We start from the raw sequence: 72,089 nt of genomic DNA on the forward strand, positions 1-72,089 counted from the left end.
TTTGGGTAATTCGATAAATGACCAAGTGTTGTTGACTTCGATTGACTTTAGTTCTTCGTTCATTGCTTTCATCCACTTCGAATTTTTCAATGCTTCAGCTGCATTGACTAGTTCGACATCTACGTAGAAAACACAGTGTACCAGCTCACCTTCTTCATTTACCATATCATCTAATGTAATAACACATTCTTGCATGCATGTGTCTTGTTCTTTGAGGTCTTCTTGGGCCTGATTACCTATGACTTCTTATCGAACTTCTCTTTCGACTTCACTAGCTTGTTCATCACAAGATTCTTACTGAATCCTTCTTAACATTCTTATTAGGATCATCTGACTCGACTTGTCATCAAGTTTTCTTCTCAACTGATCTGGAACATATCTATATGTTATATATCCAAACACCTTCAGATGACTCAAGTTAGGCTTGACACCAAACCCACATTCTTCTGGCGTGATTCCTTCTAACTTCTTTATCGAACATCTATTCAGGATATATGTTACAGTCGACACGGTTTCTCCCCATAATTCTTTGGGTAGATGCTTTCCTTTCAACATACTTCTCACCATATACATGATGGTTCTATTCTTCCTTTCCGCGAGTCCATTCGGCTATGGAGTGTAGGGTGCACCACCTCATGCACAATCCCTTCTTTCACACATAATGCGTCGAAGTATTTCTACACATATTCTTCACCACCATCAGTCCTCAGAATCTTGATCTTTCAACCGCATTGTCTTTCGACTAGAGATTTAAACTTGGCAAATACCTCAATCACTTCACTTTTCTTCTTGATTTGGTAAGTCCATAGTTTTTGACTTAAATCATCTATGAATGTAACAAAGTATTTGTTACCTCCAATCGAATCCACCTGGATATGACCACATACATCAGAGTATATGACTTCAAAAATTGCCTTCAACCTGCATCCTTACTGAAGTTGTTCTTGTGTTGCTTCGCCTGCAGACATTCTTCACACACTTTGTTTGGAATGTCGATTTTTGGTAATCCTGAAACCATATTTTGTCTCTTCAAATCTCTTATATCTTTGAAGTTTAGATGGCCAAGTCTATAATTCCATATCCATTCATCTTTGTTGGCTGCTGATGCAAGGCACTTATGCTCCATGACATTAAGCTCAATCTTGAAGGTTCTATTATGAGACATTGAAGCCTTCAATATCAACCTTCCATTTGAGTCGATAAATCTCATCATCTTGTCTTTGATCGACACCTTGTAGTTCTTTTCGACTAACTTCCATATGCTGAGCAAATTGCTCTTCATGCCTGGTATGTACAACACATCTGAAATTACTGACCTCTTGCCATCTTTCCTCATAATCATAACATTACCAACACCTTCAGCTGATAGAGTATTGTCATTTATAAATTTCACCATGTTCTTTATTGAGGGCTTTATGTTGACAAACCAATCTTTCCTTCCAGGCATGTGTGATAAGCATCCTGAGTACAAGTACCACAGTTCCTTTAATCTCTCTTCACCTCTCGTTATAACCATTAGAACCATTTTTTCTTCTTCATGTTTAGCCATCTTTGCATAAGTTTCTTAATTCTTATGTTTTTCTGGACAGTCACTAGAATAGTGACCATGCTTCTGACAATTGTAACACTGAATGTGACTCTTGTCTGACTTTTGACCACCACCTCTTCCTCTACCTGCATCACCACCTCTTTGGTTGCCTTGGTTCCAGGGTTTTCTCTGATTCGACCAGTTTCTTCTTGATGGTTTTGACCAGTCGAATTGTTGTAGCCTCCTCTGCCTTTGTTGCCATTCTGGCTTCCTTTGCATTTCCTTTCTTTTGCTGATTGCACTTGCAAAGCCATATCACTCTTCGACTTTCCTGCAACTCTTTCATGCATTCTTTATTCATGAGATTCAAGCGTCCCTTGAAGCTCTTCCTTTGTCAGTTTTGACAAAACATTAGACTCTTCTATGGCTACTACCACGTGGTCGAACTTTGGAGCCAACGACCTCAAGATCTTTCCAACAACAAATCTTCATGTCAACACTTCTCTGCATACCTTGATTTGACTCACCAATTTCGTAAACTTTGTGAAGAAATTAGTTATGCTTTCATTGTCTTCCATCTGAAACAATTCACATGTCCTTTTGTGAGTTTGTAACCTCACCTCTTTCACCTCTTCCGCACCTCCAAACGACTTCTCCAGAATTTCCCATGCTTTTTTCGCTGACTCTATATCACTAACATTTTCAAAGTTATATGGATCAACACATTTATAGATTATAAAGAGAGATTTATAATCTTTCTTCTTAAATTATTTATGTGCAGCCCTTTCTTGATTCGTCACATTTTCTGCAAGCGTTGTTACTCATTCCTTCACAAGATCCCAAAGATCTTGATAATAAAACACAACCTTTATCTGCTTGTACCAATTCTCATAATTATTGTTCTTAAGAATCAGAAGATTATATGGAAAATGCTTGTTTGGGTGATTCATTGCCATCATGATTTTCTTCCCGCAAATCGCTCAAATCAAAAGCTCTTGATACCAGATGTTGGAAATCCACCATAACCTATGGAGAATTTTTATCAATATTGATGAACAAGATTATTATCACTCACACAATGACAATGAAAAGAAAAGAACAATTAAGAAATAAATAAAAGAACATTGGAGAAGAAGAAGAACATTTTCTGTAGAGTTTCTCTCTGTTCAGAACTTGTGGAAAACATCTGTATTCACTTTGCAACTGCAAAATTCTGTCAATACAATATTATGACTTCTCTATTACAAGAATAGGGGTTACTCCCTCTATTTATAGATTTAAGTTAACTTTCTCCCTAAGCCAAATCCCAAAATTATAAAAGCTCAAAATAGTTAATACTACTAAAAATAGGCCTAAGTTGAAATCTTGTGTGAAACAACAAGCTTCGAGACTTCGACACACTAGGTGATTCGACACTTCCTTGCTTATGTCGAACAACCTACTTTAACATAAGGAATTACAATTCAACAAATATAAGATTGTAATTATGTAACACAAAGAAACAAATTTACTAAACTTAATAATATTTTAATATTTTATCAATAACATGTTGTATAAAAACTTGAAATTTGTAAAAATTAAATATTTAAGGTACCAATCTTTTAAATAAACTTTTAAAGAAATTTAGAAAGAATGATGTTGTATATAGAAGACAAAGAATGTATTTAATTCTACCATTTAATATTATTAAATTATAAACGTAAATTAAAAACAATTATTTAGTATAATTGATTAAAATTATTTGAAATATCAAACTATTAAAATTATTTAAGGTTACCATTTTAATTGATTAAAATTATTTAATAGATAATCAAACCACTTTTTTGTGGGATATTAATAGAAATCTTAAATTGTTAATTATTTTAGCATATAATACCAAAAGATATCCAGACATATGACGATATGAAAAAGGGACGGTAGAATATACAATATTCAGTCTCGTTAAGCCATATCAATTGGTAGTTGTGCATGGATATTAAAGGTAGAAGTGCAAATTCGAATCTGCAACATCTCACTTGTTCACGTTTAATAGGTGAATTTTAACCACTAAATTACCTGAAAAAAATATAAAATAATATACAAAAATCAACATAAGAAACCACAATAAATATAAGGAACTCTGAGAAAAGTAAGCTCACCAGAACAATGCTGGCAAGGACGCATCAACATCTCTTCAACATCTCTTAACTGGAGGTACATGAAATTTTGATTTTAGCCCCTATAAAAAATTGAATATTGGTTCTTTTAAAATTTTTCGTCCATAATTTTGATAACCTCCTTAAATTTAATGATCTTCTTTTTATTCATCTTCCTCTTTTTCTTCTCTTTCACCATGTTGTAAATTTGCATGCAGAAAAATAAAACTTCCCTTTAGGACTCAAACACATGAAAATTTCTCAATCTTAACACTAACACTAACCTTAAATTTCTTCTTGTTCACCTCTCTCTTAAAAAAAATCAAAAAACGCTCACAAATTGTTTGACAAAATGCCTGAATGAACAACAACTTCTTATAATGATATGGGTTTTCCTACATTCCCAATGGTTGTAATGTCACCAAAGTTTATGTGAATAATGTGTTACTTTGTTTCCTTTGTGGTTGTAATGACTCCTTGCACACTTTATCAAATGTTTCTTTAATTGAAGTTTCTTTACAATAGCATGCATGTTACACTGTTCTTCTTCTACCTCTCATCCTTAATCACTAACAGTGGTTCCAACGATACTGTGTGATGATGTTGGTGAGGTGAAAGTGAAAGTAGATGAAGATGTTGAAAATTATAAAAGTAAATAATTGTAATGAGTGATATTGGGTGAGGGGAGAGAGAGAGAGAGAGAGAGAGAGAGAGAGAGAATACGAAAATAAGGATTCTATTATTAAAAAATGATTGTGTTACAAACTGATTTATATAAGTGTGTATTTATATACAAAGTTACTTGATTAATAAGTAACAAACTATAAATCCTAATTGACTTTGGGCTTGGACTACACACAACTTGGATTATATCTTATATCTCAACATACCCCCTTATAATCCAAGTTGTCAAATATATTCTAATCATAGTCAATTTGAACTATTCCTAATTTCTTTCTCAAATTCAGGAATTTGTCGATCTTCAATTCTTTGATGAAAATATCGATCAATTGTGCTTCACTTAAGCAATGCATCACTTCAAGTTCGCCTCGATTTACCTTGTTCCTAAGGAAATGAAATCTAGCTTCGATGTGCTTACTTTTTCCATGTGGGTTCTTCGCAAGATTTATGGATGACTTGTGTCGATCTGCAACACCAGAGGTTTCTTCACTTCGACCTCCATTTCTTCAAGTACATATCTGATCCAAATTGCTTGACACGCATCATAGGATCTTGCTATATATTCAGCCTCAGACGATGACAATGTCACCACAGGTTGCTTTCTCAAGCACCATAAGATTGGAGCATCAAACACTTGAAAGAAATAACTAGTTGTGTTTGTTTGATCTTCCTTATTTCCACACCAATCTGCATTTGAATTGGAATTAATCACAACTTCTTTGCTTTCAGAATCTTGTCAAAATAGAATTCCATAGTTTATCGATCCTTTTAAGTATCTCAGGATTCTTCTTGTAGCCTTCATGTGTAACACCCTTGGTTCACTCATGTATCTGCTCACTAATCCGACTGAAAAATCTATATTAGGTCGACTGTTGCATACATATCTTAGAGATCTGACAATTTGTTTGAACGAAGTTGCATCGACTTTGTCTTCCTCTTCATGCTTCTCCAACTTCAAATTTGGTTCGACAAGTGAAGATGCATGAGTCGAATCATCCATTAGGAATCTCTTGAGTATCTCTTTGACATACTTTTTTTGATGTAGCACCATATCTTGCTTCGGCATTTGAAATTCCATGCCTAGGAAATAAGACAAGTTTCCCATATCCGACATTTCAAACTTCTTCTTCATTAGTCTTTGAACTTCGACAAGTTCTCCAAGTTACTTCCAATTGCTAGCAGGTCATCGACATATAAGAAGATGATTGTTATATCTTGTGCCACAACCTCAACATAGACATCATACTTAGATTTGCATTTGATGAATCCCAATTCGACTAAGTATGAGTCGATCTTCTTGTTCCATGCCCTAGGTGTCTGCTTGAGACCATAAAGCTCTTCATGCAACTTGTATACTTTCCATGCTTCCTCCTAAATCACAAACCCAGGAGGTTGTGTGACATATACCTCTTCATCTAGAGTACCATTCAAAAAAGTTGATTTCACATTTAAGTGAAATATCAACCAGCCTTGATTGCATGCCAAGGCGACGACTAGACGAACAATCTCCAATCTTGCTACTGGTGTGTATACTTCAAAGTAGTCGACTCATTCTCTCTGAAGAAAACCTCGAGTTACCAATGCTTCCTTATGTCTTGCTATCGATCCATCAATAGTGTGTTTTAACTTAAACACCCACTTCACTTCAATAATTTTTGTATGTGTTGGCAATTCGACTAACTCTCATGTGTTACAAACTGATTTACATATGCATGTATACATATACAAAAGATTCTTTTATTTAAGAATGATTATGTTACAAACTGATTTACATATGCATGTATTTATATACAAATTTACTTGACTACTAAGTAACAAACTAAGTAACAAACCTTAAACTCTAATTGACTTTGGGTTTGCACCACACACAACTTGAATTATATCTTATATCTCAACAATGAAGAAACAAGAATTATGATAAATATATAATAAGATTGCATAAACTGTGAATACAATATATGAAATTCTAGTTTAAAATCTTCCAGAAAGAAATCCTTAGCATGTCATTACTTTGATAAAGTTTCAAAAACTCAATCATTTGCCCCAATTCTTAATGACCCTTTTCTGTTCTTCATTGTTGTTTTACATATCTAGTTGTTTTTAATACGCTGATACACTTCATAGAATGGATCATTAGGCACTGATTCTTATACTATGAGATGTCACAAGTTGTTTACTCTTCAAGTGGATTATTTTCAACTAAGTCATATAGTTCATATCCAATTCCAAATCCTTATTTTTTAAAACTATGACTGATATACTTCAAGCGGGTTTAGTGTAACATCAGTACCACCAAGAAGCATCAATGTTAACTATGACTGAGAAGATTAATAAATAGCAGATAAAATAGTTTTCAATTTCAATAAATTGTATTCTAGATATTGTATTTTTCATGCCGGCTGGAGAAATAAAATGATGCCTCAAAAGTCAGCTTATGCTCGTTATTTCTTGACTTTGTTGAACAAATTCCAGTTAGATCACTGTCTCAATCGGAAGGACATGGAGGGCCCTGAACTTCTATTGCTCAAACTACAGAGAAAGATGAGGAGAAACTCGAGAGGAAGCAGATGCATTGATAGAGAACTAAAGCATAAATATAACAATGCTCGAAAAATTTCATTAAAGAGAGTTGAATAGCATCACGACACAATTTATCATGTCTATAACACGCTATAATGGTGCCCCACAAAACTTCATTCCTTTGAGGCATTTCGTCGATCAATTCACATGCACGATCAAGCTGAAAAGGCATTCCTTTGTTGTATGGCAAAATCGATGTAAGTTCTTCATCATCGTCTTTTAGAATCTTGAACGCTTACACTCAGCAGGAATCCCTACTGGGATGGCAAAAACTCACAATGTACACCTCTTGCTGTGTACAACATTATTTCTTTTGTTTTCATCCTATATCATCATTATTCTAGTGCATCAATATCAGCATAGTATTGTTTAATCCATCCATGCATAATCTCCACCTCTTTCTTCCTCTGCTCAGTCAACCAATCTTGATCACTTTCACTTGCAGCCATAAGATCCATACCATGAGTTCCTGAAAATTCAGAGCCAGTTGATAAATTGGTTTACATCTGGATATAAAATAATAAGAATTAGTTCCAAACTCTTAATACTACTTCAATTTATTCTCTATACATTAAAATCCGTATGATATAATATAAATTGTATTTATTCTTATGATACATATTCATACTTACCTTTGACGGTAGAAAGCGCAACGAGACTATCGGATAAGTTTTTCAGAACTCTGAAACATGTAAAAGCCACATAGTTAGTTTTAACACATTCTACTAAAATAATTAAGATGAATTTGTTTTTTTTTGGATTTAGGTGTTTACCCTCCACTACTATAAGGATCTCTGAGTCCATTTGAAAAAATGATATTGCTACCAAATCTTCTAAGAACTAACTTCATATTCTGCATAAGTCACAAAATGATATAATCATAATATTGAAATTGATATTTAAATATTTGTTAATAATGAATTCTGATATAGAACAACATACATGACCTCCATAGTAAGCAGTGATCCAATGAGGTCGAGGTGAGACTCCAAAATCTTTCTTGCACTTTTTAGCATAGTTTTTTAAGCTGAAAGGCATAGGTTGAAACATGGTAGAATTCCCTGTTATGCCGATGGGCATCACTATTTCGGTGCATCTCTGAATGCATAATAATTCATAATATTTTTAGTTCCACAAGTTTGAAATAATATGAGAGAACCTTCGACAATTATTATATACCTGCCACTCATAAACATTAAATGTGTCTGCTGCAACAGTATACTTATAGGCATTAACAGTACATTTGTTGCTTTCATGGTAAGCAACAACACCTCCATATATCCTACTCAGGACATCACTTCCAAAGGAAGCTCCATCAATGGCCTTACAGATATTTCTAACTAGAGGATAATCAAATTGGGCTGAGTAGATATATATGATCCTTAGGAACTCTTTCAACTCATCAGACTGTTCCAAAGGACTGCAAGAAAGAACAGTTTGAATAAGTTTAACTCTCAACTTAAATCATAGCTCAAACAAAAGGAAGAAAATAAATGAAAATATTGTTTTTTTTTACTAGCAAGTGTTAAATCTCTGGCTTAGACTGGAAAGACCATTTCTCTGAGACGCAACTTTGTCGATTTCAGACCAAGAGTTTCGAATAAATTTATAGCATGTCTCACTAGCTTCCTGCAACCAATAATGAATTTATAACTAACTATGTTTTTCATATAAAATAAATGAATCAAAAGATAAAAAATAAGTTATAGTGAATTACTTTAAAATCCCTTGTAACAACATCATAATAGGCATTTTGAGGTGTGATATTATCGAAGTATAGGAGTGGAGCCGATGATGCCAGGGCCCCCACGGCCACATGCGGATATTTAAGCCGAAACCATGCAGCAAGCACTGCATTATTAACAAATATATGACATTAATTAAGACAGCACCTAATGCCACAGAATTCAAACCAGGATTAAAGGCAATTATCCACACCGACGACAAGCACACCACCCGCGCAATCGAAAAATACCAAAGCATGGGATCCACACCGACGACAAGCACACCACCCGCGCAATCGAAAAATACCAAAGCATGGGATCCACACCAACGACAAGCACACCACCCGCGCAATCGAAAAATACCAAAGCATGGGATCCACACCAACGACAAGCACACCACCCGCGCAATCGAAAAATACCAAAGCATGGGATCCACACCAAAACTAAACCAACTAGAAACTGCGGGCTGAGACATAACAGCCTGACACTGATGATAATGCAACCAGCTAGCACAAGAGCCTAGAGCCTCCAAGCTCCTCGCCCACATAGCAGCGGCAACCTACAAAGACGTATTGACCCAGCTAGACTGCAGACTTCAAATCGCAACAAAATGGCCGCATCCATATAACCAATACCAAAACAACCGCGACTGACCTAAGACTACTTGGACTAAGATAAAAACTAGAGCTTGGAGGGTAGACTGCAACAGGATCTGCTGCTGCTACATTCAAATAGCGATTCATAGCTCGGATTCTTCTGATTCTACATTCTTATTTTTACCATTAGAAAGCAAAAACATAATATAACAGTAACACATCACAATTACAGAATTTATATAAATCATATAGACAAGAATTCTATACAAAAAGGAAGAATTCAAAATAAGAGAATCTTAGAAACTAACTTCCGCCATAGGATGCTCCCATCACAATCACTGGCGACTCTTGTGCATGTAATGAATTTTTTAAATATATCAGCACGGCGGCGTAATCTGCGAGGGCTTGTTCTGAGTTTAAGTAGCCCAACGTATTCGCATTCTTATATGCCTTTTCCTTTGATCCAAAGGGAACAGATTTCCCGTAGTAGCGATGCTAAGAAGAAAATTAAAAGTAACGTCAGAGTCAGAATGTGTAAAACCAACTTGATTCATAAATCATCATTGAGTATTAAAGAAACAGTTTCATATTTACTACCTCTATATACACCAGCAAAGCTTTAAAGGATGCTGCATTATCCGTCCCAAAATCTTCATCCGGCATTTCCATTTCACTTTCTGCACCCAAATAGGCAAGTATTGGGGCGCTGGAATTAGCACCACCCCAATACTTGAAATTTACATAATATCTTTGCTTAAACTTTGTATAACTTTTTGGAAGATGGTTAAAATGATCGAGAGTTTGTTTGAAAAAGTATGTTTTAACATCTTCATTTGAAGTGAGTGTTGCAGAGGGGTGCGCGGTTGTTTTGGATTTGGAAGATGGACTAAACAAGGAATGGGTGGTTCCAGAGAAGTAAAGGAAGAAGATGAAAAGAAGATGAACATTGTTGAATTTCTTCATTGAAACTAATTTGATTTAGAAGGTGAAAAGAAGATGAAAAGAGTGGTATGAGTTCCGAGTTCCTTTTCTTTATTCTAGAGTTCACTTATACCTTTCTGTTTTTTGGTTTGAATGCTCTTTTGGAAACTTTTTTGTTTGAATGCTATTTTGGAAGAGAGAGAGGGCGGTGGGGCCCGAAAGGTGGGAAGATGGTCATCTCCATCACGTTTTGGTCATGTACAAGTTGTAATTCAACTCATTTTGAAAGATAGAAGCAAGATATTTTATTAGCAAAATATTCTGTTCTTTTTTCGGTCTAAGTTTTGGGTCAGCAGCTTACCCGAATTTTTTCGGGCTAAATATTAGTTCTCGTTTTTTGAAGATTGAACTTAGTGATTAGTCCGGTTCAGTTGTTTCAAATAGGCAATTTTTTCAAATCGTAGTAACAAGTTTTTTAGTATTTTATCGTCTAAGGGCGGCTAGAGATGTTATTATGTTCATTCCTTTTTAGGATGTGAGAGTGTTGCGTGATTGAATAAGGTTGAGTTCATATAACCTTATTCAGCTACACTCTATGTATTTATTGTCTAACGAAGTGGTGTCTGTTTGCATTCTAATTGCAGGATCAAATGACCCGATTTTTGTGGGGCACAATCAATCAGCTCTTCTTTATCCTCATCTTCACTCGAGTTTTTGGCCTTATTATTTTGGAGCAGAGGTTCCAGGTAGTCTGTATCATTTAGGAGTTAATTTGCTTCTAGCTAGGTCAAAGTTGGTAGGGTTTATTTTCAGAGAGAGGATTCTTTTGAGGTTAGGAGGTTGGTTCAGTAGGAAGAGAGAAATGTTTTGGAAAAAAATGCAAGGAGGCGGCTTATCCTCAATGATTATACTATATTATAGGATCTTTTAATGTTATGGGGTTAGGGGAGTAATAAGAAGAGGAAAGTCATAGAATTTATTAGAAGTTCTCATCTTGACTTCTTAGCTATTGAAGAGGTTAAGTTGGGTTAAGGAGTTATGTCATTAGTTCAGGGGGATGTGACTCCCTCGTTTCTTTGTTGGTGAGGAACAACCGTTAGAGATTTGTGGTTTCTGATCTCTCGTAAGGGATAATATGTGGTTGGTCCTCAAATAGGACATTCTCTTTTGAAGTTTGAACGTCGGGTCAAACTAACTGACGACTACCCTTTGGGGGCTTTATATTCAGAAAGACATTCCTACTCCTTACCTCGAAGGGGTTGACTAGGGATTATTTTCCTTATAACTCCGATGTTTGGGGATTTGAAACAATGCCTTACATCGTCAGTAAGATATTATTCAAAAGCATACATGCGATTTTGCTTAAACAAAAGTCTCATATCGATAAATAAAATATAAGTGGACACTAATGGATTGATTCAAAACATGCATATTCATTTCAATGTCATTATTATTTGAAAACAAATTGGTTTTTTACAAGTTAATGTTTCAATGACAAACAAGAAACTAATTTGATTTAGAAGGTGAAACGAAGATGAAAAGAGTGGTAATTCAGAGTTCCCTCGTTCCTTTTCTTTATTCTAGAGTTTTATTTGGTACGTATCAATTATCTAACTTATGTTATTGCTTTATATTTGTTTTTGAATAAACCACTTATACTCTTTTGTTTGAATTCTGGTTTGGAAGAGATGGGTGGGGCCCGAAAGTGGAAAGATGATTGGAGAATTTGTCTCATCTCTACCACATGTTTATATTTGTTTTTGAATAAACCACTTATACTTTTTTGTTTGAAAACCAGAAGAGATGGGTGGAGCCAGAAGTGGAAAATTGTTGGAAAATATGTCTATCTCTACCACGTGTTTATCACGGGGAATTATCTTGCCACCCCTTACATTATATCCGGCACCTTTCAAAAATTTAAATTTCCAAAATATTGTTAATATTTACCAATTAAATTTTACTCTTCTTCCAAAATTTTCACTTTTTCTAATATACCAAAACAAAACTTTCGGTAGTAATTTTGAAATCTCTAATTCGCAAGTTTTTACATTTTTGAAAATTCACGCATTTATACCAAAAATTTGGAAAATTCTGGTAGAAAATACCAGAAATTTCAAAATATCCAATATCCAATACCATCAATTTCAAAATTTCCGGAAAAAAAACAAAAACAAAAACTTCCAAAAATTTGCAAATTTCGAGTATACCGAAAATTTTGAATATATTTGAAATTTCGTGTAACATAGCCGAAATTAGGGAAAATGCTTTATTTGTGTGGTCTGGAGCCGACATGGTCACCTACGGATTCTTGTAGCGAAATGTACGTAGTTCTTCACCACATACAAAATATGTTTTCTATATAACAAGTTTAAATTAAATATTTTCTCATCCTTATATGATATTGATAATATACTTTTAATGTGATGTAAATGGTAGATATTTGAGTCTCGATCTGAAGTATTAGCCCGTGCATAGAATATTGGCAAACAACATGGTATTATTGTTGCGACTGTTTGTTCTGATACTGCAAAAGACAAGCGAGGCAGGAAAGATAAATTGATTATGGGTTGTGACAGAAGAGGAAATTATAAAAGGAAGAATACATATGAAAGCAGTAAATCCTCATAGGGTGTTTATAGTATGAAAGTGAAATTCTCTTTTAGGCTGAGATTTATGCCGAGTGGCAGTGGTTAGAAGATGATGGTAAGGTGTGGGTTGCACAATCATAAAATATCTGAGGATTTAGATGGCCATAACATATTGAGTCGTCTAAAAGTTAACGAGAGACAGTTTATGAATGACATGACTAAGTACAACATGGCACCCCGGTACAAAGTTTCTGCCTTGAAAGACAAAGATCCAGAAAATCTTACAAGTTTTACCCAAGTGTATAAAGCTAGAGCTACATACAATGCGACTAAGAGAGGTTCATCGACGGAAATGCAAATGTTGTCGAATCTTATTCATATAGAAAAATATATGTGTTAGACAAGAAATAGGTAATACTCAAAAGGTGTTGCTGATATATTCTGGACACATCCTGATTCAGTGAATTTGTTGAATATGTTTCACTTGGTGTTGATATTTTATTGTACATACAAGACAAATAGGTATTAGCTACCACTGCTTGAGATTGTTGGCGTTACGTCAAAAAATTGAATTTTTCGATAGGCTTTTCCTATTAAGAATATGAAAGGGGGGAGAACTTCAAATGGGCATTGGAGAAGCTCAAAGAGTTGTTATATTCTGAGAAATTGCTACTGAATGTTGTGGTGACGGACCGAGACCTTGCGTTGATGAACGCAATTAAAGTTGTGTTTCCAAATTCAACTCATTTGTTATGTGTATTCCATATTTCAAAAAACGTTAGCATGAAATGTAAAGAGTATGTTAAATAAGAAACACGTGAACATGTCATGGATCTATTGAACAACATCATGTATGCTAATAGAGAAGCTGAGTTTGTCTCACACTTGAAGCATTTTGAGACTGTTTGTGTTGATATTCCTTTGTTTGTTAAGTATGTGAGTGAAACATGGTTGACACCTTATAAAGAAAGGATTGTTGATGCTTGGACTAACAGAGCCACTCATTTAGGGAACACAACAACGAACATGTACACTGACTTATTTTTTTATTTCATTACATTACTAAGCATTCTTTATCATGTTGACTCATTATGGTTTAATTGTGGTTTTTAGGGTGGAGTGTGCTCATTGAAGACTAAAAAACATTTTGACTACAAGCCGAGGAGATTTATGCCGAAGTTGAAATATTGTGAAAAACATGTTGAAGTTGAAGCTAAGTTCAATCAGAGTCTCATTTCGAAAAAGTATTATCAACATTGAGCAACAGTATAACACTTCATTCTATACCAACTTGCACGGTTTTGTTTCAAGGTAGTGTATACGACACATTGGGAATGAACTAGAAAGGGTGAAATTTGTTGGTACAAGAAAAGATGTTTGCAGATGTTTCATTAGAATAACACATGGATTACCTCGTACGTGTCAACTTACCAATTTCCAAATACTTGGAAATCATGTTCCTTTAGATCCAATTCATATTTTTTTAGAAGAAAGTACACATTGAAGAGCATGATGTCAGTCATGAAAAAATGGTACAAAGTTAGATTTAGAAGCAGAGTGTGAAGAATTGTAGACATATTTCAATACTTTAGATATTGTAGGCCAAAGGGTTTTGAAGAAAAAGGTCTGGGAACTAACACATCCATCCACAACTTCTATGTATCCACAACCGATGAAGTACAAGCCAGGGAGGGGAGTTAAGAAGAGCAGAAAGGGTCAAGAGAGTGTTGTGTATCGTGAGCCTTCATATTGGGAGTATGGTGAGGGCTCATAGGAGAGTCAAACTACAAAGAGATCATGCATGAAACCAACAGGAAGTCAACCGTCAAATATCCCAAGTCAAAGTCAACCATCCACTACATCTTTGAGGCATCTTTACTTGTCTCAGTTTCCTGATTTCTTGCATTCGTACATTGATGACATTGTTGATGTGGGTGATGATGGAAATTTTTGTTTTGGGGTTATTGCAGCTTTACTTGGATGTGTTGTAGAGTCATGGTCGTTGATTCAGTCGTAGTTAGATACTCAAGTTCATCAACACCCTAAATTGTTTTCTAATTTGTTCTTTGACATGGAATCTGAAGTTAGGAATGGCTTGAAAGTAGAACACTTGGGTGTGCAGGGTCAAGAAAAATGTATGGTGATTCCTGATATGGGTATCCTTTTTCCTTCTTACCTTAGCTCCACCTATGTATACGAGGAGGCATAAAATCATTTCTATTGGTTTTATCAACAACAATCATTGGGTTTAGGTTAACTTGAAACCTTATAGTCCATTGCCTCCTGTCACTGACTGTTGGAGATAGAATTGTACTACAGATGCAAAAGCATGAGAATCAGCATATGCATGACGAATTAGGCATTGGGAAGATGAAGTTAGGAAGTCATCCTAATTTGTTTTGTAATCTTGTATGTAGCACCGTTTTTGTGGAAAATATGCATCTATTTTATCGAACCGTTCATGCAGGTCGTTGTGTTAAAAAATAACAAAATTATGTTTTTTTGAAATTCTGGGCTCATACCGAATATTTCAAAAAAAATCGGTATTCCAAAATTTTGAAATTTCCAGAATTTTATAACATTTCACGTAAAATACATAATTTCTGGTATATCTCAACCCGAAATTTAGAAATTTCTGCTACGTTCTTTACCGGAAAATTCAAATTTCTGGTATGTGTCTCAGAGTAGTGGTAAAAAACTGTAACTTTGCAAAATTTCTGGTATAAACTCAATTTTCGGTAACATACTGTAAATTTCAATAATACAGGAATTTTACCATTGGTATAAAGGTAAACTTGTTCAAACTGGGGGGGGGGGGGTGTCAGGTTTAAGTGGGGGTGGCAAGTTAATTCATTATTTATCATGTACAAGTTGTAACTCAACCCACTTTAGAAGTTTCAACCCCAATTTTTGTAAGGGATACTCTTTTCTTCCTTGGTGGTGCCTCCCACATTCTTAAATATTCGAAAATACCCTCAAACATCTGGAGATGCATTTTCTGACGCATCTAAAGTCACGTTTATCTTCTCTTTTCTAAGTTTCACTCCAATTTTTAAAAAATAGTTTGGACATGCATCTTCGTATCAAATTTGGGTGTATCTAGAGATGCATCTCCGAAGTACCCCCTGAACTCATTTATGGGTTTTCTATTCATGCAAATGATTTAAGTAACAACTCAGTGACCGTCATACCCCAAAATTCACCCTACCTTTCACAAAGTTCATCTAGGTCACTAACCCTAATCATATGCATAACCTTAGAGACATTTCATTTCATCTGCATAACCATGGTCCAATACAAGAGGACATGTATCTTGGATTCAAAGCTTTGTGCTTGCACCGGGTGGAAGCTAGGGTTTTCTCTGCGGCTAAAGGTGGGCTCAAACTATCAAACCCTAATTGGAGGTATCTCTTGAAACCTGTGTATATGCTCAGCATTGGAAATTCAACTGTGATATCCTGTTAGTTCCTATAAACCCCAACCCATGGCATTATTCCTTGTGCGCACCCCTAATCCCACCTCATTGGTCCATCGTCATTCAATAAAGTGTATGTTTCGCTTGCTTGGCTAAGATCCAGTTGAAACCCACTTGTTATGAAGCGTTAGTTTAAGTACGATGTCATATCATCTGGTCGTTTTCTTATTCATAGCCCAGGTTTGATTCGTGGTTTATTTATGTTCATAGTCTGTTCATGATGGATATCATTGGTTCATTGGTTCATGTTAAGATGGTCTATCGAAGTCTTGTTAGTGTTAGTCGTCATCCATTCAAGTGTGTTGATTTCAAGAGGCTTAGCTTTGAGTATGTGCTTGGTTCGTTCAAGTCTATTTCCCATACAATTCAATTCGTTGTTCAATATAATGGTTTGTCTATCAAAGACTATTCATGTCGATTCATTCATTACAACAACATCAAATTCATGACCAAGATCCCATTCAAGTAGCTTGTACACTTCATTACATTGTTCATTACATAAGAAGAAAAAAGGGTGGAACTTTGACCAAGTGTTGACTTTGGTCAACCATTGACTTTTTGGTCAACTTTGACCAAAGTCAACCAAATCACAATTTTAAACCAAACCCCATTTCCTTTTATCTTTCTCATTTTCACATTTTTCAAACCATGTTCATTATTCACCATTTAAAACATTGCAATTTAAAAACATAAATCATTTTTCAATCCAAAATCCCATTCAATATCCATTTATAATTTTAAACCATATTACATTTCATTACAAAATTCAGATTTGATTCACTCATACATCATGGACATTTCATTCACGATTGGCTATTGAATAATTCATTAAACATGTATAATGTTCATTTCAAGAGGAATGTCAAAATTTTACAAAAAAAAAATAACTTTTAATCAACCGTACCTTTTTTTTTATCCTGAAATTTAATATTCATCACATCTTCATCAAATGCATCACTCCTAGATTTTTCATGGCCACCATCTATTCCATTAATTAAACCTTGCAAAATTTGGTCAAGCCTTTGTTCTTGTGCCTTACATGAGGACTTGTAAACTTAGCCTTTTAGGCTTCATAAACCTGCACAAACTTGACTCCACTTCTCAGTTTTTAAACCAACCAAGGCCTGCATCAATCCACAACAAAACACAAAGCAATGAGCTAAAGCATCATCAATTTAAACTCAAACCAAAATTGGGCCAGAGTAACATCATAGCACAATAGTGCAGGAACCACATTTTCACAATATAGTCAAACTTCATTCACAGTGTGCATCATAAGAATGCTCATGCAGATACACGCAATACCAATGCACATAGCAGCATTTAAGTCTTAGAAAAAGCATATTGCAGACCAGACCAGAAGCATCACAACTGGACCACAGAAAGGCATCACAATATAGCCAAGCCCGCAATCGAACAACGTTAATTCAAAAAATAAAAACATCAATAACCTCACCCATCATATAACCTAATAGAAACTCACTGAAACCTAACTCACTTCGCCTAGAGACCAGCAAAACAGAATGAAACAAAACCAATAGTTACCCTAACCTCTAACCACTTGTAGTTACCAAATGTATTTTCCCTAATCTTCCGAGTCTCGTGGTGATGATTTGGAGAAGGATTAAATCCATGCGGAAACACTACTCAGTTTGGGAGGACATCAGATTGATTTGAATAAGGATGATGTGGTGGAGACGCTTTTGAGGTAGTACTGGGAATACAATGTGCTTGACTATGAAGAGAAAGTAGTAGATGGTTTTTCATGATGTACATGGCCTATATAATGACCCGACAATGCAAGGAAAGATGTCGTCTCTAGCTGATCTTGAAACAAACCCAGGTGGTTCTAGATTTGAAGTAGTCATAGTTAATCGAACGATTGATCCTGCCCTGGACAAACTGGTGTAAAGTGCACATTGTATAGCATGGGACTGTCCTGTCACTGAGATCGGTATTTTGGTGCAAAGGCTTTCCGAACTTGTTACTAGCCATATAGGATTCCCTGTAAAGGATGCTAATATTATATTAGCAAAATGGACAAAAAGAACCGAAACAGAGAAGAGAAATACAAAAACAGAACAGAAAAAACAGAATCAGTAAAATGATTCAGAACCTTCCAACAACTATGAACCTTCCAACTGAATTTACAACCTCTTATAACCACCTGTTAACCGAATAACCAATTTTGCCAACAAAATGCCAACTGTCAAAACAAACTTCTAACCAACTCAAAAAAAAATCTTCAACCTGGAACCAAAACCAGAACAACTCACTGCTAACTTCTGCACCCTTCAACCTCATCCCAAAAATAAACCATCATAAAACTTCGGCCAAACGACTTTTACTCACGACAGTCAACAACTTCCAAAAGACCTTCGACCTTGAATCCATAATCAACTTCCAACTCATTCATAACAACCTTCATAACTAACCCAATTGTCAACAACCATCTAACAAAACTTCTAACAGAAATCCACATTAAGCCTAACCGAAACTCTACCTCTTCCCGTAACAGAACCAAATTGCGTTTTCTCTCCTTCATTTGACCTTCAAAAATCTTCCTCTAGCTTCAATACCCTTCAAGGATTAACCAACCACAATAACAGACTTTCACACTCTTCTTCAACTAACTGTTTTCATAACAAATTTCTAACTCCATAACAGAATCACTTTCTAACTGTCTTCAACCGTCCTAACCAATTCCAACTCCCACATTCTTAAATATTCGAAAATACCCTCAAACATCTGGAGATGCATTTTTTGACGCATCCAAAGTCACGTTTATCTTCTCTTTTCTAAGTTTCACTCCAATTTTTAAAAAATAGTTTGGACATGCATCTTCGTATCAAATTTGGGTGTATCTAGAGATACATCTCCGAAGTACCCCCTGAACTCATTTATGGGTTTTCTATTCATGCAAATGATTTAAGTAACAACTCAGTGACAAGCTAGCCAATCATCCCATTGTATTTTTCCTTGTACCGGAGGAGACTGAACTTGTTTTGGACATGACATTAAACATGGTGGCTCTCAAAAACATACTCGCCTCTTTAAAATGGAAGAGACCTCTAAATGTTTCAAATATCGAAAATATGCAACATGTGTGCTCGAGACAAAAGGAAGTAAGAGGACCAAGATCTGATATGTAACAACTCTTGGAGCTTTTGGATGATGACGACTATGTTTTGAGGTTCAGAGATTGTAAGGATAAAGTCATTGTTCAAGATAGATTTTGGAGTCATCCTGATTCTGTCAAGTTGTTAAACACACCTTTCCCGCTGTGCTCACAATTAACTTGACATATAAAACAAACAAGTATATACTTCCACTCTTAGAAATTGTTGGTTCTACTTCTACGGAGATGACTTATTCAATCGGTTTTGTATTTTTGAAATCCAAAAAAGAGGAAAACATTACACGGGCTTTGTAAATGTGAAATGTTGAAGGACCAAGAAAGCATGCCACTTATTATAACCATCGATCACTACACCGCACGGATGCAACAATGTTTCCTACATCGTCCGAACTACTTTGTAAGTATCACATAACCAAAAATGTGAAAAGTCAACCTGTGGTTGGCACTAAACACATCAAAGGTGAGGACAGAAAAATCGTCAAATGAGGTGTCGTGGTAGAAAAGATAATGGATGCATGGAATGATGATCGGTCACCATTTTCACTATGTTTTTATTACTTATTCGACAAGAAACCAAGGATTCTTGAGTACTTTGTGCGCATTATGGTACCTTTTGAGTTAGTTTTCATTTCCTTATTTAAGCTTTTATCAATTTTTAGTTTTATTTTGTGTTTTCAGAATTTTATGCTTTGGTTGTTTGTGTTTATGCCTTCCAGGTCCACGTAGAAGATCCAACAGACTCAATGCAAGAAAGTGGAAGGGTACGACATTCGAGGAAAGGATATTTTTCAGTACAGGTAGCCTGACACGGCCACATCTGTCACCTTACACGGGCTGTGTCAGGAGGAAGGCAAATTAAGAACAAGAAATAGCCAAGACAGGGGTTTGACACGACCACCCGTGTCAGTTGACACGGCCCGTGTCAGTTGACACGGCCCGTGTCAGTTGACACGGCCCGTGTCACTTGACACGGCCCGTGTCAATTGACATGGCCCATGTCAGGAGAGATGGATAAGGCAGGGAGCCGACATGGTCACCCGTGTCAGCCTAGGCGCAAAATTACCCAAATTTTGGGATTTTTACCTGGGCTTGAGTAGCAAGGACTATTTGGGGATTTCCAATCATTTCCAAGGGATTTTTCACTATTTTAGGAGAGTTTCTATAAGAGAAGAAGACACTTTGGAACGAGCAGAACACAAAGCATAGAGAATTGTCAACCATCGAGAATTACAAAGATCAAGGAATTCAGAGAGCGGAAGCAATTGAAGATCCAAGTCATCAAATTACTTGTAATGTGTATTTTTTTATCTTGAATCTGTTTTGAATAATATGAGTAGCGAAACCCCCCAATGTTAGGGGGTGTCCTAGATTTAGATCTGTAAGGACTTTGAGTTTACGATTGCATTGATAATATTATTTTTACGGCAATCTTTTAATGTGTTTAATGCTTTCTCTTTCGGACTAATCGAGATTGTTGTATGGTTATCAATTAGGCTGGACCATCATTGGTAAGGTTTTCATAAGATTACTCTGCAGTAGATATCACCTAGGACTAGGGATACCCTGTATGAACCAGAGCATTCTTGATATAATAAGGCTTAATTTCACCGATAATTTCCTATGGACATTTATATTAGGGTTGAATGATTAAAGGTTTTATCATCAAGGGCTTGGGAGAAAATACCCTTGAGAATTGGTAGTAATTGATATTTGTTGATGCAATAGTAACTATGAATTGTTACTGGGGCAAATTATACACCTTCCCTGACATTGTTCCTCTTTCCTTGCAAACCCTTATTTTACAGTATTATTTTATTTGCCTATATTTTTATAAGTTTGAATTCAAAACCCCCCACACTAGTTTTTGTTTAATTGAACGATGATTTGAACTCGATATTCACTTGTAGTCCTTGAGATCGACATTCGGGGAATCTCCCATTTATTACTAAAAAAGGCAAAATAGTACACTTGCTATTTTTCTGATCAAGTTTTTGGCCTCGTTGTTGGGGATTGCCAAAATATAGAGTTTAATTTTAGTTCAATTAAAATTTTGTTGCTCTACAATAAAATTATTTTTCTGTCATTTATATATTTTCATTCACTAATCTGTGTATGCGAGGAGATCCCTCAGCTGAGTTTCTTTTAGACGCAGAAATCGAGAGAACCCTTCAGTGGGGGCTTAGACATGCTAGATTGAATTCCAAAGAAGAAGTTCCCTCTGATCACTCAGATTCAGATTTAGAAAAAGAAACTATGGGTGAAGTTCCTCCAGTTCCACCTCCACCTCCAGAGAGACTCCTTGGTGATTATGGAGGCGTAAATGCACCAGGTGGTAGATTAACAATTGTCAACCAATCGATGAATGTGACTAATTTTGAACTGCATCCTAGCATAATCAACCAACTTGAAAGAAAATCTTTCACCAGAAATGTTAATGAAGATGCAAACAAGCACTTGAAGAGATTTCTGACCATGAGCACTACGTTGAAAATTGATGGTCATACTGATGAAGCAAAGAAGTTAAGAATGTTCTTGTTTACTTTAGCTGAAGAGGCTGAAGAATGGTTATATTCTCTCCCAGCAGGCAGCATTACATCATGGGAAGAGATGGAAATTTCTTTCTTAAATGAGTATTTTCCAGCATCGGTATTTTTGAGAAAAAGGTATGAAATCTTGAACTTCAAGCAGAAGGATGGTGAGTCTTTGGGAGATGCCTACAAAAGATTCAAAAGGGTCTTAGTAGCTTGCCTAACTCATAATATGGATCAGACTGAACAGATGCAGATGTTTGTTAACAGAATGAAACTAAAGACAAAACAGTTGATTGATATAGCAGTCGGTGGCTCAACAAATTTCTCAACAGCCACTGGTATTAAAAAGATTATTGAAGTAATAACTTCCAATGAGCATATGGAATTGTATGATAGGTGTACTAGTAAACTTGATGGAGTGATTTATTTGAAGCTGGAAACTAAAAAAATCCGGTTGAAAGATACAGTAGTTGCTGAAGTGGAAAAGAAATTGAAAGCTATGAACATAGGTACCCAATAGGTAGCTCAAGTTCAACTTTTTCAAACCATCACTTATGAAATCTGTAATGGACCACACCACACTGTGTATTGCTTTTCCACCCCTCAACAAATTGAAGAGATAAAAATTTTGAAGCATAATAACCCCTACTCCAACACTTACAATCCAGGTTGGAAGAATCATCCAAACTTCTCCTAGAAAGATCAGAGAGGGAATGTTCCACAATAGGGTCAAGGTCAATATCAGACTCAATATCAAAAACAACAGCAACAACAAGCTCCAAAGAAAGCAGATTGGGAGATTGCCATTGAAAACATGACCGCTCAATATATGCAATTCCAAGAAGAGACTAGAAACAATCATAAAAACACCATTGCCTCTATTAAAAAATCTTGAAGTTCAGTTGGGTCAGATAGTACAACAAATAGTAAGTTCTCGAACACCAGGTTCCGTACCAAATGAAACAGTTCAAAATCCACAAAATCATGAGAATGTTAATGCTGTCACGACGAAAAAGGAGAGGGCCGCTAAAGATGAAAAAGTTATACCACCTGGAAAGTCAACTGAAGAGAAAAATAAAAAGGATACTAAACCGGTGATTAAGCTATCCTACCCTCAAAGAGTGACAAAGAATGATCCAAGAGAGTCAGACTATGAGAAGTTCATGACAATGTTCAAAAAGATTGAGAGTCATATGTCTTTGTTTGAAGCACTCGAGTGAATAACCGTGTACAAAAAATTCATGGAAGAGGTAATGGCCAAAAAGAAACCAACAGTAGAAGAACCGATAGCCTTGAAGGAAAAATGTAGTGCAAATTCACTAGGGCAGAAAATTTCAAAAAAACAGAAGGACCTTGGAACGGTAACAGTATCATGAAAAATTAAAGAGAGAACTTTAAAAAAGGTACTAATTGATTATGGAGCTAGTGTGAGTCTGATGCCATTATCAATCTATCATAAGTTGGGTATTAAAAATGTCAGTGATAGAAAGACAAATCAGAAGTTTACGGATCACTCGAGAAAGGACGCATATGGTATAACATAAGACGTACTGGTGACAATAGAGGACTTGAGTTTCCCTATTGATTTTGTGATCCTAGACATACCTGAAGATGAAGAGACACCCATCATTCTTGGTCGACCTTTCATGCAGATAAGTTGATGCAATCTCGACATGGACCAAGGCACGATAACCTTAAAATTTTATGATAAATAAATAACATTGAATGCTATTGAAAACAGGGATCTTAAGGTAGAAAAAGAACATAACTATCAAGTAGGCTTCATCAGGACAGAGGTGAGAAGGCAAAGTAACGTACCGACATCAGAAAAAGATGCAAAAGGGCCTTCTCAAGTATCACCACCTCCAACTCATAGTTCTAGTCCAAACAAAAAAGGAAATAAGCAAAAGCCTTATCCTCAAGGACGAGGAACTTGACTGGTAAAGAATGTTTACCCACACGGATAGTGTGGTAAACTATCGAGCCATGCGACGTTAAACGAAGTGTTTCGTGGGAGGCAACTTAGGCATTTTTATTTCTAATTATTGTAACGCCCCAGACTGCTTTCAAGATTATCGACTGACCCCACAAACTAACATGGGTCTTTTCAGCATGTTATGTACTCACTCACACGCTTTCTGTGAAGTTCTTATCTGTTGGGCTACCGAAAAGAAGATGTATCTTGTTAGTATAGGTAGTACCAATTAATCCTTATAAGCCTTCCTTCAACCATGTAGTCCCATGTCTGCACAGTTTCAGGATCCCTCTCATTTCGATGTGAATTCAGTTTTTTCCCTAGAAGTTGTTAGGAGTGTCTCATTGTCATGTCTCGTGCACCGACAACCACTCCCTCTCCCTCGGGTGTAACATGTAACCACTCTTTGGCCTATCTGGCGTTACATGCCCACCAGCTTTCGCTTGGTTTGCCCCGGACCACATCGTACTCGGAGAGGTTTGGCTCTGATACCATTTGTATCGCCTCAAACTACTTTCAGGATTATCAACAGACCCCGCAAACCAACACGGGTCTTTTCAGCATGTTTTGTCCTCACTCACACGCTTTGTGAGAAACTTCTCAGAAGGCCACCCATCTAAATACTACTCCAAGTCAAGCACGCTTAACTATGGAGTTCTTATATGTTAGGCTACCGAAAAAAAGATACATTTTGCTAGTATATGCAGTACACATTAATCCTTATAAGCCTTCGTTCAACCATGCATACTCTCATTCCAATGTGAATTCGGTTTTTTCCTAGAAGTTGCTAGGAGTGTCTCATTGTCATGCCTCGTGCGCTGACAACCACTCCTTCGCCCTCGGGTGTAACATGTAACCACTATTTGGCCTCTCTGGAGTTACATGCCCACTAGCTTCCGCTTGGTTCATCCTCGAACCACATCGTATTGGGAGAGGTCGGGCTCTGATACCATTTGTAACGCCACATACTGCTTTCAGAATTATCGACTGACCCCATAAACCAACACGGGTCTTCTCCGCATGTTTTTTCCTCACTCACATGCTTTTTGGGAAACTTCCCAGAAGGTCACCCATCCAAATACTACTCCAAGTCAAGCTCGCTTAATTATGGAGTTCTTATCTGTTGGGCTACTAAAAAGAATATGCATGTAACACCAAAAAGGCCAAATAGTGGTTATATGTAACACCTGAGGGTGAGGGAGTGGTTGTCTATGCATGAGGCATGACAATGAGACACTCCTAACAACTTCTAAGGAAAAAATTGAATTCACATCGGAATGAGAGGGATCTGGAGACTGTGCATGTATGAGACTGCATGGTTAAAGGAAAGCTTATAAGGATTAATTAGTATTATCTATACCAACAAGATGCATCTTATTTTAGGTAGCCTAACAGATAAGAACTCCATAGTTAAGCGCGCTTGACTTTGAGTAGTATTTGGATGGGTGACCTCCTGGGAAGTTTCCCAGGAAGCATGTGAGTGATGACAAAACATGCTGAAAAGATCCGTGTTGGTTTGTGAGGTCAGTAGGTAATCCTAAAAAGAAGTTTGGGGTGTTACAAATGGTATCAGAGTCAAACCTCTCCAGTACGATGTGGTTCTGGGATGAACCAAGTGGAAGTTGGTGGGCATGTAACGCCAGAGAGGCCAAAGAGTGGTTACATGTTACACCCAAGGGCGACGGAGTGGTTGTCGGTGCACGAGGCATGACAATGAGACACTCCTAGCAACTTCTAGGGGAAAACCAAATTCAGATCGGAATGAGAGGAATCCTAAGGTTGTGCAGGTATGGGGTTGCATGGTTGAAGGAAGGCTTATAAGGATTAATTGGTACTACCTATACGAACAAGATGCATCTTCTTTTAGGTAGCCTAGCCAATAAGAACTCCATAGTTAAGCGTACTTGACTTAGAGTAATATTGGGATGGGTGACCTTCTGAGAAGTTTCTCGGAAAGCGTGTGAGTAAGGATAAAACATGCTGAAAAGGTCCGTGTTGGTTTGTGGGGTCAGTCGATAATCCTGAAAGTAGTTTGAGGTGTTACAAATGGTATCAAAGTCATACCTCTCTCAATACGATGTGGTTCGGGGACGAACCAAGCGGAAGCTGGTGGGCATGTAACGTCAGAGAGGCCAAAGAGTGGTTATATGTTACACCCGGGGGCGAGGGAGTGGTTATCAGTGCACGAGGCATGATAATGAGACACTCATAGAAGCTTCTAGTGAAAAACTGAATTCACATCGGATTCAGCCTCAACCATAACCCTACTATTTTGCATTGTGCTACGATCTTCTTTTGCTTTTGCATAAAATGAATAATTAGAAATGTCGTATGTTGTCCAAGTTATCAAAGTAAATTTTGGCATGTACGACAATCATTTATTTGTCTCAGATGCACCATCATCATTAGAAATCCTCTTATTAAACCAACTTATGAATTCCTTGTTATGCCGTGTCAACAACCACTTGTCATTCATTCGAGATATTTTTTCTTTATAACTGTTTTCTGATTAGCTATGTAAGGTTCAGCTACATTAAGATTATTCAATATATATAAATGTGCTTCAAGTACTACATCCCGATCCATTGACTTAATATTTAAACATCCTCATTAAAAGCCTTCAGTAATCTATGATAAGGATGATTGGGTTTTATAAATTTCCGATACTCAATGTAAACGGTCTTTTTTTCAAACTCATGCTGGTGAAAACATGTATTATATTCACATATAGGACACGCTTTATGTCCTTTGACACTATATCCATCCAAATTACCATATGTAAGAAAGTCGTTGATTATGGAAAATAACGTTGCATGCATCTCAAACTTTTCAACATAATATGCATCATAAATGTCAACACCTTTATCACACAAAAGATTTAAATCCTCAATTAATGGACTTAGATAAACGTCTATGTCGTTTCCAGGTTGTCTTGGTCCAGAAATCATCATACTTAACACCATATGCTTGCGCTTCATGCTCAACCAAGAAGATAGGTTGTAAATCGTGAGAAGAACAGGCTACGAAGAATGGTTAGTACTCAGATTACCAAAGAGGCTCATTCCATTTGTGGCAAGCCCAAGCTTAAGGTTTCTTGGCTCAAGGCCAAAATCCAGAAACAATAAATCATCTTTCTTCTATTGCAAATAATCAACTACATGGCGAATATTTCTATCACATTTTATTTCATCTGCATGCTATCTAATATTCTTTGCATCATTCACATTAGAAAAAAGTATCTTTAAAATTTAAATTATTGGCAAGTACCATAACACTTTAGCAGGAGGACACTTCTTACTAACACTGTCATTGTCATCACCATTGTCGTTCTTCAACTTGTAGCGCGACTCACCATATTTTGCACATTGATCCAAATTTTCATACTCTTTCTTGTATAATATGCAATCATTAGGGTATGCATGTATTTTGACATACTCCAAACCCATTGGACACAATATCTTTTTGGCCTCATAATAACGATCCAACAAATTGTTATCTTATGGTAGCATTTGTTTCAAAAAATCAAGCAATTATGTGAAACTTTTATCCGACCACCCACCTTTTGCCTTTAGATTAAACAATTTTAACAATGCAGGCAATCGTGTAAAACTGGTGCACCCCTTATATAAAGGCACATCTTTTTCACTATATAAAGTATCGTAACTATGGGCTTTCATATAAGATGATTATCCAATACATAGATCATATCTTCTAGTCAATCATCCATATCTTCATCCTCTTCATCCATTTGTGACATTGCATTTCGATTACTTCTAGTGGTAAATATGGAACATATCCATGGGAGGGTACGCGATTTATATTGGTGTTCCGATTCATGTGGATATGTCACTTATCCCAGCGACTTGAATGAAGAATATGTGATTTATACTTAATATTTAACTCAAGGATATTCGATGATTCCCGATGCTCCTAGTAGAGCAATATATGATCTATTATGATATTCTCAATGATGGACATATGATTTATTCATGGGAGGATATGTGATTTATCTTGGTAATCTGGTCATATGAATATGTGATTTATTCATTGATTCAGTCATATGTCATATGATTTGACCTAGTACCCATAACAAAAATATGTCGTCTATCATAGTGAGTCAGTAAAGGGAATATGATTTGTTCGGGTCTAGCCAATAGAGGAATATGTGATTTACTCTGATACTCTGATTTGTGGGTATGGTGATTTATCATGTAATCATGTCAAGTTCATAAGTACTAGATTGTTGATATTAGGATCTGGATGAAAGATGACCTTGAAGGGATATGAGATTTTCCTATTAGTTGATTTTGGGACATGAGAGAATACCATGATGGGTAGTGATAGATTATATAGTTTAGTTCAGGAATCCACTGAGATTAATATCTCACCCCACATTGTTCTCTTAATTTTTTCTTCAGATGGGCAGGTGCTTGGGTTAGATTTGCAGCATGAGACTTTACATTGAAGATCTGTTGGATCGTATTTCTGTTGCGATTAAGATTTATGTATGAAAGGCGACGTATCTATTAGACTTGTTGTATTGAAAAAAAAATTAGTCCAGTTCCATACTATAATTTCTAATTTAGAGTCCGTTTGTTTTAGCTTTTTATTAAAATGATTTTTCTAGTGTAACATAATTTTGTGTGAACGAAATTTATAAAGAAACTTTTCATTAAGGCTTCAAATTAAAATTTTATTTGAATAGTTATTCTTAAAATGTTATTTTAGATATTTTATTATTTTATTGAAACTTTTTTTGAATATCAAAATTTCAAAAAATCACTTGATTTTGAAATTATATCAAATAGTTTTTCATAAAGTTCATTTTTGAAATACATTTTTTTTAAAATTATAATTTCGACTATATTTTAAACTTCAATAATGTGTGTTTATATTATAAGATGTTTAAATTAGTCTTTTAATTTAGAAAAAATAGAGATAAAAAAACTTATAATATTTTAAAAAACAGTTTTATAAAATTCATTTTTAAAAATAGATTTTTTTTTTAAAGTTAAAACAAATATATGCCCTTATTCCGTATCAATAGTTAATAATGTGATTGTTATTCTAAACTTGTAATTACAGTATTAGTATTACATGTAATTCAAAACTCAAAAATCTATTATATTCATGATCAGAGTTACCGGTGTAATTGTTTTCTATACATGTATTGTTGGTTCTTTAAGAAAAGTATATACATCTTTGAGAGAAGCATATTCAAATAAACTCACATTTTTAAGAGATGCATATTTAAACATTATTTTTGTCAATAATAATATAAATTTTAATATTACTTATGCTTTGGAGATATTAAAAAGTTTAAAGGGTAAAGATACTAGGAAGTGTAACTAACGAACATATAATAATAACGAAGAAGAAAAGACAACTATATGAGATGTTTTCAGAATCATTTCATTAATAAGTCTTTTACAAAAGTGGTCACTAAGCAAAAAAGAAGAAGCATAAGACAAGTTGGTTATAAACCCTTTCAAGCGTTAGAAAAGATGGAGGAAGGAAAGTTATCCAAAAATCACTATGGGATTTTGTGTGGTACGATGAAGAGAAAGATGAAAGATCTGAGAGATGTCAGCTTCAAGCATCGGCGGAGAGAGTAATGAAACAGCTCATAGTATTGCTAGGGTTTCAGTTGACTTGGGCCAGGGTAGGTTAGATATTGGACTCCAGACCTAAATTGTTACACACAATGTAAACTGAATATTTTTGGAGAATTTTTAATGCACCATATATGTTTCTTACGCACTACACAATTTTTTTAAAATGCTCCCAATTTTCGGCGATGCATCTTTGACGCACCAAATTCTGATTAAACGTTAAAATATTCCGGAGATGCATTTTCGTAACAATTTAAAATATATATCCTGGATCACACTCAGAAGACATTCTACAATTTAAAATATTCTAGAGATGCATCTCCGTTTATTTTACGGAGATACATCTTCGTAACTTATCATAATAGAATTGTTCATGATATGTTTTGTTTATGTTTTCTCATATGAAGATTTAAACCATACAAGTGATATGCAAAAAAGACATAAGTATAGATGGTCCAAAAATGTCATATATAAATTAAAGACCAATAAATGTCAAAAAAGTCGAGAACAACGATAAAGTAGAATGATGTCAAAATAAAATACAATCCATAGTAGTACTATTACTGATATATACTAATGCACTATTGTGTATGTCTGACTATGTCGCATTTTCCTCCTCTTCCAGCTCTACCTCCTCGACCATCAATCCACCAATCCTCTGGCGTTGTCTTCGGTACATCAATGCCCCCTGTGCCTCCGTCATGATGGCATCTAGGACCTGCCTCACATCAGACCCATCAAGAAAGATACCTCTGTCAATGCCTACCTGCGTAATATCCATAATACGGTGGCATCTAAGCGAGGCATCCTCAACATAATCTAACTATGTCTGGTTGTCCTCTAATATCTCCTAATGAGCTGGCCTAGATGGGACTCCTGGAGCAGCATACACCATGTACGGATGTGACATCCTGAAAAACCATATGATATACCCTTCGACGTAGCTCCAGTCATTCACAGCTATGATACTATGTGCCTCCTCTGGCACCAGATGACTCTCATAATCATCAAACATGTCATCTACCTGTATACGTGTCAAAGTAGGAGGAACAAAGATAACATGGTGTCTAGGAATGGTTTGAGTGTAGCCAAACTGCCACATGACGCACTCAGGCAGATGAGGAGCAGTGACACATAATTTGCAGGTCAACCATCTAGAGTATAACATTATCTCGTCAAATGGCTGCATCTGACTATGATCGACATAGCTGTTGAAGTGCATTTCCTCGACAATCAAGTAGTCAAGATACATTTTAAAAGGCTCAATCGCTTAGTTCCCTATAAGCGGGGAAAAAGCAGTAGCACGCGGCATATCCTCAGTGTAAATCTTAACACTCGCCCTATTGGAGATGCGCGAGAAATGTTGAAGGATCCAAGCCTGAAATGAAAAGTTTGGATCACGCGAATAAATCAATAATGACTTTGCAAAGATGAAATGAAAACGACAAAGAAACATTAAAATACCAATAATTATTACCGTCAATAGTGTGACGATGCTTGTGACCTGCTTCGTCTTCCATATACAACTCTCTCTCAACTTCGACTACATGTAAACCAAACAAGTGGGCCCCCAACTGTACTCATGGATCCGCTCGAAATCGAGTAAGTACCATAGGTAGACGACATCTGTATAAGTGGCACTCATGTCCAAAAAAATGGCAGTGCCAACCAAATATAGCAGGTATGCTCTCATAGCATGCGCTATGTGGAGCCCTACCTACTCGTCATCACTTGTGGCCTGATATGCTATATGTAGCTCATTTGTATATATCTTCTTCAGGTATTCAAACCTAACATGAGCACCCATGATCCTATCCAACTCCTCATTCGCCTCCCCTGGGTTAGCCCATAGATAGTCTACCATCTTATGATGTGTCTCGTCTTTGGTAATCCTTCCATGATCTAGGAGTCTCCCCCCAATCGAAAGATATTACAAATATGAGACATCGGCGAGTGTGATAGTCATCTCACCAAGAAGGAGATGAAATGACGAGGTCTCTGAGTGCCATCTATCCACGAATGCATTAAGCATCCCGTGGTTTACCGTAGTATAACCGGTCATGCACAAGTCATTCAGGCCAAATGAGGACAAAACCCCCTAAAATCAATCATCATTCGAATAAGGCAAGCCAATAATATTTCGCATGTGGTTAATAAACTTCTGCGGATCACGCTTATAAAAAAAATCAATGTTAGACATTTGTCAATTAAAATTAACGTAAATAAAAAAAATGAATTCAACTAATGCTACCTCTCCTTCCCAGATATGTCTGGCAATATGGTCTAGGTAAAGAGGCAGTAATGACAAATCAAAAAGGCCTCCTCCAAATGCCTCTGGCTCAGCACCTGCAACCACTAGAGGTGGCACTGGATCAACAACATCAGAAGTAAGAGGTGGCACAAACTCAGAAGCATATATATTAGGAGGTGGCACTGGTGAATCGGGTACCTGGTGCCTACGGAAGGATGGAGCGAGTGATGCGTCAAATGGTAAATCATGTTTCCTACGGGAAGAAGAATATGGAGTGACATGAGGGGTAGCGCGAGCCCCATAAGTAGATGGTTCTGCATGACCAGAGGGACTAGGAGCCTCTGAAACCTGTTGACTTTTCTTCCGCTGAACTGATGTGTGCTGAGCAACCCTTTCGTGCCTCGGTCTATCGTGTCTATCATCCATTATGCCTGTAAGTTAAAGTATAGCAGAAAACTAGTGAGGGAAACAACACCACATGCAAGATTTTTAAAAAAAAAAAGTACTGAGAAAATTCCACTAGAATCTAGGAAACTAAAACGCTGAAAAATTCTGGAGATGCATCTCTGGAACTTTACATATTACTTTTCTACGTTAATTTAATTTAAATTTGATGTAAAATAATTGATCGTATAATTGTATCTCTATCAAAGTATATAAACAAAAACAAAATCATTTTAATATTACTTTATTTTATGATTTTGCTATTGAAGTTGTCAATTGTTAAAACAGAAAAGAATGTCTTTTAAATCGATGACAAATTTTTGGTTTTCTTTCGTTTAAACCCGTAATATAATATTGAAAACCATTTATAATCAATGATACGATAATCCTATAATTTTTTTAAATAACTCTGGTATTAATTTTTATATAATTGTAGGCACATATAAAGTGGTTGGAACAAAAGAAAGATTAAATGATGCTCCTTCACCACAAGACGGTGAGAAACGACCTGATTTGTGTCCAGATCATCCTCAAGAATGTATTCAAAGTTGTGCACAAAAGGGTATCACTTTCGGTAGCGCTTGTCAATGAGCCTTATGTTGCTGCGGAATATAGCATATATATCTTTGTACAAATTTATGTACACATACTATCGTATGACTGCTATCAAATGAAAAAATAAATACATAAATTTCAGTTTCAGAATGCATCGTGCAACCACAAGTTTAAAATTATTTATAGGAGTGTTAATTGATGTGAGTTAACCCGTAAATCTATTGATTTAAGTTGAGCAAATTCATAAATTATTCGAACTCGCTTATTTATGGGTATATCCAACTTGATTAATAATAATCAGTATTAACATAATTTTTCCAAAATAATATATCTATTTAACATCAATACTATTACTACTAGACCATGAATTTAAATAATTCTAAGATTAAATATTATTTCTGATTTCATTTTATATAACTTTCACGTTACATATCTCATTAAAATAAAGTATTTTGTGACATTTTCTACTATTATCAAGTGGATGAATTTTATGGACATTATATAATGTGTTTCATACAAGATGGGTGTTACAAATAAGTGTAATTTTATCGAATTGTGTTATTATATTTTTATAATTAAAAAAATTATTTAAAAAATTATTTTTTATTTGAAACACAACCCACAAATTCAATCTAACTCAACTCATAAATGAACAGGTCGATTTTGTTTAATTTGATTTTGAAATTTTGGGTTGGACGATGAACTCAACTCATTAAAGTTTGAAGGAATTGGATAACGGATTAGACCAAACAAAGTTCAATCCAACCCGTATTCATCGCTATCCAACACTAATGAAGGTTGACTCAGTTGGTAAGGAGTTGTCTCACATACTAAGAGGTTGTGACTTTAACCTTTACAACCAATGTAAAATATCATTGGTGAGTAATATGTAATCGATCACTGGGATGTGTTTTTGATACTTGAGGTAGTACATTGTTTTATGATTGAAATGATCGGAAAAAATTTGATTAATCTTTTAAAATAGTGTTTTTAATTTTGTGCATCTCGATAAATGATGTCCACTAACCAAAAAGAGGAGTTTCTAAGTGTTTCATCGAAATTAGGTGCAAATAAAACTGATTTGGGGTGTAGAAGAACCATAAAGTCCGGCACATGACATAAAATGCAACAAGGAGGCGAACTGAGTTAAGTCCACTCGATTGACACCTTAAGGAAATTGATTGGAAGAGCTTGACGCACAAATTTTCAAATCAAATCCAAGCTAAATGCATGCTCCAAAGTAATTAAATCCCATAATTGATGATGAACATTCAAAATCAAGAAAGACTCGATTAATCAACTCATTGGGGACATTAACCAATCAATTGACACACTTAATTTGGAATGACTTCGATTTGATTTTCAATAAGGATAACCCTCGTTAATTTCTTCCTAAAATACACTATCAAAATGTTAGAAGACGCATTTAATCAACAAGAAATACACTATCAACACTCATCTTCCAAACTAAAATACGATAATCAATCAAATTTTATTTGTTCTTTCATAGATTAAAGAAGATTAATTGGTCATAGGCCCCTTTCTTCCAAAACTATTTGGATACTAGCTGTAGAGCTCGCTTTTCGAATACTCGTCTTATGTTATGGAACTATGACTCAATTTGCCTCACATCTTTCATAAAAAATTTGGATGAAAAAGGATTAATTGGGTGTAGGCCTCTTTCTTCCCCGAGTATTTGGATATTTGTTGTAGAGCTTGTTTTTTGAATGCTCGTCATCTAGTTAAAAACCATTTCAACCAATTAAACCAATCTTTTTCCACACTAGCATGACCGCAAACTTTTTCATAAATGAATAATGTTTTATACATTCTACCATGATTCAAACAATTGCTTATGTCTCTCATGCGCGATCATACAAGAAATGTTTAACTTCTAGAATGCGACATAAACATCTTTCATTAAAATAAACCAACAAACAATCATTTTCTACAAATAACTACGTAGCTTTGAATTCCTCATTACAGTAGAGGACGTAGAGCGATATTCAACGTCTCATCAAGCACCCTATTAAAAAAACCGTTTTGATCTGCATTTTCTTTCAGCAATGAATAAATAAGAGTAAACACAAACATTTTTAAGCTAACACCTCACACAAAACTAATTAAATGATTCTCATTGAATACAATGGATGTGAAAGGTGCTAATATCTTCCCCTCGCATAACTGACTCCTGAACCCGATTCGAATCAAGTTAAAAGTGTGATTCGAGCTATAGGTTTTGAAAAGTTTTTGTTCGCCTCTGTTCAATTTGATTTTAGTTAGGATATGTACATGATTCGGTTCATGCATATAAAATCTCAATTTTTCATGATTTTCAAAACACTTTAAGATTTTCCTTTCAACCTGACTAGAACCAACACCACATATGGTTTTCGTTCCACTAACTCAATAAATTGACTAAAAGTATCATGATCAAACTCAAATGCAAATAATTGGATTATGCATACAAAAAAAATCAATTCAAAACTTGATTCAATGACGCCACTGCCTCCACCGCAACCTATTCAACCGCCATCGCCACCACCACCACCAAATCCGAAGCCGCAATCACAACCTATTCAACCTCCTCCTCCAGTTCAGGTCAATCAAAATCATGACCTTCAACAGAGGAACAACCCTAGGTCTTCCAATTAAGTTGATGTAGTTGCCGAGTGATAACATGAAACTATATCACATTTTTAGACTTGATTTAACTAGATTATATTGTTATTTGATTCAATTTATTTTATATTATTCGATATTACTCGGTAGTTTCCTTATTATTTATTTCAGGTATCATTATTTAAAGCACACGCGAAAAAGAAAGAAAAGGGGTGCAAAAAGAAGATTTCCTATGAAAAGTAGCTCACCAAAGCCCAGCCCACATTTGGAACAAAGGAAATGGCTGTCACGACCGCCACACTCACGTGCCGAGCGTAACGTCCCCAAAACCTAGTGGTACGACCGTAACACATAGTGTGACGGACGTCACGCATTCCATCCTACATTTTAGGCTTGACGTGCGTAACAGAGTGGACGGTTCCCCCTAAAATTCCTCCTGCACTCGTTGACGCTTTGAACCACACTAAAGACCAATTCAAGGAAACGGTTATTTGGAGAGTGAATATAAATAGACCACAGGAAAGCCAATTGGGCTCTTCTGCTCTCTCTCTTCTCCGTGCAATTATTTTTCCAGCAATATTTTCCATCACTCTAAACTTCCAAGCAATTTATTTTCTTTTCTTTTCTAGTTTAATTTCCGAAGCAAACAATTTATTTTCTCACGATAGTTTCTACACCGGAAACTATTGTGTAATTTTTACTGGATCTAACCTTACGTTAGATCATAGTATTTTAATTCCTTGTTTTAGAATTGTGAAGAACAAATCCAACCGGCTTCTGGTGGAGTGTTCGAGCATCGAAGCTAAGAGATAAAATCCAGAATTCTATTATTTTTCCAGGTTCATTAATTAATTAATTTATTGTTTTAATTTACATATGCTTTGTTCCGCTATTTATATATATTGTTTGTTTGATATGACTGTATTTATGCATGATTATTGTTTGTGCATGTTTATCATGTCTGGCTAATTAATTTAGATATCGGTATGTAAAGTAAACGGAATAAAGGAATCAAAGTTGAGTTGGTTTAAATTTATTTCAGAATATAGTCACTCTTTTTCTGGTCTCAATTTACAAAGTTAATACCAAGGTTTTTGTACGAGAGTAAAAGACATACAGAAGTTAAAATCAATAGAACGACGGTTTGAGCTTTTAACTGGACAGTGTAAATTGAACATTAACTTTAAATCAGGGCGAGAGCAATTTTTAAGGTTAATTAAATTCTAATCATTTTCAAAAATTATTTTTAAAGGTTAAATGTGAGGACGAGAGTTAAGCATTTAAGTTTAATCATATAATCTAAGTCAATAGAGCGAGAGTTTGAGACGAGGGTGTTTAAACGGTTAGTATTTTCTCAAAAGGAGTTTCCATAGATTCTATTATTTTCAAAAAGTGATTTTAGATTTAACGAAATAGTGAGAGCGTATGTTAAAATATAAAGTCATAGTCTAATTCAACAGAGCGAGAGTTTGAGGAAAAGACTTTTAATTAATAGTGCCTACTAAAAAGACTTATTTTAAAAGTAAGAAATAGACCAACGAAGATTTGATTCCCTAATTACGACGAACTACATACTGATATCCATGTTATTTGATATTTTATCTAGATCCAAATTTAGTTTTACTCTTTCCCCCTAATCATTAAAGTATCATCCGCCTTAGCTTTACGCAGTAACCCTAGAAAAACGGTAAATCGATTCATTAAGTCCCTGTGGGATCGATATCTTTTAAAACTACGCGATTAGGCTGTGCACTTGCAGTTAGTATCCCAATAGACTCATAAAGTCGCGATCAAGTTTTTGGCGCCGTTGCCAGGGACTTTTATTTAGTCGATATCATAACTCTCCTGTTACGCTGTAGAGACTAAGGCAATTTTTATTTTTTCCATTTTCCGTTGATTTGTATGCCACACACTCGCTCACAAGGCGAACCGTACTACTTACGAATCAACGACGTTGAACGATATCTCCGATTATTACGACGAATCCGGGAGTATCGTGCTACGAACAATCTTCCTCCAATCGAAATTCCTGATCTCAAAAATCTCCTTCCTTTAACGATACCAGCGATGGCCGAACCAGCTCGTGCTCTTCGAGATTACGCTGGTCCATCACAAGATGAGTCGCATTCGAGTATTGCTCCACCCGCAATCAAAGCGAACAACTTCGAACTTAAACCTTCGCTGCTGCACGCAGTGCAACAGAATCAATTCTCTGGAAATCCTACCGAGGATCCAAACCTTCATTTATTCGTATTTGTCCAATACGCTGACACGGTTAAAGTTAATGGTGTCACTTAAGAGGCAATTCGACTTCGTCTTTTTCCTTTCTCGTTAAGAGATAAAGCTAGAAGATGGCTTCAGTCTCTTCCTTCCAACTCAGTCACCACATGGAATGAGTTGAAGAAAGTCTTTCTTGCCCGATATTTTCCTCCAAGCAAAACAGCTATGTTGAGAGCCCAGATAAATGGATTTAAGCAAAAGGATAATGAATCTCTCTTCGAAGCCTGGGAAAGATACAAGGACATGATGAGACTTTGCCCACACCATGGTTTAGAGGACTGGTTAGTAATTCACACCTTCTACAATGGTCTCTTGTACAACACAAGGTTAACAATAGACGCCGCCTCCGGTGGTGCGCTTATGGATAAACCTTATGCCGACGCTTATCAACTTATCGAGAGCATGGCCCAAAATCATTATCAGTGGGGAAGTGACCGAACAATGGTAGAAAAACCTCAAACAAAAGGAGGCATGTACGAGATAAGTAGCCTTGATCATGTTAATGCAAAAAGTGGATGCTCTTGCCCAAAAAATTGAAAGTTTAAATGTATCACCTCCAGCCACCGTGGTTGCCGTGACTCAAAATTGCGAAGTCTGTGGAATTCAAGGTCACACTCCTACAGATTGTCAACTCCTAACAGGAATTCAAACAGAGCAGGTGAACTATGCTCAAGGAAATCCTTACCCGCATACCTATAACTCAAACTGGAAGAACCATCCTAATTTTTCATATAAAAGCAATAACGCTTTATACGCACCAGGTCAAGCTCCCAGTCAAGCTCCAGCTATACCTCCTGGATATCAAAAGCCGACCCCATCTACACCTAACAATAACGTTCCTAGGAAATCCAACTTGGAAATCATGATGGAGAACTTCATAGCTTCTCAACAGCAAACCAATAAAGAGTTCTTAAACCAGAATGTACACACTAGCGAACAGATTAAACAACTAGCAAGTCGAGTAGATGCCCTGGCTACCCATAACAAAATGCTGGAGACGCAAATCTCGCAAGTAGCTCAACAACAAGCGCCTACTGCTGCCCCAACTAGTACATTTCCTGAACAGCCCCAACCTAATCTGAAAGGCCACGCTCATGCAATTATATTACGAAGTGGTACAGAGGTAGAAGGACCATCTGACCCAAGGATTGAGAACCAAAACTCTAAAAAGTCAACTGAGGAAGAAGGTACCCCTAAGAAAAAGGAAGAGAGTAATAAGGAAACCGTAGAAAAAAAGGAACCTTATGTACCTCCACCACCTTACAAGCCACCTATCCCTTATCCTCAAAGGCTAATTAAAACCAAAGATGCGGGCCAATTTAAAAAAATTTGTTGACCTACTGAAACAATTAAACGTCACAATTCCTTTTACAGAAGCTATTACACAAATGCCCTCATATGCTAAGTTCTTAAAAGAAATTTTATCTAATAAAAGGAAACTTGAAGATAGCGAAACCGTTACACTCACTGCTGAGTGTAGCGCAATAATCCAGAATATGCCTCCTAAACTTAAAGATCCTGGTAGTTTTTCTATACCCTGTCATATAGGAAAATTTGTCATAGACAAAGCTATATGCGATCTAGGAGCCGGTATCAGTGTTATGCCCTTGTCCATATGCAAGAAACTTGAAATGGGAGAATTAAGACCAACTAAAATGTCTATGCAATTAGCAGATCGTTCCGTTAGATATCCCGTAGGAATTCTTGAAAACGTTCCCGTGCGCATAGGTCAATTCTACATCCCCACCGATTTTATAATTATGGACATAAGAGAAGATGAAGTTACACCCATTATATTGAGAAGACCCTTCTTAGCAACTGCCGGTGCTATCATAGACGTAAAACGAGGACGACTCACTTTCGAAGTAGGAGAAGAGAAAATTGAGTTTATTCTTTCCAAATTTTTGAAAGCACCTGCAATAGAAGACACATGTTACTTCATGGATATCATCGATGAATGCATAAAAGAAACAGAATTAGAAAATGACGATTTATCCGACTATCGTGTAAAAGATAGACTGAACCAATGTTTAGCAATAACATCAGATCCTACGCAATGCCTTAAGAAACCAACCCTCGACCTGAAAACACTTCCCAAAAATCTGAGATATGAATTCCTAGACCTAGAACTTGAACGACCAGTAATAGTCAATGCAGACCTAGGAAAACTGGAAACCGAAAAACTCCTACATATCTTAAGAAAATATCCAACCGCACTAGGATACAACATCACCGATCTTAAAGGGATAAGTCCTTCTATTTGTATGCACCGCATCATGCTAGAAGAAGACTGTAAGACTTCTAGGGAACATCAGAGGAGACTAAACCCGATCATGAGTGAAGTAGTGAAGAAGGAAGTAACGAAGTTATTAGAGGCAGGTATGATATATCCTATATCCGATAGCAAATGGGTTAGTCCTGTACACGTAGTACCAAAGAAAGGAGGTATAACAGTGATCGAAAATGAAAAAGGAGAAACTATAACCAAACAAATTGAATCAGGATGGAGAATGTGCATTGATTATAGAAAGCTAAACAAAGCAACCCGAAAAGATCATTTTCCTCTACCATTCATAGACCAGATGTTAGAACGACTAGCCAAGCATTCTCATTTCTGCTATCTGGACGGTTACTCAGGTTTCTTTCAAATACCGATTCATCCTGATGACCAAGAAAAGACAATGTTCACATGCCCTTTTGGTACCTTCGCTTATCGACGAATGTCGTTTGGCTTGTGCAATGCTCCTGCAACCTTCCAAAGATGCATGATGGCAATATTCGCCGATTTTCTCAAAAGCATCATGGATGACTTTTCCGTATGCGGGCAAAGTTTCGAAGAATGTCTTGAAAACCTAGAGAGAGTTCTAGAACGATGTGTAAAAGTAAACCTAGTACTTAATTGGGAAAAATGTCACTTTATGGTACAAGAAGGAATTGTTTTAGGACACATCATATCAAATAGAGGAATTGAAGTAGACAAAGCCAAAATAGAAGTAATCGAAAACCTTCAACCTCCGAAAACTGTGAGGGAAATACGAAGCTTCTTAGGACATGCCAGTTTTTACCGACGATTCATTAAAGATTTCTCTAAAATAACTAAACCTTTAACCGAATTATTAATGAAAGACGCTGAATTCATCTTCGACAATAAATGTTTAGAAGCATTTCAAACACTTAAACAAGCACTGATCTCCGCACCCATAATGCAGACCCCGGATTGGAATGAACCTTTCGAAATAATGTGTGACGCAAGTGACTACGCCGTAGGCGCTGTTTTAGGACAACGAAAGGATAAAAAACTTCACGTCATATATTATGCAAGTAGAACTCTAGATGAAGCGTAAATGAATTACGCCACGACCGAGAAAGAACTTTTAGCAATAGTATTTGCACTAGATAAATTTCGTTCCTACTTGGTCGGAGCTAAAATAATCATTTACATTGATCACGCTGCCATTAAGTACCTCTTAACAAAAAAAGACGCTAAACCTAGACTCCTAAGGTGGGTCTTGTTTCTGCAAGAATTTGATTTGGAAATCAAAGATAAAAAAGGAACTGAAAACGTAGTAGCAGATCAGCTCTCTAGACTCAAAAACCTGGAACCGGAAAGAACATCGATCAACGATGATTTCTCGTACGATAAACTTATAGCTAATTTGGAAGAAAATAGAGCTGACAAACAAGTAGAGACCATCTTGGCTGTATGCGTTACACCATGGTACGCTGATTTTGTCAATTATTTAGCCGCCGGAGTGGTTCCACTTGATTTATCCTACCAACAAAAGAAATGATTCTTCCATGACATAAAATATTATTACTGGGACGACCCTTTACTTTTCAAAAGAGGCTCCGATGGTATTTTTCGTCGCTGTATACCTGAAGAAGAGGTAGAAAGTATAATCCAACATTGTCATTCCGCTCCTTATGGTGGACACGCAAGCACATCCAAGACCTGCTCTAAAATCCTACAAGCCGGCCTTTATTGGCCAAACATATGGAAGGATGTACATACCGCTGTCAAGAAATGCGATAGGTGTCAACGCACAGGAAACATATCTAGACGTGACGAAATGCCACAAAAAGGCAGTTTGGAAGTAGAAATTTTCGATGTGTGGGGAATAGATTTCATGGGACCTTTTCCACCTTCTTTCGGTAACAAGTACATACTCGTAGCGGTTGACTACATATCAAAATGGATTGAGGCTATAACTTCTCCAACAAACGACACACGAGTAGTAATTAAACTCTTTAAGAATATAATCTTTCCAAGATTTGGTGTCCCAAGAATAGTCATCAGTGACGGTGGATCTCATTTCATATCTAAAATACTCGAAAAATTATTGTTTAAGTATGGTGTAAAACATCGAGTAGCAACACCTTACCATCCTCAAACTAGTGGACAAGTGGAAGTGTCCAATAGAGAAATTAAACAGATATTGGAAAAAACTGTCGCTACATCGAGGAAAGACTGGTCATCAAAATTACCCGAAGCTTTATGGGCTTATCGAACCACTTACAAAACTCCCATAGGAACAACCCCATTTAAGCTTATTTACGGTAAATCGTGTCACCTCCCAGTGGAGCTAGAACATAAGGCCTATTGGGCTATTAAAAATTTAAATTTAAACTATAAGGTCGCCGGTGAAAAGCGAATTCTAGATATAAACGAATTAGAGGAACTTAGACAAGACGCATACGAAAATGCCAAAATCTACAAGGAAAGAACGAAAAAATGGCATGATAAACGTATATCAAGGAAAACTTTCAAACAAGGCGATGTAGTCCTATTGTTTAACTCTAGACTTAAGTTATTCCCAGGAAAACTACGCTCCAGGTGGTCTGGCCCTTTCCAAGTCACTAATGTCTTTTCTAGTGGGGCTGTAGAAATTAAAGGTAAATCTATTGAATCATTTATCGTAAACGGGCAGCGTCTAAAGCATTATCATTATGTTGAAAACAATGAAGACTCGCAAGTCCTGCACTTAGACGTATTGTCTCCAAAATTTATAGATTAACATTTATTAGTTTTATGTCGAGCTTGCGACATTAAACAAAGCGCATCGTGGGAGACAACCCACAAGTTTTTATTTTTCTTTGATTATTCTTTTGATTTTATTCAGTTTTCATTCTTCATTCTTCTTTATTTTATTACATTTTTCTTCTTTTCTTCTTTCAGCATCTGGCCAAATCCTGACTAAAATTCTTATTTTTCTTTTCTTTAGTTAACGCTAACCTGATGGCACATATTGATCGCATGAGTATCAAATTCCGAGGGAGAGCTCAGAGACAAAAATTCGAAGAACTTGCTGAGAGAGAGATGCACCCAAATTTTTATGTTGATGATTGTGCAATGACCGTACTTGGGCTAAGAGATAGTGTCTTATATCTACTGAGTCAAATAGGGTGGGAAACCACTCCTATTCGGAGATAATTTGTTACTTATCGGAGGCTAACTCTAGAGTTCCTTAGCTCCCTGATTTATTTATCGAACCATGGAAAAGGAATAAACCGAGGTTTCATTCAATTCAGTATGTTCAATATGGAGTATCAGTATAACATTAGAGAATTTACTAACCTCTTAGGGTTCCCTACTTCTTTTGACACATTCACCATGAGCCAAGAAGACGTCTTTGAATATCGAGAGCTTGAGCATTTTTGGGGAAGTTTGACGGAAAATGACGACCCTGAGGAACATGAGTTTCTTTCTGGAAACATACATAACCCAGCTTTTCGTTATTTCCACAAGATCCTAGAACACACTCTTTTTGGGAAAAGATCAAACATTACAACAGTATCACGTGATGAACTTTTCATAATATTTTGTGCTTCCCAGAATCGTCCAGTGAATGGTGCCACTTATATGTTGGCGAGTTTTGACCTTCTTATTCAAGATGACCGTGCACCGATTCAAATAGGAGGATTGATAACTATGATTGCTAATGCTATTGGATTGCGCCAACCCATGCTTGATTTGAACCCTTTTTGTGGTATTCAGCCCATGAATATACTTTTCCTTTTCAACACTATGTTTATAGGAAATCTTGGACCTGAAGAGTTTGAACTACTAATTAACAACCAAGCTTTTTACCTATTCACCATGCCTAGCCCGATGACTAGTGTCCACAACCGAAATAATTGGCTCTACAACCTGGATGGAATACCTTCTCCTGTTAGATCTGTTGAAACCATCCAAGATTATGAGATTCTTGACAACCAGATTCCTAATGCTGAGTCTGATCCGCAGACACCAACTGGTTACCATGATGCTTCCTCTCCACCTCATCCTATCCCGTCCGCAAAATCGGCAGTACCTGATCTTAGACATCATATGCCCAGAACTGATTATAAGACCGCTATTCAAGCCTTGATGTCAGAACAAGATGCCATTAGAGAAGAGTTAACTATGATGGGACATGAATTTATGGAATACATGAGTAGAATGACAAATCAATTTCACGAGTTGCTACACCGTGTCAATTCCTTTGCTCCTCCGACGAGAGATTCTACAAGTGGCTAGAAGAATTGCAATTAACTAGTTTTAGTCTTAGAAAATTTATAGTTCCGTTTGACAATATTTTTAATCTTAGTATTTATTTTTCGCATGTTTTATTTTATCTTCAGTCAAATATTACATTATGTTTATCTTTATGAAGTTACTGGCATCATTGGTTAAATTAAATTTTATTTTGATTTATGCATTGTCTAAAATTACCAATGATGATATATTGTATGCTACTACTTACATGGTTTATTAGAGAAAAACATATATTCTATGGTGTAGTAAAGTAGCATCCATGACACTATTTATAAAGTCAAATTAGCATTAATATTTATAGTTATGGCAATTCAAAATGAAATAATAAAAAAATTAATTAATGATAAAACAAAACTTGTCACAAATTTCATCCAATGCATGCTGCCACCATGCTGTCACGACCGTTGCAAACTCAGAAGTGTGACGAGCGTCACACATTCTGTCACGGTCGCCACGCACCCCATGATGCCCGTAACGCATGCTGTCACGAGCGTGACAACTTGTTTCCTTGTAAATGTTGTTGACCGTTATGGTCATGACCGTTACTCCCTTCATCTCACCTCTTTACTCCATTCCACTCACCTTCATCCCCATTAATTTTTTTCTCACCCACTTCTCTTCCCAATTTCAAAACTCTTCCTATAAATACCTTCTCTACATTTCTTCCTACACCACATCATTCCAAAAACAATTCTATACAACAAATATTTCATCCTCTTTTCCTTTCCCCTTCTTTCTACCTACCAACCAACATGGCGGAGAACCAACATCAAGAAGTGCAATTCGGAAATATTATTTTCCGATCTGAAGATAGTAACTATCAACGGGAGCAGTTTGTTCGGTTCCAGCAACGCGGTGTCATCTCTACCAGGTACCCAGATTTCAATTGCTTACAAGAATTAGGATTACTTCAAGGTGTGCAATGGTTGCTTAGGCTATCCGATTTAACTTTTCTGTGCATACAAAATCACCCAACTTACCCATCACTCACCCTGGAGTTTTTAAGCTCTTATTCATACACCACTCCAACCGGTGAGGACGAGTACTTAACCGGTGTCGCAAAATTCCGTATGTTCAACACTGAGTACGCACTATCTCAAGAACAGTTGAGTTCCATGCTACAGTTTCCTGAAGGAGACGACGTCCACCCAAGAATCCCTCCAAACTCAGAATGGAACACGAACGCATTCGACCTTTTTGGAAAAATATCCGGTGTGGTAACCACCAATTGGGATGCATTACTTGCTTCACACATACACAACCCCACTATCCGGTATTTTATACGTATTTTGCAAAACACCATCTTTGGAAGAGCCAACAACAGCAAGGTCAACGCTAAAGAATTATTCTTCCTACACTGCATCTTTTCAGCTGATACAAAGGTAAACGCCGCCTCTTTCTTACTTTACCATATCCGTACCCTTTGTGCTCGAGGCAGTCAACCTTTTGTGATTGGAGGATTAATAACCACCATCGCACTTGGTCTAAATCTAGGGGACCAACTTCAGAATTTGCAATCTTTGCCACCCCTATTTAGGGATATCGGCTATTGTCGCTCCTATCGCTTAATCAAAAATAGGGTAGGTGGGAAGTATTATCTTATGGTGAATAACCACGAAGTCCCAAGCGTCGTTATGCCCAACATTACGCTCACCGATGTCACTAACCCCAACAGATTCATCTACGATTTGAATGCTCCTGAACCTACCATGCCTACACAAGCAAACCCGCCCCCAGACGAGTTTGATGAAATGGAGCAAGGTGATCAAGGTCCTGAACAACATTCGGTCCCACATAATCCTTCCGATAATGTGGCTGGTCCATCCTCCCGACGTCGTCGAAGAAGAAGGCCTGCAACAAATGATGACATCATGGATGCCATTGAAAATCAAGCCTAACGGATTGATGCCATGCATGCGCAGAATAACGAAGTAATGCAACTGATGCGCCAGATGCAACAACAACAACAAGAGAGGAATGCAATAACCGACCAGAGGTTCACTGACTTGCTTAACAGGTTTGATGACTTGGCAGTACGTGAACGATCACCAGGTCCGCGAACACGAGGACGCAGGCAGAATTGAGTTTGAGTACCAATTTAATTTATTTTCCCTTTTTTCGCTTTTCTTGAAACATTGAGGACAATGTTTCATTTAAGTGTAGGGGGGAAAACTTTGTTTCATTTATGTTTATTTCCCTTTCAAGTATGTATTTCCTTTTCAATATTTCCCTTTCAAGTATGTTTTTTCCCTTTCAATAATAAAATTTTTCTTCTTAAGTCAAGTCCCTAGTGTGAAATTTTTTATTATCTATTCTCCTCAATTTTCTTGAGCCATAACAAAAATTCAACACACTCAATAAGTATAAAGGTTGCTTATTTTATAAAACTTGAGTGAAATTAAGACAAAATTATTACCGCCTCAAACACCCTAAAAACCTCAACATGTTAGATCAGTCTAAGTACCTATTATACCAATTCCTTGAACTTTTAGCTCTATAGTAACCCCGAGTAGTTTATACGTGAAGTCGACACCATCTTAATAGCAAACTACGTGGAGAGCCGATGAATACAAGTGAATGATTCCCAAAACAACATATTAAAAATCAGGAAATGCACTAATTAAGTTAGGTGATCCTTACCTGATCATTTAATCTAAAGGTTGCGGACCCTACAAAAAAAACATAGGATGAACGATCCATTGTGAGTTGGTTCAGCGGTTTCTGGTGCTGAACTTGGTAGGGCGGACTACGGTCCGATCCCCCGCAATTTGCAATAGACTAAATAAAGAAGTTATCCAACTTATGTACCAGAACTTCTAACTAAAAGGGGATCAGAATCGCTAACCGGTTACTCCACTATGTGCGCGAAAAGATAAAGGGCTTAATGTGATTTCGCTCGAATGAAAACGGGTGAAATAAGAGTAAAAGAACTAGGTTGAGCTATAATAGCATGACTCGAACTGGTTTGCATGAGGTGGGGGTATCTAGTGTTGTTACGGTAGTTTCTGATGTTAAGATTAAACTCAGGTTATTTCTGAACGAGATTTACTTGCAACCTACTATGAATTGATGTGTGTTTGGAAATTTCATCTTGCTTGAGGACAAGCAAAAGTCTAAGTGTGGGGGAGTTTGATAACATGAAACTATATCACATTTTTAGACTTGATTTACTAGATTATATCGTTATTTGATTCAATTTATTTTATATTATTCGATATTACTCGGTAGTTTCCTTATTATTTATTTCAGGTATCATTATTTAAAGCACACGCGAAAAAGAAAGAAAAGGGGTGCAAAAAGAAGATTTCCTATGAAAAGCAGCTCACCAAAGCCCAGCCCACATTTGGAACAAAGGAAATGGTTGTCACGACCGCCACACTCACGTGCTGAGCGTAACGTCCCCAAAACCTAGTGTTACGACCGTAACACATAGTGTGACGGACGTCACGCATTCCATCCTACATTTTAGGCTTGACGTGCGTAACAGAGTGGACGGTTCCCCCTAAAATTCCTCCTGCACTCGTTGACACTTTGAACCACACTAAAGACCAATTCAAGGAAATGGTTATTTGGAGAGTGAATATAAATAGACCACAGGAAAGCCAATTGGGCTCTTCTGCTCTCTCTCTTCTCCGTGCAATTATTTTTCCAGCAGTATTTTCCAGCACTCTAAACTTCCAAGCAATTTATTTTCTTTTCTTTTCTAGTTTAATTTCCAAAGCAAACAATTTATTTTCTCACGATAGTTTCTACACCGGAAACTATTGTGTAATTTTTACTGGATCTAACCTTACGTTAGATCATAGTATTTTAATTCCTTGTTTTAGAATTGTGAAGAACAAATCCAACCGGCTTCTGGTGGAGTGTTCGAGCATCGAAGCTAAGAGATAAAATCCAGAATTCTATTATTTTTCCAGGTTCATTAATTAATTAATTTATTGTTTTAATTTACATATGCTTTGTTCCTCTATTTATATATATTGTTTGTTTGATATGATTGTATTTATGCATGATTATTGTTTGTGCATGTTTATCATGTCTGGCTAATTAATTTAGATATCGGTATGTAAAGTAAGCGGAATAAAGGAATTAAAGTTGAGTTGGTTTAAATTTATTTCAGAATATAGTCACTCTTTTTCTGGTCTCAATTTACAAAGTTAATACCAAGGTTTTTGTATGAGAGTAAAAGACATACAGAAGTTAAAATCAATAGAACGACGGTTTGAGCTTTTAACTGGACAGTGTAAATTAAACATTAACTTTAAATCAGGGCGAGAGCAATTTTTAAGGTTAATTAAATTCTAATCATTTTCAAAAATTATTTTTAAAGGTTAAATGTGTGGACGAGAGTTAAGCATTTAAGTTTAATCATATAATCTAAGTCAATAGAGCGAGAGTTTGAGACGAGGGTGTTTAAACGGTTAGTATTTTCTCAAAAGGAGTTTCCATAGATTCTATTATTTTCAAAAAGTGATTTTAGATTTAACGAAATAGTGAGAGCGTATGTTAAAATATAAAGTCATAGTCTAATTCAACAGAGCGAGAGTTTGAGGAAAAGACTTTTAATTAATAGTGCCTACTGAAAAGACTTATTTTAAAAGTAAGAAAAAGACCAACGAAGATTTGATTCCCTAATTACGACGAACTACATACTGATATCCATGTTATTTGATATTTTATCTAGATCCAAATTTAGTTTTACTCTTTCCCCCTAATCATTAAAGTATCATCCGCCTTAGCTTTACGCAGTAACCCTAGAAGAATGGTAGATCGATTCATTAAGTCTCTGTGGGATCGATATCTTTTAAAACTACGCGATTAGGCTGTGCACTTGCAGTTAGTATCCCAATAGACTCATAAAGTCGTGATCACCGAGGGACAAAATAATGGGTCGAGGCAGAGTCGGCACTATGTCGACGAGCGGATTGGGCCGAGTCAGAGCAATGTCGACGAGCAGACTGAGCCTAAGCCTGCTGACACTGAACCTGGAAGCTTTTGGACGGCGTGCCCTTATTGTTATGCAATGTTTGAGTATCCTAATTTTTATCAGGAGTGTACACTCCAGTGTCAGAATTGTAGGAATGGGTTTCATGCGGTGGTGGTACGGTCACCACCGGAGTTGAGTGAAAATGGTAGTTTGTTCTATAGCTTTAGGTATATCCCTTTAGGGTTTAGTGGAAATTTTAAGGATATTAGTGGGTCATCTTCTGAATGGAACCTCATTTCTACTTTGTTTCCTTTCTCTATGAAAGGCGGTTCTTCCAAGAAAGGTTTTCAAAGAGAGCCTTTTGTTTATTACGATCATGATACGTGTGTGGCTTTCGCGGTGCTTTCTGATTGCGAATAAATTTAATGAGGATTTTCTGAAGATTTAATTAAGGATGTGATTTCTTAATCCATTTTTTTCTTTAAAGCATTGGATTAGAAGAAGATTTAATCTTTAATCAATTATCCATTTAGATTTAATCGATTAAATGAGGATATTTCAACTTCATTGGTTTGTTTTGGCCTATGAGAGGGTTTGATCCTTGCCTTGTTTTATGCATCCCTTTCTCTTGGTTTTCACCCCTTTTCTAAAAACAATTTATTAGGTTGATAACCTAATCCTGTTTTATTAAGCCCTTTGATTCTATAAGATTAAATCTAAATTTTCTTTGTCCTTTGTAAATTTACCTAGGGCTTCACTCAAACTACTGACTTCATTTTAAAAAAAAAAATTGGTTTCATATTTGCTAGATTTTAATGATTGCCTTATAAAATCAACTAATTCATTTCCAATCATTTCATTACTATTTTCAAGAAATTTAATATGATCTTTAAATTCTACGATATATCTTTCTAATTTCTCAATTTCCTTACTAACCTTAACACTTGATTTAAACATTTTCATCTAGGAGAGAGTAGTTATCTCGATTTCATATTCTTCGAAGGTAGCTTTGAAGCACACATGTTCCTCTTCATCTTTCTTTTATCTATTTAAATATGCTTTAGGAGAATCTCTTGATATAACAATTCTCCGAATGATCTTCTCGATGGTGATACTTCCGAAAATCTTTCGGATGTTGATTCCTCATAGGATCTTTCATACACAATGGTATTTCTTTCAAATGATACTTATGGTGTTGGTCTTTCAACATTTTCTTCATATAGCTCTGAAGATGCATATTATTATATTATTATTACTATTATCGAATTCTTATTTTCATCTTTTAATAAATAACTCAACTCTTCAAGTTTCAAGAAGAACTCCTCCTTCATGGATTTTTCACGAAATTCATCACAAGTTTTCTACCTTTGGAATCAAGTAATGAGTTAGACTTCTAATACCAATTCTTAAATCTAAGATTTTTTTTAAATAGAGTTTGTGAAATAGATTTTAAATATTTAAATGTTTGATAACTCTCCTTGAAGGTAACCTTCACTTTCACATGGTGTCTCATTTTCTTGAATTGAAGACATATTTCAATACATTGGATATTATAGCCCAGAGGGTTTTAAAGTAAAAGGTTAGAGAACTAACACATCCATCCATAATTTATATGTCTCCACCACCGGTGAAGTACAATCTAGAGAGGGGACTTAAGAAAAGCAGAAAGGGTGAAAAGAGTGATGTGCATCGTGATCCTTCACATTTGGAGTATGGTAAGGGGTCACAGGGGAGTCAGGCTATAAAGAGATCATGCATAAAACCAACAGGAAGTCAACTGTCAAATATCTCGGGTCAAAGTCAATCGTCCACTACATCTTCGAGGCATCTTTAAGCCTGATTCCAGTCGTGAAGGCTTGTGATTCAAGTTAAGTATAAAGCTTAATTCGAGTGAAATTGGATAGATCCAAAATGAAAAATGTGAAAATTTGTCTGATTTGAGTCAAGTAGAAAATATGATTTGAATCAAAAGAGGCAGAGGCTGACTAGATCTGTCTGATTCGAATCAAGTGCAACTTATGATTTGAGTCATAGAGTTGCCTGATTCGAATCAAGTTAAAAGTGTGATTCGAGTTATAGGTTTTGAAAAGTTTATATATGCCTCTGTTCAATTTGATTTTAGTCCAGATATGTACATGATTCAGGTCATGCATATAAAATCTCAATTTTTCATGATTTTCAAAACACTTTAAGATTTTCCATTCAACCTAACTTGAACCAACAACACATATGGTTCTTGTTCCACTAACTCAATCAATTGACTAGAAGTATCATGATCAAACTCAAATACAAACAATTGAATTATGCATGCCAAAAATGATTTGATTCAAAAATTGATTCAATGATATGCAATCATGAAGAAGAGTCAATAAACAATAATAAACAAAACGAAAGCGATAAGACAAACAAAAAAAGAATTTTCGGATTCTCCCCCGAAAAGTATTGGGGACATGCAACTTCAGTAGATTATGGGGTTTACAAACCTCCTTATTCATCTTGATCTTCTTCTTCTCCTTCATCATGTTGTGAATTCGCATCTATAGCATCTCTACTAACAATAACAATAGCAATAACCTTAAATTACCCTAAAGCATCTATATTGCATCTCTCTTTTTATAAAAAAAACAGAAAATACTTGTAAATTGTTCGATGAAATGTTTGAACGAACATCAACTTCTTACAATGTTATGGTCTCTACTAACATTCACCATGGTTGTATTGTCGACCAAAGCTTATGTGAACAACATGTTATTATATTTCCTTGTGGTTGTAATGACTCCTTGCACACTATATTAAATGTTTCTTTAATTGAAGTTTCAAAAGCTTCGTAGGAAGTAGGAACAACAACTCCAGCTTCTCTTAGCGCCTGATTCTTTGCTTGAGCAAACTCAAAATCACCATCACTTTTAGCTCTTTAATATATATAAATGCAAGTAGCACTAAGAATTTTGTACTTTTTATGATGAATGCTTTAATTGAATATTTGATAGAGATTTTCCTATCATGAATCTTGTTAAATGACATATATGATGGACAGAGGGAAAAATAGCTTTTAGAATTATTTGGTTTCTATTGCTAATACCAAGTGCGAAAGGGTCAAGTTAAAGATAAGTCAACACCAGTTAGTTATTACAATAGCATGCATGTTACACTAACAGTGGTTCCAACGATATTGTGTGATGATGTTGGTGAGGTGAAAGTGAAAGTCTTTTTCAAAAAAGGTGAAAGTGAAGATTTTTTTTTCAAAATAACCAAATAATTCAAAAAAATCGAAAATAACCAATTTTTCAAAAAAAATACCAAAATAACCATGTTTGGTAGAGGATGCGTCAGATGAATTGGCGCACCCCCATACCAATAAGAGGAGACGCCAGTAGCATTGGCGCACATGCATTGGGCCTCAAGAGGAGGCGCCAATGCCTCTGGCGCCTGAGTGTGTTTCTTAAGGTGGGTGTATGCGCCAATTCATCTGGCGCATACACCTCATCCTATTATTATTATTATTTTAATTTTATTTTTAATTTTTTTAGTTATTTATTATTATTATTATTTTTTAATATTTATTATTTATTATTTAATATATAAATAATAATAATAAAAAAAATAAATTCATTAAATATGTAATATATTGTTACATTGGAAAGACAAAAAACCTAATGACCCGCCCGATTATAACGTCCCCCGGTTCCACATCCCGGTGCGTTAGTTTGTCTCCGAGGTCTCCCACGATTTTCTTGAGGTGTTTGTGGTCTTTGGGTGCTAACCTGATCGATCGATGGCTGGTTGAAAGGTCCGGCGGAAGTTTTGGCGGTATTTGACAGATGTGTCAACATTTGCTCCCAATATCCGGAGGGGCTCTGGCCAACGGCGCTTCCGTAATGGAGTTCGGTGCCCATGTCATCGTAGTTAGGACGTTGGGGTTGGGTGAATTAGGGACGGTATAGTTGCCCAAATTGGGCCATTGAGTCGTTTTGAAAACGAAGCAATGGTTCCTGCGGCATACTATAGTTAAACAGTGGTTGGGTGTTCATTGGTGGGGGGGCTATGATGACGTGACCCATATGTATCATCTGGGCTGACGGTTGTGGTTGCGGGGTTTGATTCTTGGTTTTGTGTTTGGGTGGGTGGTATGAATGGATTGCGACGTTGGATGGTTGGTTATTGGGTGGTTGGCATGAACGGGTTGCGATGTTGGGTGTGTGGTTGTTGTGTGTATGTGGTCCGTTGATGTTGTGTGGTTCGTTGTTGGGTTTGGGTGGGTTCACATTGGTGTTGGGTGGGTTCACATTGGTGTTGGGTGGTGAATTGATGTGGGGCATACGATGACGAAGCAAGTTGGCGCGAATCCATCAAATACCGTGGCTCAGACACAAATTGCTGAGTTGTTACAGTGTCGCGACGCGAAAAACAACCGGTGGGGAAATACAGAGCCGCCACCGACGCTATTCATCCTATGACGGAAAGGGAGCGCTGGACTAACCTAAGAAAGGGAAAGGAACGGTCTTACGACCAGAGATTACAAGGTACGGGAGTCGGTTACGCAAGGGGAAGGTATTAACACCCCTCACGTCCGCCGTACTCGACGGGATCCACGCTCAAAAGGTATCTCAAAGGAAAGAAAAGGGTTGCTACTAATGAACTGCTCAAAGAAATTGCACAAACTGGAACAATAAACAGGTGGGGGAAGAAAAAGGAGACGGAGGAAGTGGACTCGGCAGGATGTCGCATCCTGGGCCTACGTAGTTTGTCAGAAACAAACATCAGAGTCAACGTAGTTCGGGGAAGGGAGACATGCTCGCTAGGACATCACATCCTATGCCTACGTATCTTCTCTATCCAGAGAAGAATCAGAGCACTCGTAGCTCGGCTAACGCACGCCGAAACAAGACACCAAAGGAGACGCTGAGACGTCAAAAGAAACACCCCAAAAGGAAACAGAATGCCAATACATGGACTTATATCCGACTCCAAACAACAACAACAAGGAAACAAAATGCCAATACATGGACTTACATCCGACTCCTAACAACAACAAAAAGGAAACAGAATGCCAATACATGGACTTATATCCGACTCCTAACAATAACAAACGCTAACCAGCGAACACCAAAGAAAAAGGTTATCAGACGAACCCCAACAAAGTAACCAAGTATCCAGAATAAACCCCGATATGTATAACCAATCACCGCAAATGAACCCCAAAGATGAACCCCAATAAAATTCGTCACAAATGAACCCCGAAGATGAACCCCAATATGAATAACCATCATCACAAATGAACCCCAAGATGAACCCCAATGGATAACAATCATCACTAATGAACCCCAAGATGAACCCCACGGGTGAACCCCAATATGAACCCTACGATGAACCCCAATGATAACAATCATCACTAATGAACCCCAAGGATGAACCCCAAGTGTATAACACTCATCACCAATGAACCCCGAAGACGAACCCCAAGTGAATAACACTCATCACCAATGAACCCCGAAGACAAATCCCAATGGATAACAATCCTCACAAATGAACCCCAGAGATGAACCCCAAAGATGAATAACAATCATCACAAATGAATCCCAAAGATGAACCCCAAAGATGAATCCCAAGTGAATGACATCACAAATGAACCCCAAAGATGAACCCCAATGGATAACAATCCTCACAAATGAACCCCAGAGATGAACCCCAAAAGATGAACCTGCAACACACACACATGCAGGACAAACGGGTACTCACACCCAAGAAAAGAAATGCCAGAAGCAAAGACACGAAACGGTAAACACATATTGAGAACAAGGGTAAACACGCGTGAAAACAAAGAAAAGGGTGAACAAAAAGAAGGGTGAACACACGCAAAAAAGAAAAGGGTGCCCGAAGAGATTGCTCACAACCTCCTGCCTACGTATCTCATATGGTATGAGAATCAGGGCGACGTAGTTCCCCTTACCAGGGGTAAAACACTCTCCTAACCAGAGACCAGGGAAGCAACAAACTAATAGGGAGACTACGGCTCGAGCCTAATAGTTGTCATGCAATCAATATCCCTAAGTTGAGGTCTCTAACAAGAATTTGACTCAACCAGGACGCGAGTCAACTCAAGTCTAACCTCTACATACGTTCAACATCCTCAGAAGTTAATCGTACGACTCCTACAGGAAAGGAGATAAGAAGAGGAAAGCAAATAAACACACCAACACAAGTGAACAAGCATCACACACTATATCCATACAAGAAGCTCAAACAATGGGTGGGCTTTAGTCAAGAGGGGTCATATCAACCTCGACAAACAAGCCAAACTGTAAGGGGTAATCTGTAGCTCTTAACCATTGACATTGAACGTCAGGGTGAAGCTGATCAAAATGGTAATGAGGATGAGACCTCATAGCTCTTAACCCTGGCCAGGGTGAGCTCATGACACAGAAAGCGTGGGGATCCAGAAAGTGGGACCCTTTTCCACTTGACAGACTCTGTACAAAAGATCTGGGGTACATGTTCAGAAGCATCAGCACGTAGTGCGAGCATAAAGAACGACACACTGAATAACGGGGGATTGACTGCTAATCCCTTTTATCCGTCAATTGCCTCTTATCTTGGAGGTCTTATCAAATATCACATGCCTCTCTTGGAGGTCTTTGAGCATAATTTTAAACAAACACAAACAGAGCCTCTGAAGGAGGACTTGCCAGCAAAATGCCTGCCAAAAAGGTGACAGGACTTCATACTACATGAAGTAAGAAGCTAACTACCTGATTGGTGTGTCAACCACAATCCAATGCTCAAGCAAGAGCTAAAGCAAGCAAGCAACTAAGGTACCTGTTGTAACACCCCAAAATTTGTCCTCCTCATTCATGCATGCATCTTTAGGTCATTTAGCATTTCATATTGCATTCCATCATGTCAATCAGGATCAGATCCAAGAGGCCTAAATATCATTCAAAGCACTAATCTTGAAGGAGCAAAACTCTCTTCCTGAGCTGTCATGCTCGCTAGGCGAGCAGAATGGTTCGCCTAGCGAAGGAGACTGTCATGCTCGCTAGGCGAGCAAATGCTTTGCTAGGCGAAGCGCGCGATTTTTGAAAATAAAATAGACAGTAAAACAGACTTGGACCTCTCTCAAAAGCCCACAAAGCCACGAAATTAGTCTATAAATTCTGAGTTTTCATTAGAAACAAGGACGGCTGGCTGAAAACCTGGAGACGGCTGGCTGAAAAGCTCACATGACTCTTGCAGGGATAGTTTGTTCGGTGTTCCACTTCATTTGTGGGATACCATTTGGGAGATCCATTCCGATTACCTGTACTGACTTGTTGCCCTGTTGGCATGTTTACTTTATGCATGTTTGTTTTGTATGTTGTGTTTGTATCCCCACAGGTAACGCGGTTCCTTCGTCTAGGACTCCCCTTTTGCATGAGTAACCCTCAAACCCTAACCAACTCATTGATTTTTCTTCTCCTATCAACATGTTAACTCCTTCTACTACAGGCGAGTAAGTCTCCAAAGGTCGAGCATCTGGTAGATTGCGTAGTAACGTCGTTCCCCCGAAACCCAACCCTTAACCCGTAGTTAGCCGAACTACGTTTTGCTCTGATTCTCATTCCAGATGAGATACGTAGGCATAAGACGCGATGTCTTACCAAACACACTAACCCCTAACCCATAGGTAGCCGAGCTACGAAGACTCTGATTCTCATATTCATATGAGATACGTATGCAGTGGATGCGACATCCGTGCGAGTCATTTTCTTTTGACCCTTCCTTTAGTAAGTATACATTAGATAAACATATACACTTTTCCCATCCCTTCAATCATGTTTGCACAAAATAAATTTTCACAAAAAAAAACAACAACCTTTGCAACAAATGTGAAAAGGGCTCCCTAGGAATACCTAGGATGCTTTGGGTGCCTAATACCTTCCCATTGCATAACCAACCCCCTTACCCAGATCTCTGACATTTTTACTAGTTTTTGATTCGATAAAACTTTTAGGTTTTTGTTCGCTTTCTAACCATTCCTTTGGATAAATAGAAGTGCGGTGGCGACTCGACTTGTATGGTTTACCTTGGATTTAGTTAATATCTCCAATGGTAACGAATACCCCGCTACAGAAAAGTGGAAACTCTGCTAGGGATATACAATCCTAATGGGTTTTGCCTACTTTTCATATTTGTTGTATTGTATTGTATATTTTTTGTGTGACATATTCTTGTGCAATTTGGGATTACAGTATTGTATGTAATGATTGAATTGCTTGAACATTCATTCCTTGTATGCTTGGTGATCTTTGTGAGATGAGTTCTATACCCGAACTCGAGTGCACTTAGGATAGGAGAATGGCATAGTCTTGTCGACTTGTGTGGAGTTATTCCTTAACAAGTTGACTTGCAAGCCCATTCACTTGGTGGAGGTCATGTTGGGATCAATAATGTCACACGAGTAGTTGTGGTTAGACATTACTCTTTCCAATATAGACCTTAGAAGCCAAGGACCTTAGTTTACCAAACCCATCTTGGCATATTCGTAGGATGTAGTGCGAAAGTCGTTCAAGTGTAAGATTTGATACGATTGTTACGCGATACTACACTCATAAGAGTCTCTCTTGAGAATATTTTTGGAATACGAGTAGTCGTTTTTCCGATAATATCCAAAAGATGACATGATGACTATGGGAACCTTTTGTAGAACATGTTTGGCAGGTATAAACATAGTACACTCCCTTTGGGTGGTTCTTAACCTAAACTCCATGCTCGTGACTTGCAAAAAACCCTTGATTTGCTCGATCCTGATTGACATGCCACTGCATTGCATTCGCATTAGTTTGCATAACATCATCTGCATATTTGCATCCAACATCTCACGCTTATTCATTTGCAGGATATTCCCTTTCAAAAAGGGGGTGCCTTAAAATTGAATAAGCAATGCATCGCATACCATGCATATTAACCCTTGTTCGTTTTGCAGGTATCACCGCAGTGTCTAATGTTTGTTCTCTGAATCAGGCAGTATTGGTCCCAAGCGAGTCCACAGGTACCCGACAAAGGAAAACCGTCCGTGACTAGCAATGAACCAGGTACAGAAAGAGTTGGCTGATATGCATGAAAGGATGGATCAGTTCATGACATTGATGACTGGTATGGCAGAAGGCCAAGAAAAGCTGAGGGCATTGGTTGAGAAACCGAGGCCCGATCCAGAGGTAGAGATACCAAATGCTAAGGTGAACCCTGGGAATGCTGATAACCTTGTGAACACTGGTAACGCGGGTAACGCAAATGCTGATGGAAACCCGGGTAATATTGGCGACACGGGGAATGTTGGAAATGGTATTGGCGGAAGGTACAATGTGAATCAAGGAATTCGGATTAACGAGCATCCCGTTACTGAGGATTGTCAATATGATCAATTCTCTTTGCACGACGAAGCTCACGAGACCACTCGCCGTATGGATGAGCTTGCTGAGAAGCTCAAATCTTTGGAGTCTCAAAATTCCTTAGGTTTTGATGTCACAAATCTTGGTCTGGTTCAGGGAGTAAGGATTCCTCACAAGTTCAAACCCCCTACTTTTGAGAAATACAATGGGACTTCTTGCCCACACACTCATCTCCAATCTTATCTGGGAAGGTTGGGAGCTCACACTAAAGATGAAAAGCTATGGATGTACTATTTCGAAGACAGTCTAACCGGAGCTTCTCGTGAATGGTATTCTCATTTGTCTTGTACTACCATCAAGAGCTGGAAAGACTTGGTAGAGGCTTTTGTCAAGCAATATCAATACAACTTGGACATGGCTCCAAATCAGACCTTGTTGCAAGGAATGTCTCAGACTGCCAAGGAGACCTTTAGAGAATATGCTCAGCGTTGGAGACAGATTGATGCGTTCGTCCAACCCCCTATGTCTGAAAGGGAGATGGCGGACATGTTCATGAGCACTCTTCAAGGCAATTATATTGAGAGATTGGCTGCTTGCCCGTCAATCAGCTTTGCAGAGATAGTAATTGCTGGAGAAAGAATCGAGAGTCTGTTGAAGATGGGCCGAATTCAAGATAATAGTGCTTCCAATTCATCAGTTCCCAAGAAACCATTTGCTGGTGACGGTCAGCGAAGAAGAGAAGGCGAGACAAGCGTTGTGTATGCCGACAGAGGCAGGGGCAGAGGACGCCCTAATTATTATCAAGATCAAGTGGCTGCGGTCACTTTTCCAACACCTGCTCCTCATCAGCAACAACCGCAATATCATCCGCAACAGCAACCCAGGTACAACAATCAACAACAAGGAGGTAACCCGGGTCAGCAAAGACACTATCAACAACGTCCAAGACAGACAGACCGGGTCATCGAGTCAATCCCAATGCCTTATTCTGTACTACTTCCCAAGCTGATTGACCTGAATCTGGTTACGTTAAGGACTCTGGCCCCACCGGTCGATCCCAATAATTTGCCCAGAGGTTATGATGTCAACGCCAGATTTGCTTTTCACTCCAACACACCTGGCCATACTACAGATAATTGCAAGGCTCTCCAGTTAAAGGTACAAGATTTAAGAGAGGCCCAAGCTATCAATTTTTCTCCAGTGCCTAATGTTATACAAAACCCGATGCCAGCTCACGGCGGGCATAGGATTAATGTTGTTGATAGTGGGGAAACTGTGAATTTAGTTTCTGATGTGACTAAAGTGAAGACTTCGCTACCGGTGGTTAAAGCCCGTCTTTTGGAAGGACAGATTTTCCCGGGTTGTGGGGAAGAGTGCAGAAATTGTCAAGATGCCGAGAACGGATGTGACAGTTTGAAAAGGGGTATTCAGCAACTGATAGATGAAGGTTGTCTTCAGTTCGACCAGACCCGTCCAGTGAAGAATGATGTGTCGACAGTGACGATTTATTTCACTCCTGAAGAAATATATGTTCCCGAAAGTCCAACACCAGTTACCACTTACTCTGACAACCCTCAACCAACTCTGGTTAGTCTAGTCACCATCACGGTACCAGGACCTGTTCCGTATGAGAAAGACAGTGCTATCCCGTGGCACTATGGGGCTGATATCTACTACCAGGGGCAGAAAGTTGACATGGAAGACATTGACATTGGTAGCTCCGTTGTGGACAATGTCGGAGGGATCGGTGGCTTCACTCGCAGTGGACGCCTATTTGCACCATCAACATTGCGCACGAATACTGAAGCTGATGCGGCTGCCAAGGCTAAAGGAAAACAGGTATCCACCGAAGAGGTTACTACTGAGGAAGCTCCTCTTAAGACCGCATTCGAGAAGGAAGTAGATGAGTTTATGAGGATTATCAAGAAAAATGACTACAAGGTAGTAGACCAGCTAAATCAGACACCCTCAAAGATCTCCATTCTCTCATTATTGATGTGCTCTGAGGCGCACAGAGCAGCCTTGTTGAAAGTACTGAATATGGCCTATGTTCCACCAGAGATAACTGTTAACCAACTGGAGTCGGTGGTTTCAAATGTAAACGCTAGCCATGCGCTAGGTTTCACCGATTATGACCTGACATCTAAGGGCAGGAATCACAACAAAGCTTTGCATATCACAATGGAATGCAAAGGGACGGTGCTTTCCCATGTTTTGGTTGATACAGGCTCTTCTCTGAATGTTCTTCCAAAGAAAGCCTTAATGAAGTTGGATTGCAACGGCATCATCTTGAGTCCAAGTAATTTAATTGTGAGGGCTTTTGATGGCTCTAAGAGATCTGTTTGTGGCGAAGTTGAGTTGCCAGTTAAGATTGGACCGCAGGTGTTCAAGAGCACCTTTTATGTGATGGATATCCAGCCCGCCTATAGCTGTTTGCTAGGTCGGCCCTGGATTCACGCTGCCGGTGCTGTTACTTCTACTCTCCACCAGAAGCTCAAATATGCACATGAAGGTCAGGTCATCACTGTCTGTGGTGAAGAGGATATTTTTGTTAGCCACCTGTCTACATTTAAGTATGTGGAGATGGATGGCGAGATGCATGAGATGCTGTGTCAGGGCTTCGAAGCCATAAACATCAGTCAAGTCACGCCCGAAGCTGTCTTTTCGCCTGAGTATGAGAAGGTCGGGACTTCTATCTCTTCGTACAAGCAAGCTGTTGAAGTGGTTAAGGCTGGTAATGCCCAAGGCTGGGGCAAATTTGTGGAGCCAGCCATCAAAGAAGACAACTTTGGATTGGGGTTTACTCCAGGGTCTCAGGAGAATAAAGTCGGTACTTTCTCCAGCGGGGGTTTGGTTTCTCCCCACATCGTCAATGCTGCAGATGAAGACAAGGCTGACAGTGACTGTGACTCAGATAGCTGGATTCGCCCGTGTGTCTCGGGAGAAAAACTCAACAATTGGTCGTCTGAAGAAGTCGTCCGGGTTACTCTACTGAAGGAGTAATTTTTATTGTTTTCCTTTTATTTCATGCATAATAAAGTCTTACACTTTTCCCAAGGTGTAATGACTCATCTGCAGGGCCATTCATAGTTTCATCTTGCAATTATTTTCATCATCAATCAAGGACCGTTTTTGCAAACAATTTTGTGTTCTCTTTCTTTCAGTTTTTGCTTTTACAATAAAAAATGGCAATGTTTCTTTTTCGTTTTTCTTTCCAAAAAAATCCCGTAATCCTCCATCATACATAGCCGATCCCCCGGATCTCACTGCTAACGACACTGCTATGGCCAAGTATGACTTCGACAATTCTATCTATCAAGCCGAAGAAGGGGTTGAGAAAAATTGTGAAGTGCCTGAGGAGTTAGCCAGGTTGTTGAAACAGGAGGACCGAGCTATTACACCTTATCAGGAGATGATTGAGACCGTCAACATTCAAATCAAGATCAGGGCCAGTCCACAGGTCGAGGTGAAAGAACAGTTGACCAGTATGCTTCGTGAGTACATCGACATCTCTGCTTGGTCCTATCAAGATATGCCAAGTTTGGATACAGACATCATTATGCACAGGTTACCGTTGAATGAAAATAGGCCACCAGTAGAGGGAAGACCGTTGATCATGTTAGACAGGTCAATGGGTTATGTGCTCGGTCAGCATGACGAGTCAGGTCGAAAAGAGCATGCAATACACCACCTTAGCAAAAAGTTTACCGACTGTGAACAAAGATACTCACTGCTCGAGAGAACTTGCTGCGCTTTGGCATGGGCTGCTCGCCGACTAAGATATTATATGTTGACTCACACGACTCCATTAATATCAAAGATGGATCCATTCAAGTATATTTTTGAAAAGCCAGCGCTTACCGGAAAAGTTGCTAGGTGGCAAATGATACTGATAGAGTATGACACCCAATACACTTCACAAAAAGCCATCAAAGGAAGTGTCTTGTCAGACTATCTTGCAGGGCAGCCGATTGATGATTACCAACCTATGAGGTTCGACTTTCCTGATGAGGACATCATGTTTCTCAAATCAAAATATTGCGAGGAACCACTCCCGGAGGAAGGGCCTGACCCTGAATCCAAATGGATTATGGTGTTTGATGGGGCGGTCAACGTCAATGGTCGCGGAGTTGGTGCGGTGTTGATCACGCCGGAGGGGGTTCATATGCCATTTTGTGCCAGAATAACTTTCCCCTGCACCAACAATGAAGCCGAATACGAAGCTTGTATCCTAGGACTTGAGGGTCCATACGTGGTTAAAAGAGTTTTCTCTGGCGGAGCTTTGATGCTAACAACCATGGATGTCGAAGACTTCCCATCCCCTGTCAACTCAGACACAGTTAAAAAATACTTCGCATAATTGACCCGCTGGACAGTAAAAAGAATAGTCCAGGCAAAAAAGGGCATCCCGACGAACCAAAAAAAAAAAGGTTCGGGCAAAAATTAGGGATATAAAAATAAAAAAATGTACACCCGGTGAGTCGAAAACCCGACAGGGCGGCTCAGGCAAAAAAGGGTATCCCGGTGGATTGAAAACCCAAAAGGGCGGTCCACGCAAAAGTTAGGGAATAAGCGAATAACTGCAGTCTGAGTTCATCCGTGTTATATCACCGTTTCATTCAATCCGGCAATCATCGAAGGTTAAAGATTGACTAATCATCCACTTCAGAAAGCAAGATGAGCAGAGCGTCTTGAGGACATACGAGCCATAGTAGAGTCGAAACTCAGTGGGACCCCGTATCCACGTTGCCATTAGGATAGTTTTCTTTTGTTCAATTTATAGCGATCGCCTCTTTTCAGGGATCAGCTTCCTGATATACTCGCCTATTCCAGGCACAAATTTTTCAACCAATAAAAGCCGAATAATTCAGTTAAAAGGCCTCTTTATTTTTCATTTTTCAGTTTGTTTGCAAAAGATGCCCGAATTTTTGATGAAACATATTGCATCTGAACATAACGGTGGCTTTTGCAGATGATTTGCACAGGAAAACATTTAAAATTGCTTTGAATGTGCTTAATACCGGACGGTGAACTCAAACCGAGTAATTCCCCGGGACATACATGTGTGATTGCAGGTCACAGGAACCGGATGCCAAGTCATGAATCCTCATCCCCAAGTCATTGACAAAGTCTCTCCTCAGCAGACTGCATATCCCCAGCGGAGTTGACAGTGCCAGACTGTATATCCCCAACGGAGTTGACAGTGCCAGACTGTATATCCCCAGTAGAGTTGCACCTTGTACCCCCAGCAACAGCGGAGTAGTTGCATACCCAACAGACAAGAGGGTGGTGTTCCCAGTGTTCATCTCATTCCTCAGCAGATTTGCTTTTAATCCCCAGCTTGAGGACGATTAGCAAGTTCATATCTCCAGCAAGGGTCGATTCCTATGACATTTCCCTAGGAAGTGCTTTCCCCACAGACTCTCCTGTCAGAGCCTCGCCAAACAAAGTTCCCATAGTTAATACTCCCTCAGCAAGGTCAACTTTTCAAAAGAAAGCCGATTTATTTTCTATGGCTCCCTGGTCCCAGCAGACGGATCATTCCCCACAGAGCATTCAAGGGTTGATACAGCGATCCATTCCCTACCGGAGCTTGCTTCCCCGAGCAGATTTCCTTTTTTGCACCATGCATAACATTTGCATACATATCAAGCATACACCATAAGCTGATGAACAGGTTCTTCAAAACAGACTGAAGAATTACTTTACAACCAAAGTCATGAGATCCAGCCAGAGGATCGAGTGTGAGTGATCCAGCCTGAGGGTCATTCCGAAGATTCAACCTGAGAATCGTGTTCCAGTGAGCCAGCCTGAGGGTCATTTCGAAGATTCAGCCTGAGAATCGTGTTCCAAGGATCTAGCCTGAGGGTCATTTCGAAGATTCAGCCTGAGAATCGTGTTCCGGTGATCTAGCCTGAGGGTCATTTTGAAGATTCATCCCGAGAATCGTCTACAAGTGTTATTTCCCCAGCAAGCCAGCTAGAGGAGTAAATCCACCTACAAGAGGATCCAGCCCGCGGATCGCAATCCGAAAACAAAGTCTAAATCGAAAAGTCGTTGCAACATGTTCTAGCCTGAAGAATATGTACGAAGTCCAAAAAGTGGAATATTCTCGAAGCTGCATATCTGACATGTAGATATCGAAAGAGGGTCAACCAGCGCATGCCTCAGATGCGAGATCCTGACGATGGGAATTTATCATCAAAACAATCCAGATCTAGCCGGAAGATCGAAGTAGTATCCAGCCCGAGGATCGAGTATAGATTCAGCCAGAGAATCACAGATTTAGATTCAGCCAGAGAATCAAAAATAAGATCTAGCCAGAAGATCGAAGTCAGGTCTAGCCCGAAGACCGAGAATAGATTCAGCCAGAGAATCAAAGAATCTAGATCTAGCCAGAGGATCGAAGTCAGGTCTAGCCCGAAGACCAAGAATAGATTCAGCCAGAGAATCAAAGATTCAGCCAGAGAATCGAAACAAAGAAGATCTAGCCCAGAAGATCGAAGTAGATCTAGCCAGAAGATCAAAATCGTATCCAACCCGAGGATCAAGATTAATATCCACCCAGAGGACTAAATTGAGTAAAGATTCAGCCAAAGGATCAAAACTCTAGATCAAGTCAGAAGACTGATTCAGATTCAGCCAGAGGATCGGAAGGAAAATGAACAACGCGTGGTTCAGCATTGTTGTGGTGAACTCAGAATGCAAATTTTCGGTCTGTCTTTGGTATTCAATCACAGCCCACCCTGTTTGTCTGATAAGCTGTTCACTTTCATCCCGCTCAGGTTAACTGATGATTGAATAGGGGCAGCTATAACACCCCAAAATTTTCCCTCCTCATTCATGCATGCATCTTTAGGTCATTTAGCATTTCATATTGCATTCCATCATGTCAATCAGGATCAGATCCAAGAGGCCTAAATATCATTCAAAGCACTAATTTTGATGGAGCAAAAATCTCTTCCTGAGCTGTCATGCTCGCTAGGCGAGCAGAATGGTTCGCCTAGCGAAGGAGACTGTCATGCTCGCTAGGCGAAGCGCGCGATTTTTGAAAATAAAACAGACAGTAAAACAGACTTGGACCTCTCTCAAAAGCCCATAAAGCCACGAAATTAGTCTATAAATTCTGAGTTTTCATTAGAAACAAGGACGGCTGGCTGAAAACCTGGAGACGGCTGGCTGAAAACCTGGAGACCTAGCTGGAGACTAACAGAGAAACCTAGACAAAGAGGGTGGAGAACTAATCTGTAGCAACCCCCAGACAGCTCTGAAAAGTTCAATCTGACTCACACACTTTCATCTCATGCAAACCCTGAGTTTGCTTTGCAAACCCAGCCGAGCCATTGGATTTCAACAAATCTCTCCAATCAGGTTTGCCCTTATTCCCATTACCTTTATGCTTCCAATTTGAATGTTCTAAATGTATGAGGTATGATGGATGAATTTCATCAGGTTTTCACCCACGGGTTCAAGATGCATATGAATGTATAAACACTGCCTTGAATGTTTAACCGTTTAATTTTTGAGTGTGTGCCAAAGGGTTTGAGGTTTCTGAAACCACACTGTTATCCATGAAGAATCCAAAACCCGCAGGCGTTCGCTAGCACCATCTCTAGGCGAGCATGTTGCGAGGCTTCGCTAAGCCTTCACTAGGCGATGCACTCGCGAGCGTGACAGTAACTGTTTTTTGCTATTTGTTTCTAACCTGACTTATGTTTGTCATGCCATTGTTTTTCTCCTGATTTCATTCTGTTACTCTAACCTTCTTTTTTGAGTTTTTGTGAGGGCTCACATGACTCTTGCAGGGATAGTTTGTTCGGTGTTCCACTTCATTTGTGGGATACCATTTGGGAGATCCATTTCGATTACCTGTACTGACTTGTTGCCCTGTTAGCATGTTTACTTTATGCATGTTTGTTTTGTATGTTGTGTTTGTATCCCCACAGGTAACGCGGTTCCTTCATCTAGGACTGCCCTTTTGCATGAGTAACCCTCAAACCCTAACCAACTCATTGATTTTTCTTCTCCTATCAACACTTTAACTCCTTCTACTATAGGCGAGTAAGTCTCCAAAGGCCGAGCATCCGGTAGATTGCGTAGTAACGTCGTTCCCCCGAAACCCAACCCTTAACCCGTAGTTAGCCGAACTACGTTTTGCTCTGATTCTCATTCCAGATGAGATACGTAGGCATAAGACGCGATGTCTTACCGAGCACACTAACCCCTAACCCATAGGTAGCCGAGCTACGAAGACTCTGATTCTCATATTCAGATGAGGTACGTATGCAGTGGATGCGACATCCGTGCGAGTCATTTTATTTTGACCCTTCCTTTAGTAAGTATACATTAGATAAACATATACACTTTTCCCATCCCTTCAATCATGTTTGCACAAAATAAATTTTCACAAAAAAAAACAACAACCTTTGCAACAAATGTGAAAAGGGCTCCCTAGGAATACCTAGGATGCTTTGGGTGCCTAATACCTTCCCATTGCATAACCAACCCCTTTACCCAGATCTCTGACATTTTTACTAGTTTTTGATTCGATAAAACTTTTAGGTTTTTGTTCGCTTTCTAACCATTCCTTTGGATAAATAGAAGTGCGGTGGCGACTCGACTTGTATGGTTTACCTTGGATTTAGTTAATATCTCCAATGGTAATGAATACCCCGCTACACCTATACAAAGATAAACAGTTAGTACTTCAGTCATTAAACCAACAGACAAGCAGTGAAACCCTCCAACAGTTACACAATTCAATGCATAAGTGCCTTAGCACTCAAATGAGCTCATGAGCTCACCACACCAATTAAAACCCTACAAAACAAACATAGGTTAGAACTCAATGCTTTTGCATCTCACAAGATCATCCATGATGAGTATCCAAACCTGAAACACAAGAAAAGGTTAGTTTATGTACATACAATCAACACAACAAAACCCTAGTACAAAGACAACATTCAAAATCCAACCAAATGACCAATCCAGGACCTATCCTTTTGCATATCACACCTTCAAACACTCCCTCCAATGTCCTCAAAAGGACCAGTATCAAATCAATGGCCAAGTGCCTCAATTGGCCTATGCCATGTGATGACCAAAAGTATGCACAAAATGAACTTCCAACTTAGAAAATTCAAATCAAAACAGAAATGCATGCAATGACTTTGGGATTTTTTGTATAAGTTCCTCATGCCATGAATGTTCCACATGCAAAAGATCAAATCCAGAATGATGCAAATGCTATATGAACAAAAATGCACCAATTCAATGTCAAAAATGTGACACAAATTGTCACATTTATCTCCATGTGTCAAAAATGATGATAACATGTGAGAAAAATTCCAAACCAGTGACCAAAAATTCATGTCATGTATGAAGATCATGTATGCAAAAGAATGGATCAAATGGCTCAAAATCAAGGATTTCACAATGCATTGAATGCAATAGGTCAATTTAGCACAACATTGATTCAAAAATTCACAAATAAAAATCCAGCCAGCAAAAATTCATGAATTCAACACCATAAAAAGGTAGACATCAATACAAAACCATGAAAAAAAATTGGGACTCAATTGGACACTTTTTGTATTTTTTATGAATTTTACAAACTAACCAAAATAATTGGAAAATGCAATGGAAATGGAGGGAAATGCAACATTTGAATTAAATCCAGAAAAACAACAACCATCAGATATGGCGCGCACTGAGATCAATGGCTCAGGTTCAAACATATGAAATGCTGCGTTTCATTAATGCGTCAGCATGCCCAATCATCAGTCAAGCACACGCATGGCTCAGTCAAATGCATCGTATCCAATCACATTGCCACGCACGAGGCCACACGGCGTCCACATCATCTCAAAACCCTAACACACGCAGACGCCGGAGCTACAGCTCCGGTCGTCTTCTCCGGCGAGCCCCACGGTGGCGCCGCCCATATTTTTTTCCAGAATTCCACCAGACTTACATCATTCTGCTCGCCTTTCCACGTAGGTTCCAAATATGACCTTAGTTTTCCCTAATTCCTCCTAGGTTTTGCAGATCGAAGAGAGAAAGTTTTGAGATCCAAACTTCCAGTCAACATAACTTCCTCAATTCTCACTCAATTTCAATTCTAAACCTATATTCATGATCTACTCATCAAGCTCTACAGTCCTATAACCTAAAAACAGCAAAAGGAGAAGATGAAATTTGAGTCACCTTGGAATGAAGCTTTCTGAAAACGCGTCCTCACAAGCTCAGCTGCTCCAGATCAATGCCTTTGAACTTCCTTTGAAGCTTTATGCAAAAAGAAACGGTTGAAACCTCTTGAATATGCTTCAATTTCCAAATTCCATTGCCATGAGAATGCTCTTGATCTCCTCGAATTCTGGCTGAATTGCTCCAAACAGTGGATGATTCTTGCTCAGTGAAGAATGAGGATTAAGAATATGCAAGAATCTTGGAGAATTGTGTGAAGAAAAATGCAAATCCGAAGAGAGAGAAATTTTGGAGAGACTCTTGAATTCTAGATCTGAAATGGTGGTTCTGGCAATTATGATTAGGGTTTGGCTATTTATACTTCATGCTAATGACCATGCTAATCATCTTTTCCATTTGCTAATCATGATTAGTGAGATATGAAGCAACTTGCAAAAATGCAAATGAAGCTCCCGTGCCCATAATACACGTGTTTCTTTCCCATGCTAGGGCTTATTTCCACTTAAAAACAACCAATGGTCATAATTTGAAGATCATTTAGCTTGCATCTTAAGCTAAAAATGAATGGTGAAGTTTTGCTTCAATTTGAACATGTGTGAAATAATGAACTTTTGGTCATGATTCCTTTGCATAATTGAGTCAAATGATGTCATTTTGTGATTCCTTGAACATGAGGAGCATTTTTCAAAAAGAATGAACCAATTTGGAGCTTTACATCAAAAGTTATGCCATTTTGAATTTCCATGCACACCTTTTGATCAAATGACCATAACTCCTCAACCATTTATCATATGGACATGAATTAGGACTTTTTGGAAAGGGGAGACAAAGATCTACAACTTTCATGTTCACCAAAACTCCATTTGAGACCTCTTTGACATTGACAAGTCAAGTTGAAAGTGAACCAAAAACTTGCCAAATTTGGAAACTTTGAATTACAGGTCATTTTCCATTTTTAGTAACTTTTGCCATGACCTTTGAATCTTCAAGATGGATGTCTAGAATGATGAATAGACCCCATTTGAACATGATTGAGGTGTCTCAACTCATTTCCCCACCTCAAAGCCCTCAATTGACTGCACAGTTGACTTTTGGTCCTCATATGACCTTGACATGTCTTGATGATGATAGAACCATGGTGATGGCGATATACCCTTGCAGATAAGATGATGCTCAAGACCTTTGAGAAATCAAGAAACCCTAACTGAAACCCATACCCTCAGGTGGTTGATGATCAATTCATAGAGACCATCAAGCTTGAATCACCTAACTTCTTCATCTTTTGAAAAGACTTTGGAGGATGACTTCCTCAATTTCACATGAGATGCAAAATGCAATGCCTAATGCCCTAAATCATGAAATGCAATGACCCAAGCTAGTCACAAGAAGAGGAGGGCAAATTTTGAGGTGTTACAGCTGCCCCTATCAAGGGATTGAATACAATAAAAGCCTGAAAATTTATGCTGAAGTGAAGTGAAGTAACAATGCCTGTCAGAATCGGCAAAGAGGTGATCTTGAAAGGAAAATCCGTCTTGTATGGCGAGAGTCGGTCTGAATACCGAAAGACGTTAACCTAAATACCAAAATAAATGGTAACACAGAAATAACCATGACCTGAATGCTGCTCATCAGTCTGAATACTGGAAAACTGGCCTGAATGCCACAAGTTGCATCGACCTGAATGTCGGAAACTTCTTCGGTCTGAACATCCAAAAACTTGCCTGAATGCCACTTCGGTCTGAATACCGAAGAATTGGCCTGAATGCCACTTCGGTCTGAATACCGGAAAACTAGCTTGAATGCCACTTCGGTCTAAATACCGGAAAATTGGCCTGAATGCCACTTCGGTCTGAATACCGGAGAACTGGCCTGAATGCCACTTCAGTCTGAATACCGGAAAACTGGCCTGAATACCAATTCGGTCTGAATACCGGAAAACTGGCCTGAATGCCACAAGTTGCATCGACCTGAATGTCGGAAACTTCTTCGATCTGAACATCGGAAAACAGGCCTGAATGCCACAAGTTGCGTCGACCTGAATGTCAGAAACTTCTTCGATTTGAACATCGGAAAACTGGCCTGAACGCCACTTCGGTCTGAATACCGGAAAATTGGCCTGGATGCCACAAGTTGCATCGACCTGAATGTCGGAAACTTCTTCGATCTGAACATCGGAAAATTGGCCTGGATGCCACTTCGGTCTGAATACCGGAAAACTGGCCTGAATGCCACTTCGGTCTGAATACCGGAAAATTGGCCTGAATGCCACTTCGGTCTGAATACCGGAAAATTGGCCTGAATGCCACTTTGGTCTGAATACCGGAAAATTGGCCTGAATTCCACTTCGGTCTGAATACCGGAAAATTGGCCTGAATGCCACTTCGGTCTGAATACCGGAAAATTGGTCTGGATGCCACTTTGGTCTGAATACCGGAAAATTGGCTTGAATGCCACTTCGGTCTGAATACCGGAAAACTGGCCTGAATGTCACTTCGGTCTGAATACCGGAAAACTACATGCCTGTCAGCATCGGCAGAAATAGGGAAAATGATAATTGAGGCGGCGCGCGGGCCAACGACCCCCGCTGGGAATAATAAAGATAAGCCACAAACCGGCTGCCCCTATTCAATCCACTGTGAACCTGTCGATATGAACAGCCTCGGCTTTCAGATGATCAGGGTGAAGAGTGGATGAATACCAAGAACAAAAGAACAATTTAAGCTCTGCTGGGAAAAATTTCTTTTTTTTTTTTTTTTTTGCTTTTCTTCTTTTTTTTTTGCTTTTCTTGAACCCCAAACAAATATTTTTCTTTCGCGCGGATGATCCCTGATCACCGCATTTGAACCCGACACCCTCATGTCACTCTTGCTGCCAAACAATGAACCCCGTTCTCCATTTGAACCCCAGTCGCCTGACGATGACTCTTGATCATCATTGTGAACCCCATTCTCCAGAAAACATCCCGTATCTCCTTTTCTCCATTTGAACCCCGTTCTCCATTCTCTTGTGCTAATTCCGTTGGCAACATCGGAAATAACACCAAACACCATTCTGATGGCGACATACCAGAGGGTACACCTTCACAACAGGAAGGTAACATGTCCATTTCTTCCCTTGAAGACACCCATAACAACTTTTGTTGGCCTCGCCAAAGTCTAAGGTGACACATGATCAGAAGACAATCCTGAGGACCTCATCCCGGATATAATCTTCAATTCCAGTTGAACCCTGCTCTCCAGTTGAACCCCATTTTTCAGAAAATTCCCGACACTTCCTTTTCTCCTGGTGGACTCCAATCTCCACGTTGATCACGTAACGTTCTCCAATCTTCATTTCCATCTCCGCACGATGGAATTTCTTCCTCCAATATCGCACTACTGGGGAATACCGTTAATTCAAAACCACGATGCCAAACC

The 72,089-nt window shown here is 38.1% G+C and overlaps 2 protein-coding genes and 1 non-coding gene across 3 annotated transcripts; all 3 read right to left on the reverse strand.

The window, feature by feature from the left end:
• Positions 1–6,939: 6,939 nt before the first annotated feature.
• Positions 6,940–10,306, reverse strand: LOC127086142 (uncharacterized). The gene is made up of 9 exons (XM_051026857.1): positions 9,842–10,306; positions 9,553–9,739; positions 8,642–8,775; positions 8,441–8,553; positions 8,104–8,344; positions 7,867–8,022; positions 7,698–7,777; positions 7,557–7,606; positions 6,940–7,393 (listed from the first exon to the last, which is right to left on the reverse strand). The coding sequence occupies exons 1-9, from the start codon at positions 10,205–10,207 to the stop codon at positions 7,260–7,262; spliced, it is 1,461 nt and encodes a 486-aa protein (XP_050882814.1). The 5' UTR covers positions 10,208–10,306; the 3' UTR covers positions 6,940–7,259.
• Positions 10,307–30,335: 20,029 nt separating this feature from the next.
• Positions 30,336–30,737, reverse strand: LOC127081880 (uncharacterized). Its single transcript, XM_051022109.1, has one exon. The coding sequence runs from the start codon at positions 30,735–30,737 to the stop codon at positions 30,336–30,338; it is 402 nt and encodes a 133-aa protein (XP_050878066.1).
• Positions 30,738–37,802: 7,065 nt separating this feature from the next.
• LOC127090300 (small nucleolar RNA R71) lies at positions 37,803–37,909 on the reverse strand. The gene has a single exon (XR_007791823.1). It is a non-coding gene; the product is annotated as a small nucleolar RNA R71 (small nucleolar RNA).
• Between the last annotated feature and the right edge of the window lie 34,180 nt (positions 37,910–72,089).

The sequence above is a fragment of the Lathyrus oleraceus genome, chromosome 5 (assembly GCF_024323335.1).
Source record: "Lathyrus oleraceus cultivar Zhongwan6 chromosome 5, CAAS_Psat_ZW6_1.0, whole genome shotgun sequence".
Lineage (NCBI taxonomy): Eukaryota > Viridiplantae > Streptophyta > Magnoliopsida > Fabales > Fabaceae > Lathyrus > Lathyrus oleraceus.

Coding starts and splice junctions, on each gene's coding strand:
- LOC127086142 (XM_051026857.1), bottom strand. CDS start 10,207: ATGAAGAAATTCAACAATGTTCATCTTCTTTTCATCTTCTTCCTTTAC. Junction 9,740..9,841: donor CTTTGCTGGTGTATATAGAG/GTAGTAAATATG, acceptor TTTTCTTCTTAG/CATCGCTACTACGGGAAATC. Junction 7,394..7,556: donor TGCGCTTTCTACCGTCAAAG/GTAAGTATGAAT, acceptor CTGAATTTTCAG/GAACTCATGGTATGGATCTT.
- LOC127081880 (XM_051022109.1), bottom strand. CDS start 30,737: ATGTATCTTGACTACTTGATTGTCGAGGAAATGCACTTCAACAGCTAT.